Below are 72,089 nucleotides of genomic sequence, written 5' to 3' on the forward strand. Positions count from 1 at the left end.
GCCGTTTCCTTTTTTTCTATTTGCATCTGCATTGATTCCTTACGCCAAATCAGAGCCTGAAGTTTTCAGGCTTAAATATTTTTTTGGCAGCTTTTATTTCGCTTCCTACAATTAGATTTCTTCTTACTTTCCTCAACAGATCTCACCACCCTCTTCCTCATCATCTCACCAAAAAAAAAAAAAAACCTCAGTTTTTTCTTTTGTTTTCCTGTGGGTGTTTGAATGAGTATTATTGTTATCTATGATGACATATATCAATTATTTGATCAGAGTGGTGTTTTAAATTTAAATTTAAACCAACTTAAGAAGAACATAATATCAAAGATGATTCACATGAGGAACAGTGGAACACCAAGCCAACCGAGCCGGTCAACGGTGATAACGAATGGGAGTTTTTTAAATGTTATGTTTAGTTGTTTGTGCACTATTCTTTGGTTATAGTACATAAAGGTCTTTTGATGTAAGACTATGGGGTATGGGGCGGGGGTTGGGGCGTGGGTTGGGTACAAACGCCCAAGTCACCACCCCGGGTGGGCGTGGGTTTCGGCGTGGCCCGTTTGGCGTGTGATCCAGTTCGGGCGTTGGGCGGGGCTACCCACATGACATGGCGGAACATCATTGGCCAAGAGCACTAGCCATGGCGGAACCTCATTATGATGTGGCTTGGCCACGCCACCCCAGCCACGCCCCACCATACCCCTTTAAAATTGGCTTTTGGTCTTGGGTGCCCCATACTCCACGTGTTGCACCATGCCCCCAACCCACGCCCCACCATACCTCATGGTCTAAATAAAGGAAAAGTGACATAAATAGGGCAATTTGGGTGGTCTAATTCAAAGAAGCAAAGGGGTGTGTATTCATGTATCTAACAGTCTAAACAGGTAAAATTAGTCTGGATCATTCAACTTTTTGAGTTACATTTGAATCTGAATCTTGAGTTCTTGACTATTTTAGAACGTTTGAAACTAATTAGATGATATTAAATGTAATAAAATAGCTTATGTTAATATATTTGAAGAATAATATTTTTTTTTTGTAATACATAGTATATATTCAACCTCACCCTATATATATATATATATATATATATATATATATCATTTAAGTGCGCTTTTTTTTTCTCAGGCCCTCACTTTTTTTGCACCTTGCGCCTAGGCCCCAGGCGAGGCATATGCGCCTTGAGTGCGCCTAACGTCTTTGCTAACTATGCCGACAGGACTACACCATGAGGATCAGAAACTGATGTACAAAGATAAAGAGAGGATCTCCAAAACATATCTGGATGTTCTCGGTGTGAAGGATCGGTCGAAAATGGTATTGGTGGAAGACCCGATTAGCCAAAAAAAAAGAGGTATATCGAGATGCGAAAGAATGCGCAGATGGAGAAAGCCGCTAAATCAACATCCGAGATTAGCTTGGAAGTCGATAGCACTACTAGAAAAGTGGTCATTTTGCTACGGAAATTTCCTACGCAAAAAAATGCGTCGCAAATTCTGACACATTTACTACGCATTTCCTACGGAAAAAAGACCTTGATTTTTTTGGGCAATTTGTGACACAATAGTGACAAATATACTAATTCTAAGTATTGTGTCGGAAATGCGTAGCAAGTTGCTACGCATTTCCGACGGAACCATTATTTATTTGTTGGAATTAGATTTATATGTTAAATTCATTTAAATATTAATTGTTGCGTCAGAAATGCGTAGCAACTTGCTACGCATTTATGACGAATTATTTATTATTATACTTAGATTATATTTTAATGTTTAATCAGCATTATTATTAATTATTACGTAGGAAATGTGTAGCAACTTGTTGCGCATTTGTGATGGAAAATTTATTGTGTAGGAAATGTGTAGCAACTTGCTACGCATTTGTGATGGAAAATTTATTACTATATTGTGTAGGAAATGTGTAGCAACTAGCTACGCATTTGTGATGGAAAATTTATTGTGTAGGAAATGTGTAGCAACTTGCTGCGCATTTGTGATGGAAAATTTATTACCATATTGTGTAGGAAATGTGTAGCAACTAGCTACGCATTTGTGATGGAAAATTTATTGTGTAGGAAATGTGTAGCAACTTGCTACGCATTTGTGATGGAAAATTTATTACCATACCCCTGCATCTTATCTTCTCCATCTCCTCAAAACTGCTTCCGATTTCGAACGGTTCACGAACACAAATAAATTTGGCGAACGCGATGAAGGATAAATGTGGATGGCCCAGAGAGTAGCACTAGAACTTGAATCCCTTATTGTGGAACGGAGGTAGATCATATTCGTCGATGTAAATAATGAGAAAAGAAAGAGAAATGGTGCATAAACAAGGTGAAAGAGAGTTTCCTAGTTTAATTGTTAGGGTAATGATATAAATAAAAGTTTAATTGTATAAAAAGTATAGATAAAATATATGAAAGTATAAAAATCTTTAATTAAAACACGAACATAAACGAACGCAAATGAACGAATGTTCATGAACACCTTTCCGAACGTTCACGAACACAATTGAACGAACGAGAACTTTGTTCATGTTCGTCCATTTAACTAATCGAATGGAATTTCTTGTTCATGTTTGTTCGTTTACTAGACGAACCAAACATAAACAAACTTCCCGCCGAGCGGTTCACGAGCCGTTCGCTGAACGTTCGGTTCGTTTACTTGACACTCATTTAGCATTATAATATAAATGCTCGTACCTCTTCAAGCCCTTATAACGCACAAGAGGACAAGATTGGGGTATTATGAAGCTTCTTACACATGACACTATTTAAATGTATAATAAATATAATATAAGATTAAAAAAATTATAAACTTGAAATGAAAACATATTGAATGTATAATAAATATAAGATATAAAAAAAATTATTTCGTTTGTTTATATAGTATATATGATACAATTTTTGAAATATATTGTTTAAAAAAATGTTTTATAAAAATATATTGATAATTTATGTGCAACAATAATAAAATCATAGATTCCAATTTTCAATTAAAAAGAATGTGATGGAGGCATGTGATAAATAAATCACTTTCAAATATAAAGATGTGAGCCAATCAAAATGCTTGGTCAGCCATCACATGGATCACAATCCTAGGGTGATCCATTGCTCACATCCTTTTAGATCAACGGATGAAAATACACTTTCAAAAACACAAAATCTTTATACCTTAGACACATACAAAGAGAGACAAAACTTCAAAAAAAAAATCATTTTTGAAAATCTTTCTTCATGCTCTTCATGCTCATCGGAAACTTCCTTCATGCTCACCGGAACAGCCTTTGTACTCACAACTTCGAATTAGGAAGGATATGCACGGTTCGCCGATGTTGTACGGCAAATCCTTCACGCCCGCACTAGATCCAGACACCACATCTTTCAGGAATTTGAACATCTGTTCGCTAATGAAACGGCGATCGATCGATCTGAAGCTATAGATCAAGTGATGCGGTCCGTACAAAGCAGGAAGGAGTGGAGACGAAATGGAATGAAGATTGTTTATCACTGTTAACAAATAACTCAATTCAAATAAACTAATCAGAAATTTGGCCCTTGTTGTTTCATTCATTCACAAATGAATATATGTAAGATGTTACTTTAGAGTTGTTGCGAGAGTTTGTCCAGGAACCCAAAGCAGATGAATACGGTTCCCTCATGTGGAGTTTGTTGACTTTTTGATTCTATTTTTTTTTTTTTTTTTTTGTAAATTTCTATAAATTTATGTTAGTAGATTTTATACTTTTTTATTTTGTAAATATTTATAAATTTGTGATTAATGTTATTGAATTTGTATAGTTTTAGTTTTATTTGTTTTTGTATCTCATCTCCCGGATGTTTATAAATAGAATAAAACTAAAAAAAACATTTTTTTAAACAAATCATTTTTAGTGACGGGTTTGTGACACAAAATCCATCGCAAGAAACCTTTTCTTTTTTCATTTTATTATTACAAATTCGTCAGAAATGCGTAGTAAACAGGTAGTAGGAAATTTGTCATAAACTAAGAAAAAATATAAAAATTAAATTTCGTGACAATTGTGTAGCAAAAATTAAAATTTAACTTCCATTAAATGGGTAGGAAAATGCGTAGAAAATGTGTAGCAATTTGTGACAGCCCTTTTCTGTCAGAAATGGGTAGGAAAATGCGTAGAAAATGCGTAAGAAACCAGTTTCCTACGAGTGGTTTTCCTACATATGCATTTCGTCACAAATTCGTAGAAAATCGCGAGTTGTGACGCATTTCCTATGGAAAATGGTGTCAGAAATTTTAATTTTTCTAGTAGTGTAGACTTGCTGGCCAGGTACATCGTTACAAGAATCATAATTCTTATTCTTAGACGAGTTTATTATCATTGTGTGTCTCTGGTTTGAATACCTACAACATTCAGTCTGAGGATACTTATGACAAGGTTGCACAAAAGAGTTATGTGAATTTGACGACTGCGGATTGGGTTCAGAGGTTTAATATTTATGATCCGAGTCGTATACCTGATAGTGGTACTCTTAATGTGACGGTGAATTGTTCGTGTGGGGATAGTTTGATTTCCAAGGATTATGGTTTGTTTGTGACGTATCCGCTCCAGCCGGGGGAGACTTTGGATTCAGTTTCTTCGGCTGCGAAACTTAGTTCCGATTTGATTCGGAGGTATAATTCCGTTCCAATTTAACTACAGGAAGTGGATTGTTGTATATTCCTGGGCGAGGTTAGTTTTTGGCCTTCACTATTCTCACGTCCCAAAATCTTATTTTCACATTACTTTTCACTCTATTTCCTTCTATATATATATCTATCTATGTATGTATAGAGAGAGATAGAGGGGATGTGTGTGTAAATATTAACTACCTAGTTTTTGGAACTGTTTTAAAAGATTCTTTTTGTTTTTACATGTTAACCTTCTTTTGATGATGTGTCCCGTTCTCATATCTCATTTTATCTTTTGTAGTTTATCCCTAGTTCTATTGCTAACATACACTCCTGTTTTTGGGTTAATAATATGTAGTCTAGAGATGATGTTATTGTGTTAATTGATGGAAATCATCATGATGAAGGACATGGTTTTAAAAAGCGCGTCTTAGGTTCGTCTAGGTGTGAGGCGATAGGGGCGGTGACCAAAGTGGCCCAAGGTGTGGAAGTGGCCGCGCTTCTTGCACATTTAGGTCAAAATTAGGGCGACAACCAAAGGGCCTTAGGGTCTAGAGGCGGCGTTTAGTTGATAGTGAGATGCTATGTGCATATGGTGTGTAGGGAACTAGGATTTAGTTATATGAGCAAAATGCATGATGTTCATGACGTCTAGTTATTAAGATTTTTGGTGGAGCGAGAAAAGGATAGTGTTTTACATTTTGAGTTGTTAAATCTGATCGAGTTATTGATGAACCAACTACTTAAATTGGATAGAATTACCGCGGATGGAGATGTAAAATTACACAGAAAAATGCAGGTATGTTTGTCACTTAAAGTTTTAGCATACTTAGTGACATGATTATCTTAACGTTGTTCTATCGATTTTTTCAGGTGAAAAGGGTTCAGAAGTACACGTGGAAACGCTTGATGTGTCAAAGATTAAGAATCAACCGCAGGGACCAATGAGAATGGGGATGCGAAACAAGTCCAGGAGCCACAGGCTTCACAGCGCCAAGAGCATATAATTTCAAACCGACATATGAATGCCGCCTCACCAAATCAAGATGACCGCTACCAGCCACCGCTCAAAGATGCAAATAGAAAAAAAGGAAAGTGTTTGTATTCAGTCCTTTTTTTTCCTATCCGATTTTACATGTTGAACTTAACTGTTTACTTCACTTTCATTAACTGGAAAACACAGGAAATCACTGATCATTTTGTTTTACTTTAATATAGTTTATGTTTTTGCATCCCCTCTTATGTTCTTTAAGTCATAGTTTGATTTTAAAAGTCAAACCTTGGCTTCTTGTACCTAGCTTCTCGCCATTAACGGTTAGAAAAAATATAATACGATAAAATAGTTAGCGGTTATGATTTGAAATGGAAGAAAGAGAAAGATATAATAAAAAAAGAATATAGAGATGGAGAATCAGATGTGTTTTTTTTTTGCTGCTGTTATGAAATCTATATTGCTGCTGACCTGTTGTTAATTAGAATTGGATTAAAATTAAAATACGCTAATGGGAATCTCTTTGTTGAATCAGATGCTTAGTTCAGATTTTAATGACTATTACGCTGTAATGTTATATAGAATATGTTTGCTGCTGTTAATGACTCTATTACGCTGTAATGTTATATAATCTGTTACGCCTCGTTTCGCCTTGAAACTCGTTTCCGTTTTATTTTTAATTTGGTTAATTAAATAAAGTAGTATCTATATTATTGGTTTGGTGTTGCAAAGTATGTGAAATTAGGTTGTATTTGTAGGTGAAATATGAGGGATATCTTTTGGAGAAGTATGGGGAGGAAAGTAGCCAACACCGAGAACTTGACAAAGAATTGTGGTACGAAGCTTCCGGGGGAAAAAAGAGAGGCAAAGTCTATGGGTTAAGCAATGTTAAGAATGATTTTAACGTTCAGCATCACGGCAAACAAGGCCAAGAGGTATGTTTATTTTTTTAAGTTGTTTGGTTCAAGGCTAATGTTGATTTGAAATTGATCTAATATTTTGTGCAAACATGTTTAAACACAAATATTGACCTCATGTTTTCATGCAATCACTTCTCAGTCAATAAAAGTCAATACTATGTTAACTTTAGTATGGATATTATTAAAGATAGGCAATTTGACCTTAGAAGTCAAACTGACCTTTTTTTTCACTTTGTGATTATGTTGGTCATTAATATTGCATTGGTTTTCTTAGATCGAAAGGTTGAATGTGATTATCCAAGATATAGTGAAAGAAAAAGAAGAAGAAAAAGAAATGTTGAACGATATTATTGCGGGATTGGTGGTGGAAAAAGAGAAAGATAAGGCGGAGAAAGAGATTATGAATGAAAGAATGGCAAACATTGAAGTGATGCTAAAAGCTAGGTTTCAAAACGCATAATCATTGACTTAGGTTCCAAAACGTATAAACACTTTGTTTTGAATATGTATTTTGTTATGATATCTTTGGTATTTGATATTTTAAGTGGAATGTTTTATATAATTGTGAAATTTGATAATACATAAATTTTAAAATTGATATTATATGCTGGTTCAAAATAGAAAATAGCTATAATTAATAAAAGTTGCGACCGCAAAAACGGTCGCAATTTTTCAAAAGGCAAGTAGTTGCAAAGCGGTCGCAATTTTTAAAAGGCATACGGTCGGAAAACGATCGCAGTTTGTAAAAGATATGCGGTCGGAATACGGTCGCATCAAGACCGTCGCAACCAAAGTCCCACAAAACAAAGAGCAGTCGCAATATTTGTGACCATTATTAAAGTCGCAAAACCCTGGTCGCAAAAGATAGCAGCAGTCGCAAGTTAGTCGGAGTAGAGCAATTGCGACGGGTGTTTTTCGATCGCAGGTCCGGTCGGAAAACGGTCGCAACAGGGCAATTGCGACTGGTTTGCGACCAAAATTGCAGTCGAAAAAACCTAGTTTTCTAGTAGTGTCTATTGAACATTAATTACCTGAAAGGCAATAAGAGCTTATCGCCAGAGAAAGTACGATACGGCAGCTGGCATCATTTAATGAACGGAGCATCCTACCGTTGGGGACCAGACACGTGTCTGAGTCTCCCAAAGGTCAAAAAAAAAGTCGTTGGATGATACTAAGAGTGCTTTCCAAGGAGATAAGCTAACTTCGCTATATAAGAAGAGTCCAACATTGTTTAAGGTAAGCATTGAATACTCATTCTCATTGAATACACACACTAATCATAAACTCCAAACATTCCTTTGGACCACATTTAAGGCTCAAAGCCTAGAATTCACACCAACGAGGATATTCCGGCGATCTTGTACTTGTCGGAATAAGCTCTTCATTCTCCGGCACGGTCGCTTATTCTCACGCTGGAGCTTTGTGACGGATTCCCTCTCTGGGGTCCTCCGTGGAGAGGCTAACGGTGTTCCTTTTTGTCAGAAGACGACGTCAAACCATTGCAACGTCGACGAGCCACATTGACTTTCCACCGGAATTCAGGGACTCGACATTAGTGAAAACTCTTATACTCAACACCAATATTCATGACAATGGTACATTGTCAAAGTTTTCATTAAAAATTGTAAGATAATATAGAGTTCATAGTAAAAAGTTAAACTATAATGTACGTAATTTGAATGTTAGGTATTTTGATATAATCATCACAAGAAAAACTAAAATTCAAACATGATCATAAATGAGCTAAGGTCTGATATCTTTATGAAGTCTTTAAAGTTTTGGTGGTTTTGACATTAGACCATGTGTAGCGGTTTTGATGAATAATGCCCCACCCTTGGACGTTGTCTGCCACATGACATCCTTGTCAGCAAAGGGGCATTTTGAAGAAATGGGCGTAGTAGGATAATGCCCTACCATTGGGCGTTGTTCGACACGCGGCACTTCCATAATTACCCAATTTTTTTAATTTTTAAAACAAATAATATTCTAGTAATTCAATAAAAATTACATAAATAATAAAACAAATACACATAATATTTTTAAAACTAATAATATTTTATTAATTCTCTCTTCGCTTTCGCCATTTCCATTATCTTCGTTTTCTTCGTCATCTGATTCTTACACTCCCTCGTTCGCAATTTGCCGAACCGATCACGCGTGTTCGACCAAATCAAGCGCTAACTCACTATGTGCGGCTTGAGTCCGCAATTCATGTGCATTCTTCACTCTTTCTTCCATTGTCGCTTGTGGGGACTCCTAAAGGTCTTCCGGTACATAGTTCTGGCATATTGCTTTCCTTTGGTCCTCCAAAATCATATTATGCATATTTATCAAGCGTACATGGCATCTCTCATTTTTTCTTTGCTCCATGCACAACAAGGATTTCTCATATAATGCCACCGTTGTTGAAGAACCCCAAAGCATCTCTCAATATCCTTCCGTGAAGACTCTTGAACCTTTTTAAAATGAGCTCTTTTTCATTGTACGGGTCCCTGAACGTCTTCACGACAATTGAATACTTAGGATAAATTCCATCGCACAAATAGTATCCATGCGGGTAGTAGTTCCCTTTTGCATAAAAAGATTCTTTGGCAGCTCGACCAGAAATGTAGTCCTCTACCAATGGAGACTGCTTGAAAATGTTTAAATCATTGCACGACCCTGCGACACCAAAGTAAGCCGGCCATATCCAAAGGTCCTGTAAGGCAACCGCTTGAAGAATAATAGGGTGTCCGTCCTTGTCACCTCGTGTGTGTTTACCTCGCCATGCGGTCGGACAATTATACCGCTGCCAATGACGACAATCCAAGCTTCCGATCATGCCCGGTAAACCATGGAGATCAAAATAGACCTTGTAAATTTTTTGAAGGTCGGACCAAGTGGGCTTTCTCAGAACGGGGACAATAAAACTATATAATAACTTTTAAAAAATATAACGTTAACATAAGTAAAAAAAATATGAATGCATGTAATTAATAATTAAAAAATTGTAATATACCTTTACAAAAATGCTCCAAGGTATTTCGCGTTGTTTTCTCGGCTATGTTTAAATATTCGTCATTGATGTCCGTCGTAATTCCGTATCCAAGGACCCGTAGAGCTGAAGTACACTTTTGAATACTGGTGAATCTAAGTGTCCCTTTCGCATCAACTTTTTGTTTAAAATAATCATACGTGTTTCCCAAGTCTTACTCATCCGGAAACGAAGCCTAAAAACTTCGGGGTTTGGGTAAGTAGGCGCTTCATCAAAGTAATTTTTAATCAACCGGTCATTTGCCGCTTGTGAGTCTCGTTGAATATATTCTCTTGGTACAATTTCACGTTGAGGCTCGCTACAATGTTTCATATAATGAGCCGCTATTTCACACGCACTCGTAACCGCCTCTTGCTCAACCTCCTCATCGGTCGAGTCACCCTCATCCGCTAAAATTTTTTTGTAGTAATAATTTGCAATGGACGACGAGGAGGTAGGGGAATCCATTTTTATAAAATGGGTGAAGTTTGTATAAAATTTTGATGTTTGAAGTTGTGGGTGAAATGGATGAGGGTGTGATATTAATTATATAAAGGTTAAACTAAAAAAAAGAATATAGCCGTTGGCAACGGTCATTAGCTAATTGAAACATGGATCCGGCGTGGAAATAAAAATGCTCCAACTGATTTTGGGTGCAAAAACGCCCAGGGGGCGGCAACAGGGGCGTGGTGGGGCGTTTTGTTACAAAAAAAACACCCAATAACTCACGAGTAAGTATGGTCTTGTTAGAAACTAATACCCCTCAAATTTAAGGTTCTCTAGAAATCCTGATCAATCACACATTCAAATTAACAAATTTTTGTTGGAATGGCTAATGATTTACGGTAGGCAAGAGGTGTACATATATGATGAACATTGTTAGTTTGTTTATAAATATAGATGCAAAGAACTTGTTCGATCATAAATTGACCATTACTTTTTTCGTCGAGAACTTGGGAAAGCCTTTAACTTGTTCATGATCTATTGCAACTGTTTATACTACAAAATTGTTGTTATAACTTGTTTATTCCTTGAAAGATAGCATATGATTTTGCTTTTATCGTGTGTCCCCCCTATCATAGTGTCGGGCTATTATCAAAATACACGATATACACAAAGGCATATGCTGCATAAACGGAAGTTCTTATGGAAAATCTAAGGTCTTCCTCTGTGAAATTTCGAGTATGTTGTATATTTTTACCCTGATCATTTTTCTACCTAATGTTAGCCAATTTGTCCCATGTTTTAGGAAAATTTACCCTAATAATCATATCATATTGACATGATTTTTTCCCGATATATAGACATGTAATTTAGCCTTTATCAAAGTAGTCAGTCTCATTTCAACAGATATCAAAAGTTGTTGCATCAGCTTTGTCAGCTGAAACGTCGTGCATTTAGTCTCCACTTTTGGCGAGATGGTTGAGATGAGATGAGATGACTAGATTTAGTCTATGAATCGGTTGAGACAGCTAAATGCCCACACTTTTCTACGAGGTGGTGGACATGGCAAAGCGTGCACTTTTAGCGAAAGTGCCAGCTAAGACAATGCATTTGGATGCTTAGCACCTGCTTTTGGGTCCCGGCTAGACTTAAAACCCACATTTTTATAGTGTATATTATGAAAATGTTGAAAGTCAACAAATACAGCATACTATACAGCAAATTTGACTTTTCCACTAATGAAGGTTATCCTTTTGCCAACCCAAGTGGGAACATTTGAAAAAACACAACGCTGAAAGCACAATACGTTACTCAATGTACAACCTCTATATAACCCCATATGCTCCATGTTCTTCAATGCACTATCAAGAATGTCATCATCAGGCTGTAAAGGTAATCTAATAGCTCTCGTCTAACTTCTTTAAGTTATTTTATATGATTTCATGAATAAAGTTTGTGCTTGGATGATTAATACAGGAAAGGATTCATGGCCCGAGCTTGTTGGGGCAAAAGGAGAAGCGGCAGCGGCTACAATTGAGAAAGAGAATCCACTGGTAAATGCTATCGTGATATTGGAAGGAACTGCGACCACTAGGGACTTCAGGTGCGACCGTGTGTGGGTGTGGGTGAATGATAAGGGAGTGGTGATTCGAACGCCTATCATTACTTGACTGAGCTAAAAGCTGGTTAATTTTAAGCATGATCGTCATACCAAAACTTTATAAATAAATATATATGGCGTGTACTCCTTATTATATTTTATGACTACTGTTGTTCAAGCTTTGTGGTGTTGTATCGTGGCTAAGAAATGTATGATGGCTGAATGCTTTAATAAATAAAAAGTGTGGTGTATGAGTTTCAATGTATCATATCTATCACTTATTTAATTATTTGTTTGTTTTATACTTCGTTTATAGATTTCCATTATTTGTTGAAGTAGATGAGTGTAATTAAGTTGGGCTAAACCCCGTTGATATATCCAACAACTCAAATAAATATAAATTGTAGATGCGTAAAATATTAAACCTTGTGTTTTTTATATGTAAGTATAATATATATGATGAGTTTATACTCGCAGGGCCAAGGAGCATACATTCAAAAAGTAGAAGATGCTTTTTTTTTCAATGCAAATTAACTACTCCTGTTTATATGTACATTCTAGAATTTAAACCAAGAAAAATACTTTATCATGACACCATGTCTTTTTCAGGATAAAGAAATAGTTACTACATATTTTTCTTGAATATATGAGATGCTCATTAAGTAAGGGCGTGCAAGGGTCGGTTCAAATCGGTTTTTACCTAAAATCATAATCATAACCGTAATATTAGTTAATGGACAACCAGGGTAGGGATATGGTAAAAAGTGTCTAAAATGTAAGAAGGGTAAGAAGTGTTTTAAACCATTGGATATTTGATCTAATGGTTGAGATCAATAGGGTATAAAATGTAAATTGTGTTTTAATTAGAAGGACCTTATGTAAAAATTGAAGGGCAATAGTGACTTTTCCAACATTTCAAATATGGTAACCGTTTCAAAACCACCCATTAAAACTCCTAAAGATCAGCGAATTATATGTGACCGCCATCAATCTCCAAAAAAAATCAGCGAATTTCTTCATACTTTAAAACATTCCCAGATTTTTAAAACGTAATCGCAGATTCAAGTCATGGTGTTTTATCTGGAGACATTGTTGATGGCGTGGTGTTTTATCTGGAGACATTGTTCATGGCGTAGTGTTTTATAAATACAAAACATTCCCAGATTTTAAAACACCAAGACTAGGATTCAAGTCATGGTGTTTTATCTGGAGACCTTGTTCATAGTGTGTGTTTTAAACATCTATGATTCAAGTCATGGTGTTTTATCAGGAGACATTATTCATGGCGTGGTGTTTTATCTGGAGACATTGTTCATAGCGTGGTGTTTTATCTGGAGACATTGTTCATGGTGTGGTGTTTTATCTGGAGACATTATTCATGCCGTGGTGTTTTATCTGGAGACATTGTTCATGGTGTGGTGTTTTGTCTCCAGATGTTTAAAACACTATGCCATGAACAATGTCACCAGATAAAACACCACGCCATGATTCAAGTCATGGTGTTTTATCTGGAATCCCCAGCAACCTTCTATGAATATAACACCATACAACTTAATAGAACACCAGAATAAAACACTATGATACACATTAACCTGCATCGCTGGACTCCATTGAAATTGATATAAAACACCAGAATCGAAAAAAGGCGCAGACGTTAAACAACTGGAATGGGGATATCGATTTGATAATCCTTTATGTATTTATAATTAATGATGATTGAAAGATACGTATAACACAATCGTATTGTATCTTGCAGGAAATTACAAAATTCGTTCAAATCCCTAAACAATCTCATGGACGGTTATTTTTGGATCAGCTATGTTGAATTTGAATTAAATGACAAAAATGTACAATTACAAAACTACCCTTTTGAATTAATTAAGAGGATGGACACTTGTCATTCCAGGAATATTTCTTACACTTCTTACAAATTAAGCACTTTGTACAGGATCCTAAACCTGGACAACCATAACCATAATTTTTTGGTTATTTGGTTTCAAAGGTTATAACGAGTCGGTTATAGGTGGTTAACCATTAATTTAGACATAGGTCAATTTTTTTTGAATTTGAAATAAATTGCTATTACATATTTTTATATGTTAGTATATTACATAGCATTAAACATACATATAATCTATAACATTATTACCACCGAATATTCAAACAAAGTGATGTGATATATTCCATAAATTCATATAAACATTCAACCAAAATAATATGAAATAACCCATAACTACTAAAAACATTTAACCAAAAACATCAAATATTAAAAAAAAAAATAGGGAAAAGTCCTAAATCAGACAATATTTTACTACATGTCGGTTCGGTTCGGTTACGGTAGGTATGGAAACATTGATAACCATAACCGACCCATTACTTTCGGTTTTTAGAAAAACCATTAACCGATTCACCGGTTTTTGATTTGGCTCGGTTTTGTCGGTTAATTTGGTTATGGGTCGATTAATTCGATTTTTTTGCACACCCCTATCACTAAGTTTCAAAACCTATAAAAATACTATGTTTAGATATATTACTTTTAGTTTTATAACTTGTTTTTTTAACATTTATCAAATAAACCTTACATTTTTAAGCACTCTTAGATCACCATCACCTTGCTGCGTACTCTACGCACACAAACCACCGCCGCTAGTTTTACTATTCAATTTGAGATGAATCAGTCTCCAAGATAGAAGTCCTTTCTAGTAGGCAAACATTTCTAAGAAACAAAGTAAAGAACAAGAGATTTTTATACCAATTTTATGTCCTTCATTACTAAAATGCAAAACCTTTAAATAGGCATACAAACATGCAACAAAATAAGAAGAAATACGTGGATGCACTAAACATAATGGAAAGTGAACCTAATGACTAATGTAATTGCTACCATGAACATGACTTTAAACAAACTAACAATTATATAGAACATGATGATGAACGTGGGTGATGCTAACCGCCTAACAATTACAATTCTCTTATCTACACTCTTCTCATTTCCGTCACTAATTACCAAAAAATCTGGACGATTTCTGATGATGATTATTTTTTTAATTTTTTTTTGAATAAATGGTTGATTTTGATACGTGTAAGACCCGTTTAATTTAACATTAAAATATTGTTTAACACATATCAACTTCGCTTTAAATAAAAGTCGACAAAGGTTTATTTTGAACAAAATGCATAAAGTTTAAGTTTTCAAAATGTAAATGATAAAAACACCGAAGCATAGGTCTTGAGTTGTGTTCGGTTCTTCATATGTGGATTATCTGGTCTCCTTGAGTTACATTACCTAGTATACGATATTCACTCAAATGATTAGTAATTAAAACATTTGAGTGAAATTGTTAAATCCGGAAGTCAAAACTTTATTTTTCAAGCATTATGGAGTATCAGAAGCATACACACATGTTGGAAGTTCAAAACGTGAAAAGCGGGAAAGTTGGTATCATTTGGCGCCACTAGGCGCTGATTTCAATGCATCACAGCAAACATTTTCAATTTGGCACACTGGGCTCTGAATTTGGCGCACTAGGCGCTGAACCTAGACCTGACTCACGAATTTCATGTTTTTCTACCAAATAAGTGTCCGGATCAGTCCAGATTATGTTTTTATGTTTTAAAACTCTTTCCTTATCATATGTAAATCTGTAACCCATTACTCGGATCCATAATTTATACATTTTACGCTCCCGTTACCCGGTTTGCGGTTATATTTATTTGACCCGTTATGATGTTCAAGTACTAAAGCTTAAATCATCTGCATCCTTTTCATGGGATTATTCCCCTACAACTACAACCCATTAACTAGGCTTACTAATCCTGTGTTTCACCCTCCCGTTACCCGGTTTGCGTTTACACTTATTTGACCCATTCAACCTCCTGGTGGTTGAACTTAACTAATTCAAGTTCATTCCAAGGATTCATATCCTTTCAATTACCACCCTTTACCGGAGTTTATTATTCCGTAGTTCGCATTCCCGTTACCCGGTTTACGCTCACCATTACATCTTAACCCATTATCCGAGTTCAGTATTGTCATTATTTACGCTCCTGTTACCTGGTTTGCATTTTACTTTATTTTGACCCATTTGGGTTGTTCGTGTTAATACCATCACTTATGAACAACCGACCCTTATGCATCTTATTCACAACCATTACTTTAAACCAACTATAATAACTTAATAGAAGAAAATAACGGAGCGCGTACCCATTTACCTTAAAGCTTTCCTTTCATATGCACGTCCGGCCCGGTTTTACCTTCCGAAGCTCCACTCGAGTTGCCTAAATAATGCAACCCAATTATCATTAGAACCTGATTGTTCACATCCATGACATGTAAACTTACCAACATTCAATTTTAGGTTCTTATCAATGTGTCTCATTCATTATCATTAACCGACATTTCATTCAAGCATTTTCTCATACACCTTGTGGGCAGGAATTTAAAGCTTTTCTTTTTGTTAAGTTTATGGACTCCATAAACCCAATTTCATATCATTATGAGCTTAGTATCATTAAAATTAAATCTCTTATGCAACCATGTCTATCAGGAGCATCACATCAAGCTAGTAGTCATAACAATTTGGCTTCTTTCATGTTAAAAATCAAAAACCCACTTACTCATTCAAACACATGAATCCTAACACTTCAATTGTGCTAATTTTTTCCCCAAGTTTAGCAAACAAGGTGATTTTAAACACACACTTGTCATGAATTCTACCATATAATCTATAACCCGTTCAAGAATTGAGATTCATGGTTTTTCTTTATCATTTATACTTCACCAAAATAGAAAATTTTACATACTTTATGATCCCTTAGACTAGGTGATAACTAATATTGATTCATGCATGAATTTAGAGCCAAATCTGCCTTCAATTTGATGATTTTAGGTTAGAGAAGGATTTCACCTTCTTTCTCTTTCTCTAGTCGTTCCTAGAACACACACTTGTGAGTGTTTTATTTTAATTTTTCTTTTTAAAAACTCTAGATCTCATGTTAACCATTTTAGTCCCTCGTCTTTAGTTTTATTATAAAGCCCACCAATCATTGTTTTATTAACCAATAACATATTACTAATTAGGTAAATTGTTCCTAGTTATTATACTTTGAGTTTTATTCAAGGATATATATATATATGTGTGTGTGTGTGTGTGTGTGTGTGTAAACATACATATAGTCATATAATTAATATTTTTGGGGTGTTACAATATTATACTTAGGGTTTTGATACAAGTGTTCTTTGCTTTTACATCTTAAATGCGTGTACTTCGCGTATAACTTTGTGTTTTATGTTTCCTTTGGTTTTGGTATGTGTTTGTGTATTTGAAAATATTATTTTCTTTTGATTTAATAATAATTCTTGTTTTTATATAGGAGAAATTACAAAACCAGCCATTGACCAAAACCACTTTCAAAACTAGCTACCTCCCGCATCCTTGGAGCGACGCATCATGCACGAGATGCGTCTTTGGAGAGATTTCAGGCTTATATATCTCACTCAGACGTGGCCAGATTCCCAAATGCATATATTCCAAATCACAACACAGCCTCCTCCTATATATCTCACTCACTTCCTGTCTCTTCTTTCACAGTTCAAAGTTGTTCTAACTTTGAACAAATATCTCATCTATTTATACATCATTCAATGGACTTTCATCATCACCACCATCAAGATATTTCTTCTTCACAGTAATAATCACATACTCTCCCTCTTTTCTGTTCAGAAACTACCTCTTCATCATCCTTCAAAACCTCAAGTCTCTCTCTCTCTCTCTCTCTCTCTTTAATGGAGGTGGCCAGTTTCCCAGACGCATGGGCCTCAAGTGCAGACACACACACGTGTCCAATTCCAATTCCAAGGCACATCCCGCGCATGATGCGTCACTCCAAGGACGCGGGAGGTAGCTAGTTTTGAAAGTGGGTTTGGTCTAATTTTCCCATTCATATATCTAGCTTGGTGTGTGTGTTCTCATAAGAGTTGGTGCGCATGCGGTTGGGATGACTTCGGTGGTAAACGAGGATCATATTTCAGAGGGACGTTCAACCAAATATTCTTTATAAATTAACTAGGTTATAACCTGCGAGTACTCGCGGATTGGATATTTAAATTTTCTTAAACACAATTTTATATATATTTTAAATAATGACTAATGCGTGACTAATAAGGTATATTAATTAAATGTTAACGTCTTCAAAATTAAAAATAATTTTCAAATAGAGATTAGTTGGTCAATTAAATTTAAAGACAAATGCAACTCTACTTTTATTCAAAATTTTATGAGTTGTTGGAAGCATCTCGTCTCTTGACATAAGGTGCTTCAGATATCAGTTATCATACTAAAAGCATCTAATTATAATCAGTCTCATACTAAGAGCATGCAAAACGCAGGTTAAAGCCCAAAATCCAAACCCGTCACATCACTCGCCACATCATTCCAAACCTCAACCATTACAAACTTACTTTTTCTTCCAACACTAAACCATTCAAAAACTCCACGCCACACCTCACTTTTACAGTAAAAATAAATAAAGAAAAGCATGTGTGTATGTAATACCACTTATACAAAAAACATTCCAACAAAAACTATGCCATAAAAGGCTTACGGTAATCTATATTCAACTCACAAAACTCACACTTTGACTTGTCCTAAACGCCCATTCTTCTAAGAGAATCCAAGTTTTCAAATCAACATACTAACGCATTCCTTGAGTTGTTGACTGCCCAATAATTGCTCCATTTACCATACCTTTAGCCTACAACCATGTGACGCTCCAAGCACCAAACATGACAGCACCTACCATAATCATTTCGTCCCGCAAGAAAACCCAAAATTCCAATCACTCATCATGAAAAATGTCATTTAAAAGGAAACCCAATCATGCATCCATCCACTTAAGCCCATTAGTAAAATTCCGAACCCGATTAGCTAAAAAAAGATGGTAAGAATCTTTAATTTTCAAGCCTATGAATTTAAGACGAACCCAATCCTTTTGTCTAAGATTATCTCATGCCTTTCTTTTATGTAACCCGAAAAAATTCCCATGCATGTTGCAACAGGAATACGAACGTTATTGGTACGTTTCATTACGATATGGATACAGTACCAGCGTTATTATTATTTACCATTAAATCAACTAACTTACATTACATTTAACTTATACCATGTTACCTTCATCAAGAAACAAAGATTATGTAAAACTAAATTGGAGCGCTAATAATATTCTAACTTAGAAAACAATAAACAAACAACTTATTAAAATAAAAAAAACAAATTTCCTAGGAGGCTGGATCTTTAAATCCTCTGTTAATATACATCCAATTGGAATTAACTGTTCTTACTGCATCTGTAGAACTTTCAACTCTAGAAATCCCCCTTTCAACTGCCAGTTGCAATCGGTTAACAATATAAGGCAATGCCATGTTAGCGCCAAGTGAACAGGAAGGTCTTAAGCGCGATTCAATTGCCTGGTTAAAATATACCCCCTTTAGAATAATCATAAAATATTTTTATAGGAAAAATGCTACTAACATTTTGTTAAAATTTGTCTTAAATATTTTGCCATGAGTCCTTCAAGGCTAAAATCCATTCGTGGATTAACAATAGCGACTTTCATAGACTAAAACTGCAAAAGTTAAACATTAATCTCACACTGAGTTCAAATAAAGCAATTAGAAATATTATATTTTATCATCATATCTCGACTTGTCGTTGTAACCATATGGTTTTTTCTCATTTTTATTAGTTTATTAATTCTCTTGTTGGGTATTTTTACCAAATTCTTCACCAAACATTATCTAATTACTCTTATTTATACCTGGGGCTTCTTTGATTTTGCTAAGGCACCTAAAAGCAACTCTAGAGTTCATGACCAGTTGTTACTACCCAATCTGACCCATTATGTATAAAACTCGATTCTAATTTAATCATTCTTGGTTGAATTATCAAAGGTCTAAACACATTATAAGTTATAAACATTTATTTGGAAACAATATTAGTCAACCCAACTAATAACATCACCAGCTTTCCTTTATTACGTTGAAACTTCTTTATGTAGTATAAGTAGTTATTTCAGTCATCTTTTTTTCAAATGATGAGATTCCGCTTAAACTAATACGAACACTAATTAATGTAAAACAATAAAAATGAATCTTAATATGAAGCTTCCTCCTACCTTTTTTGAGTTATTGGGGATGAAATTGAGACTCAGAGAACAACATATTATTGTGCCACCCCACCCTTCTTCTTATCCAGCCAAAGCCCCCCTCATCACCGGCGTGCTCCAATCCGAAAAAACTCAACGTCACCCATCCTTCACGCCCAAAGAAGCAGAGGTGTTACCCTTTGAGTCTTCTTCTCCGACCAGGCAACAACCTTTCTTCACAATCGATCACCACTGGAGCGAAACCTACATTTTCGACACCCATGTCTTGTTGTTTCTCTAAAGCGTGTCCTTTTCATTGAGAAAAGTTGTGGCAGATCAAATCACCATCACAAACACCACATTATTTGAAATTACATGCAAGGCCGTCTAGAGCGTACATATTATTTGAAATTTAAACTAACCTGTGTATGAAAAATGTTGTATTATGCAAAGAATTGAGAAGACATTAATGACCTCACGACCGCCCGAAAAGACGTAATTCTCACCCCCAAGATAATGTGGAACTTGTGTTGTATAAACAAAGTGAACTGAGATAAAGTTACTCTTCTTAAAAACTCGTAGGATAAAGTTATATTTTTTTTGTTTCAGTTCCAATCCAATGTGGAATTTAGATAGGAAAACAGTCCATTGAATTTGAACAGATGAATGCTTCAACCGAATTCCACTCTAATCCAAATAAATTTGGGTTCACAAAACAACAAAGTGAACAAACCAATCAATGATCTACAAAACCCACAAACAGCTGGTAAAAACAGCTAAAGTAAATCGAAATACCTTCTGGACCAAGAGCAGAGCGTTTATTGGGGTCTTTTAAAATGCTCAAACCATGCTTCAAGATCGTATTGTTCCCGACGCAGATAGAAGAAACGAACGCCACTAACTTTAAAACCTTAGTAGCTGCCGGATTCATGACTACCATCACTAAACTCCACCGTCTTCCACCAAAGCGCCATTCATGGTTCTGGTAATCGACGCCCAAGCCAATCAACATCACCGCTGCTAGGGTTCTGCATGATGAAAACGATTAACGCGAATGAGACGACAGAGAGGAACCAATTCAAGAGCCTATTGAGGAGCTAAAGGAGTACATACCTAATGAAATCGACGATGACAGCTCAGAACCAATTTCCAGCGATGATGACGATCGCCAGATTCAATAAACCTTGAGATAGAACTGTATTAAAGGTTAAAGAACTTAAAAAAAATAGTTTTAAGATATAGTGAATGTTTGAAACCGAACCTATTCCAATATCGCTGAGATCAACCATAGCAACCACCGTAGTTGTGTTAGCGTCGGATCCCTAACTGCAACAAAAAGGTTTTCTAATCGCTGGTCTTGAGAGACACAGATAAGTTCTTTATCATCTTCCTCCATAAACCTAATGCCAAAGAACATAAATCAAACACGTTGCCTTACCTTGACTAACCTAATTATTGGTAAATAAATCTCAAATTGAATTGAAGAAGGTATCCGATTTAGAAAATAAGATTCTTCGATAAAAAATGATGAGGGTTATAGTTCATTATAGAAACAGAGTAAACCTGGAGATGTTTTTTGGGAAACAATCACCTATCCACCTTTGTGTATAACACCTTCTACCTTCCAGTAGCAATAAAATAAGTTTTCTCTGAAGGCAACTGTAAAGAATAATATATATATATATATATATATATATACTAGTCACTTACCCGCGCAATGCGGCGGGAGTGGCGATTTACAATAGGATACTCGTTTACCGTTAGTTTATCCGTCGTCTCGTGATATATCGTATAGTACTTAAGTTAGTTTTCTTATTCGTGATCTTCTACAAGAATAGTACAAAACAAGGAAGTAGATGTAATTAAAAACAAGAAGAGTTCAAAACAGTCAAGTAGCTAGACAAAACAATAAAAACAAAATGCGGGGAGTCTCTTGTATCTCTTCCTGTTTTACCAATACATCCGTTCGCTTATGACTTTCTTGTATCTTCTCCTCTCCAGTACCAGATTTCCGACACATAACAAAATGTTACACGCTTACAGGTGCTTTAAAATAGTAATTAAAAAGTAATTTCAGGAAGCAAATAAGGCACATAATCTACTAACTTACCTTCGTTTTGATACGGATGCGATTAATTAATCACGCAACACTTCCTGGTAGACAACATTTGATGTGTAAACTCCGCGTTGTTTGAATTCTTTAGCGAGATGTACCAACACCTTCGTACTTTGTCTTGAAATCCCTCTTGATAACGCGACATAAAGATGTCCATGTGAAAATACAGAATCCGGTAGATAAATACCAACGTTCGGAATTGTTTGACCTTGAGCTTTATTAATCGTCATGGAAAAGCTAAGTCGAATTGGAAATTGTTTTCTTTTCAGCTTAAATGGGAACATGTCATCTTCAGAAAGGGTTAGAGGGATTCTTGGCAAAAAAACTCTTTTTCCGGCATGTTGACCGACTGCAATTTCCGCATCAATAACATTTCGCATGAAACCCTTACATATCAACCGCGTGCCATTACACAGGCCATGTGATGGATCGATATTATGTAACAATATTATTGGGCATCCAATTTTTAAATGAAGCTTATGAGGCGGCAAACCACTAACATTTAGCGAATTTAAGAACTCGACCGGATAGAAGTTGCGCTGATCGTCTTCAGCTTCATCAAAACTGTAATAAACTTTTTCCTCCCCTTGAAAAATTTCAATCATTTGATTATTAATCTCGTCAACACTATCATTTTTAGTGGACAATATTGCTCTAGAGATTATATAATCTGAAGAATATACATTATCTTCAATTGATGGAAAGATGGCATGGATCAATTCTTTTATAGCGTTTTCTCTGTTGTTGCACTGAATTGTCATGTCATCGGGTATGCGGATATAGTTTCCTTCGATTGGTTCTTCAGTTCCATCGCCGACTCTTAAAAGAAATTTAGAAAACCATGGATCTTTCAGCGCTCTCATATTTATGGTCAACCGCATCTTCTTAGTCAAAGACCAAAGAGGTGACATTCGTACGCTGGAGTCTACAATCTGTGCTCGAGTGCCACGTTTGATAACCGGCAACACCTGTCTGAAGTCACCTCCCATAACCATTATCTTTCCACCAAATGGGAGACTAACACCTATAATGTCTTGGAATGTACGATCGACTGCCTCTATCGCTTGTCGTTTAGCCATCGACGCTTCATCCCATATGATTATTTTGGCAGAGCGAATCAGTTTAGCGGCCCCACTCTGTTTTTTAATATTGCACATTGAATTATTTTCAAGATTAAGAGGAATCTTGAATCTCGAGTGAGCCGTTCTACCTCCTGGCATATTATTAGCCGCTGCACCTGATGAAGCTGTTGCGAGAGCAATAAGACCACGTGACCGAATTTCAGCAAGCAAGGCAATGTACAAAAATGTTTTTCCAGTTCCACCTGGACCATCAATAAAGAACACGCCTGGAAGATCATTATCAACATGCATCATGATCTCATCAAACACATTTTTTTGGTCCGGATTAAGTGAATGTTTGGCACTCAAGTGTTCAGGTTCCAAAACAATCCCATACTCTTCTTGTAACTCACGATAACCTGCATCTTGTAAGTTAACATCGTCAGTTATCTTAGGAAGGTCGAATTCATTGAAATTTTTACCCATGGATTGTACCAAGACACTTATTTCGGTAAGAACCATATTTTGAACTCGTTCTATACTTTGACAGTGTAACCGATGATCTTCAGATAGTGAATCAAAGTGGTCATTCCATAACTTTCGAATATCTCCAGGTTGGCAAAAAATCATTATGGTCGCAAATAACCTTCTAAGAGCATTGGGAAACTGAAACGTAGAGGCTTCTTCGAGACATTGTGATAGATATTCATCGTCTTCTATTAAGCCTAACTCAAGAGCTGCTTTCCGAAATGTCACACACCGTTGACCATTAACTGTGCAAAGATGTTCGAAAGAAGTAGGCCCTCTGACATTTGACAAAAGTAGGCGTAAGTAGTACCTTTCTCCTTCGGCTGGATTAGCGGAAACGATACGACCTCTTTGTTTTTTACCGAAACGACGACTCCAACGGCGTGTGCTTCCATTCAAAGTATAGTGTTTTGGAAAATCTTTATACAAATGTACCCTTGCTGTTTCATCGTTTCTATTCTGATCAAAAAATGCTGTTAGCATGGTTCTCTTATCCCTTTCCCTATCAACAATATTAGGCATCAAGTCATCATCTCTAAATCTAACCATCTGATTATTTGGGAGATGAAGTTGTAAGGCTAGAACAGCAGGAAAGATTTGAGAAAGAGAGAAGGAAAAAATTCGCCACATAGCCTCTGGGGGCGATATGTAGCGTGCATCTTGAAATCTTTTTATCTCATTAATAACAACCCCTGGCTCACTTTGATCGACTTGAATAACCTGTTTGTCATGTCCTTTATAAACATACTTGAAAAGATATTTCACAGATTTTATACTTGAGCAAACTTCAACATTCATGTGGCAGTTAAACATCATCAAAAGCCTTGGGTTATATGGGACCACCCATCTATTATCAAGTGTTTGTCCTCGTAGGTCCACTTCTATCCCGGTGTCTCTCCTTCGATACAACGGATACGAATCTTCTCCTTGTGTCGTCTGTTCGTTAAATTGTCTAGGATAGTGAAAACGACAAATTTTAGGATCACCCTGCATACAAGGACTGCTTGATCGTAAATTGCCGCAAGGACCGTGAATCATGTTCTTGACAACCATCTCATGCAATCTGGGATGTGTTAGTTTGTTAGGAATTTCAGCACACACAACCTTATCATAATGGTCCGCGTTATTGATCTTGTGTTGCGGGTACATGATTAGGAGAAAATGTGTGTGCGGCAAACCAATGGCATCAAGGTTATTTATATAGAATCCATGAGAATCAGGGGTTGACAAACGCTTGAAAGCAGTAGTTGTTGGATTCCAAAGAAGCAGCTCGTATGTATGATTCAAGCAAACACACAACAATCCGTTCAAATGTGAAAGTATTGAGACATCATTATTTTGGTGATGGAATGGAAATGTAACTGTTGAGCTTGGACCATAGTCATTGTTATTAGAGATGATTGGACGAACAGAACACGTTAGGTCGTCAATTAGTAGAACTCTCTGGTTAGATGAAACTACTGAGCGAGAACAATGTATCTTTACGAAATCTTGTGTTGACAATAACGCATACCATTGCTTACATACACTCTTAGAACGACCTACATCCTTTGCTGGCAGCCTCGTTAATATCTCAAACACGATTGTATGAGTAGGAAGGTCAGCCATGGTTATACCTTCGTTTAATACAGATAATGATTATTTAGTTGTCCAATCTAAGAAGATTATACCTTGGTGATAGATTATAAATACTTCTACAATTACATCAATATGAGGGAAACAAAAAGCAAAACACGAAACACCAAGAGAGACTTTAATATTCAACAACTAAACAAATAACAACACCAAATGTTTCTAACTTAAACACAAATTGGATAACGATCCATAATTTACATATCCCGTGCCTCGACCATATCCGGTTCGTACGTAATCGTACTCAACTCCGTAGACTTCAAAATATTAACTGAAATAACAAATAAAATATAACTTTTATTAAACTACATGAACCATTAGATCTAACTAATTATTAGAATGTTCATGTGTAAAGCATAACATACTATCTGGTAGATGAACCAACTTGAGACGTGATACATATATGATGGACCTTTGTTGCACGGCTCGAATGGAACGTATAACATCGGAAGGCTTCAGGGCAGACAAAAACAATTGTATTGTGTGACCACTGTATATTACGATTTTGGGTTAAAGTTCTTCTAATAATAATATTTTCTTACATATAACGTAAATATTATGTTTGTAATATGTTAATAATAAATAATAACGTACGTCTTATCTTGAAGAGAAAGTTCAAAACAACATCGATCACGTTTGCCTTCTATTATTCTCCCAACCACATCTAAAACCAAATCAGTTAAATCGTATAGACCATATATAAAGTTTTATATATTTAATAAAAATTATAGATAGAGAATTAATATGTACCAACAATATCCATTTGAGGTCTCCTGTCATGCTTCAATTCTATAATGGAAGGGACCAATGGATATAAAGAAGCACCCCTTGGAATCGTAAGCATAAGCGAAGAAAGCTTTGTATATTCGTTGATGACAATTTTCTTCTCGGACCAAACTAACACGTAATTCTGGTACTTTGGGCACTCAAGATAGTTGAGATTCTCAATTTGGAAATGATTCAACGAAAAAAAACCACCCATCAATGACGCGTCATTATATTTGTGTATCAAATTTTGTGGGACGAACGCAACAATTTTTTGTCTCTAAAATGAAAAGAAATTTAGTGGTGGAAAAACGCTTATATAACACAAAGTAAATTAAAATAATGTTCTTACGTGTTGATCAAGAAATATAACCACTAATCTCTTTCCATCGACGTCATGCCAAATAAACTCCACCTTAACAAAGATTATATTATACCATGCTCTATCATTTGTCAATGATGAAAATTCTTCAACGGAAAAATGATCAGACATATCCTATTAAGTGTTCAATATTAGTTAACTAAAAAAATAAAAAATCCAGAAATAAAATTTAAACTAAAACATGATTAAAATTAAACAGCAACAAATTTAAATTTAAACTAATACATAATTAAAAGTTACATAATTAAGATTCAAACTAATTCGAGAAAAAAAAAACTACAGTCATCATAAAAGTTGTTCTAAGGTTCCCAAACCATTTTTTCATCCAATGGTGGTTCGTAAACCGCCCTAGGGTCAGTTTCGTACCCTTCAGCCCAGGTCGGTAGTTCTTGTGTTTGACTGTAGTTTTCCACATAAGGGGGGTTTGAAGGTGGAGGATGCATAGGAAGTATAGGAGTGTTTGGCACCGGACGATGGCACCCCTCAATTTGTAGTCCACCAAATTGTAGTTGAGCGAAGGTATATTCATACGCCCAATTCAACTCTTCATCCGTCCAACCAAATGGATCATCATATTCAGGGTTTGCCAATGGAGGTGGGGTTGAAACCGAAGGTGGGGTTAAAACCGGAGGTGGGGTTGACACCGGAGGTGGGTTTGAAGTTAGAGGGTTTGAATCAGGAAGGTTTAAATGGTTTGTTGATCCTAGTGATTCAACGGGAATTGGATAACCACCGCCCATACCTCTCAATTGATATGTGTTTGGAGTGATTTGTAAACTGAAAAATACAAAAACAGAAATAGATAATACTTGAATTTAGAGTATCCAATTTATTTGACTACTTACTTTTTAGACTTACATGGTTAGAAACTAATGTTGTTAACGGAAGATTATGTTGTACCACTGGTCATGGTTAATTTGTATTACGAAATATCCCTATTTTTTTCTCTTTATTGAAATATTCTATGCAAGTTTCATCTCATGTATATAATCAAAACGGCGTTTTATTTTTACCACGTGTTTTAAACGTTAAAAGAAAACATATAAAATAAGAAATCCACATACATGAACACATACACATAATTACTATAACAATCAGCTTTGTGAATACAGTATTGTTTTAAATACAGTATTGTTTTGAATACAGTATTGTTTTGAACACAGTATTGTTTTGAATACAGTATTGTTTTGAATACAGTATTGTTTTGAATACAGCTTTGTGAATACAGTATTGTTTTGTGAATACGGCGTTTTATTTTGTTTTGAATACAGTATTGTTTTAAAAAAAATTCCTGTAATGATGAAGGAAAAGATCAAAATATAACAGAACAAAGTAAATGAATGAAAATATCATAATTATCACAAAACCATGACACATATCAGTCCCAAAAATGAAGGAAAAGATCAAAATATAACAGAACAAAGTAAAATCAAAACTACAAAAACAATTTACTATAATTTACACATACACATAATTACTATAACAATCAGCTTTGTGAATACAGTATTGTTTTAAATACAGTATTGTTTTGAGTACAGTATTGTTTTGAATACAGTATTGTTTTGAATACAGTATTGTTTTGAATACAGTATTGTTTTGAATACAGTATTGTTTTGAATACAGCTTTGTGAATACAGTATTGTTTTGTGAATACGGCGTTTTATTTTGTTTTGAATACAGTACTGTTTTAAAAAAAATTCCTGTAATGATGAAGGAAAAGATCAAAATATAACAGAACAAAGTAAATGAACCTAAATATCATAATTATCACAAAACCATGACACATATCAGTCCCAAAAATGAAGGAAAAGATCAAAATATAACAGAACAAAGTAAAATCAAAACTACAAAAACAATTTATCCTTTCACTATCCCGAAAAATGAAAAAATATATCAAAACATCCCACAGAACAAAGTAAAATAAAAAGTACATAACAATTTATCTTTTCACTATTCCATATCTAAAATTGACCTAACTATCATAATTTTCATTGAACTACAACACTTATCATCCCCAAAAATGACCTAAATATCATAATTATCACAAAACCATGACACATATCAGTCCCAAAAATGAAGGAAAAGATCAAAATATAACAGAACAAAGTAAAATCAAAACTACAAAAACAATTTATCCTTTCACTATCCCGAAAAATGAAAAAATATATCAAAACATCCCACAGAACAAAGTAAAATAAAAAGTACATAACAATTTATCTTTTCACTATTCCATATCTAAAATTGACCTAACTATCATAATTTTCATTGAACTACAACACTTATCATCCCCAAAAATGACCTAAATATCATAATTATCACAAAACCATGACACATATCAGTCCCAAAAATGAAGGAAAAGATCAAAATATAACAGAACAAAGTAAAATCAAAACTACAAAAACAATTTATCCTTTCACTATCCCGAAAAATGAAAAAATATATCAAAACATCCCACAGAACAAACTAAAATAAAAAGTACATAACAATCTATCTTTTCACTATTCCATATCTAAAATTGACCTAACTATCATAATTTTCATTGAACTACAACACTTATCATCCCCAAAAATGACCTAAATATCATAATTATCACAAAACCATGACACATATCAGTCCCAAAAATGAAGGAAAAGATCAAAATATAACAGAACAAAGTAAAATCAAAACTACAAAAACAATTTATCCTTTCACTATGTCATATTTGAAAGAACTTACAACAATGCAAGAGGGAGATGTGAAAAGCCGACAAAAATTTTAAAACCTTGATGTGAGAGCCGAGAAACAACGCAAGATCCGAATGCAAAGAGTTGATATATTCTGAAATCGAAGTAAATAGAAGTTGTTAAGTTGATGTTTTGAAAGTAGGATTATTCAACTGAGATAAACTTACAATTTCAGTTGAGTGTAGTTGAGAGTTTGTAAAGTGTGAGTAGAGTGTAGATATCTCTGGATTATTTATAGAGACTGAAGGAAGCAGTGCTGTCTTTCAAACAGTGTATGGAAGAGTGTTGATATATTATAGAGACTGCAGCAAGCAAGCTGTCTTTCACACAAAAGTAAAGTGTTGTTTTTTCCTGTAGATTGTACTTCCCTGCTTTTGGCATCCCTTTTTGTCAGATGTGTGAGCATTGAGAGAGAAAGCATATGGTGATCCGTGTGAAGTCAAATGGACGGTCCCGATCTTGATCCCTTTTTGTCTGTAGCATAAGTCAAATGGGTTAAGATCAGTTAAAAAACAAAAAGCATAAAAATAACAAAACACATCAAAAAACAGAGAATATAGTCAAGTTTATATTCTCTCAGTAGCATAGCATGTTAAAAATTAATATTCAAGGCTTAGAAATTACCAAAAAAGAGCGAAAAACCGACTGAATTCGAATCTCAGCCCATTCTTGACACTAATGCTCCGTTAGTTCTCGCAAAGTCAACCATCATAAAAAGAAATCAAGTATTAGTAAAGATTTGATATTAGTTATAACCAGTACACTATTAACTTAAAATAAATTTAATATAAATCACATTTTGTCAAGTTGCAAATATAAAAAGCTTTATTATAAACAAAAAAGAAAAGAAAATTGATGAATGATGATAAACTTTACTTTACCTCTGCTTGAGTGAGCATGAGACCACTAAGTGAGGGAACATTCTGCATATGAAGCCCCCATCGATTCGAATGAAGCAGCGTTCAGCGTCGCCAAAGCCAATTCCGAGACTCTCCAAGCAGATACACTTTCTCCGGCAGCCAGAAGATCGGAGTGAGCTTGTTCTGTAATAATAGTGATCGTGACAGTCGTTAACCAAAGGTATAACTAATTAAATTCAGATCCTAAAAAAAGGTTTCCTTGCGAGTTGCGAGTGACATACCTGAGTCGATTCATCACAAAACACATGCGAAAATCCTTCGTAAACCTCAGATTTCGTCCTTCGAACATCCGTCAACCGCTTCACCTGAAAAGTAAGAATCGCAAAAGAACATGGTAAGATATATAACACTCATTGCAACTTATCAGAACATCAAACGGATCCCTTGTTCAAATCTGTGGATCCCTTGCCAGATAAAGCTTGTGATACATCTCATGAAACCCTAGATCTGCTCATCGAGCATCCCACAGAACAAACTAAAATCAAAAATACATAACAATCTATCTTTTCACAATTCCATATCTAAATGACCTAAATATCATAATTATCACACAACCATGACACATATCAGTCCCAAAAATGAAGGAAAAGATCAAAATATAACAGAACAAAGTAAAATCAAAACTACAAAAACAATTTATCCTTTCACTATGTCATATCTGAAATTAATCTAACTATCATCACCAAAAATACAAATTCAAATATCACAAAACTTTCAACCTAATTTGAAATAACCGCATCTACTAACAAATCTACATCAAGATTAAAGATAAGAATCACAAAAGAACATGGTAAGATATATAACACTCATTGCAACTTATCAGAACATCAAACGGATCCCTTGTTCAAATCTGTGGATCCCTTGCCAGATAAAGCTTGTGATACATCTCATGAAACCCTAGATCTGCTCATCGAGCATCCCACAGAACAAACTAAAATCAAAAATACATAACAATCTATCTTTTCACAATTCCATATCTAAATGACCTAAATATCATAATTATCACACAACCATGACACTTATCAGTCCCAAAAATGAAGGAAAAGATCAAAATATAACAGAACAAAGTAAAATCAAAACTACAAAAACAATTTATCCTTTCACTATGTCATATCTGAAATTAATCTAACTATCATCACCAAAAATCCAAATTCAAATATCACAAAACTTTCAACCTAATTTGAAATAACCGCATCTACTAACAAATCTACATCAAGATTAAAGATAAGAATCACAAAAGAACATGGTAAGATATATAACACTCATTGCAACTTATCAGAACATCAAACGGATCCCTTGTTCAAATCTGTGGATCCCTTGCCAGATAAAGCTTGTGATACATCTCATGAAACCCTAGATCTGCTCATCGAGCATCCCACAGAACAAACTAAAATCAAAAATACATAACAATCTATCTTTTCACTATTCCATATCTAAATGACCTAAATATCATAATTATCACACAACCATGACACTTATCAGTCCCAAAAATGAAGGAAAAGATCAAAATATAACAGAACAAAGTAAAATCAAAACTACAAAAACAATTTATCCTTTCACTATGTCATATCTGAAATTAATCTAACTATCATCACCAAAAATACAAATTCAAATATCACAAAACTATCAACCTAATTTGAAATAACCGCATCTACTAACAAATCTACATCAAGATTAAAGATAAATCAACATTTAGAACCTAACCTGAGTCGATTCATCACAAAACACATGCGAAACTCCTTCGTAAACCTCAGATTTCGTCCTTCGAACATCCGTCAACCGCTTCACCTGAAAAGTAAGAATCACAAAAGAACATGGTAAGATATCTACTAACAAATCTACATCAAGATTAAAGATAAATCAACATTTAGAACCTAACCTGAGTCGATTCATCACAAAACACATGAGAAAATCCTTCGTAAACCTCAGATTTCGTCCTTCGAACATCCGTCAACCGCTTCACCTGAAAAGTAAGAATCACAAAAGAACATGGTAAGATATCTACTAACAAATCTACATCAAGATTAAAGATAAAGCAACTTATCAGAACATCAAACGGATCCCTTGTTCAAATCTGTGGATCCCTTGCCAGATAAAACGGATCCCTTGTTCAAATCTGTGGATCCCTTGCCAGAACATCTCATGAAACCCTTGATCTGCTCATCAAACGGATCTGGTGATAGATTCAAACGGATCTGGTGATAGATCTCACGAAACCCTAGATCGCCGAGAAGAGAGAGAAGAGAGAGAGAAGATCTGATGTTGTTTTGTGAGATGTGTGAGCATTGAGAGAGAAAGCATATGGTGATCCGTGTGAAGTCAAATGGACGGTCCCGATCTTGATCCGTGTGAGAAAGTTAAACAATTGGACGGCAGATGTATAACCTTGTAAAGGGTAAATGGTTTTGTGTTTTCTTGTGCCTTAACAGCTGTACATTGTGCATTAAGTGTTTTTTCAACACCTTGTTCAATTACCATCTTGTCCTTCACATATCCTTATTAAAGTAGTATATATATATATATATATATATATATATATATATATATATATATATATATATATATATATATATATAATAAGTGGCAAAAGGATACCCAATCGTTAAAACACATAGCAAGGAAAAAAGCCACATTCAATTTCCATCAAACATGCAAGTATACGCGATCGAACAATCAACAATGCTGAAACAAATATCAAAATAAGCATCATAAAAAATTAATTACCATACAACAGTTCCATGTCCACTCGGTTAGATCTCCCCAATAACTCGAAACCGCAGCCTGATCACAGTTCCGATATCGGCCTATTTCATCAACCAGGCCTTCAGCACCGACTCCCGCGGCAGAGCTCATCATCATTTGAGCGATTGAAATTATTAACATATAAATTAGACACAAAACAATAAAATTAAAGGTTACAATAGAGAATCAGTAAGACAATGTTTAGAATGAACCTGGATTCTAGAAAAGGGCAATTTAGGGTTTTGCGAAGGGAAGAGGATATTGCCTACAGCCTGGCCAAAACCATGTTTCTGAATTCTGAATCAAAACCTGCGATTATTTGAACATTTTTTTGTAGGATCTGAAGCACCAAAACATGATTCCAAGAGTCGACGTTCCTGGCTTCTGTTTCTCGTCTCTCTCTACATCATGAAGCACTCTCATTTTCCCTTTAATCTGTCCCACAAATAACAACTTAATTAAAAAAACCCTGCATATATATCTTCGCTGATATTAATAACATGTGATGCCTTACTTATTCCACCTCGAGAAATATGAAATATTCAGTCAAAGACATGAGGATGTCCATAATGCATTCGCACTCTGCAATATAAACCAATAAATTGAAATATTAGAATCTCACTTCGTTAACTGAAATTTTTAAGAGACAAAAATACAAAGATGGTCCCTGTGGTTAACTAAATTTTGAATTTGGTCCCTCGCTTTTCAAAAGTACACGAACGGTCACTGTGGTTCGCACTTTGTACTCATTTAGTCCCCAGCTTACAAATCTAAAGGTTTTAGCATGTCTAAGTTAGGGACTAAATGCATTACAAAGGGCAAACCACTACTAGAAAACTACATATTTTTCTACAAAAGTTTCCCACAAATTTCCCACAACTCAAATTTTGTTACAATTTTTCTACAGTTTTCTCGCAAAAAAGAAAACCAAAAAAAATCCAAAACTTTTCTTCAATTTTCCGACAAAATTGTCACACAACTACCAATTGTAGCATTTTCGTCACAACATTAATTGGCTTTTCGACAAAATTTCGACAAAAAACATTAAAATCTTGTATTATTTGTACCCACAACAAAATAAATAATTTAAAAAATAAAATTTCTAATTTTGTCTGAAAGTTGTAGCAAATTGACACCACTTCCTACGGATTTTCGACAAAAAAAAGTTAATTTATTTGTTATTTATCAATTTTAGAAATACAAATAATTTTTAAAATAAAATATTAAATTTGTCGGAAATTGGTAGCAAATTTACACTAGTTGCTACGGATTTCCCACAAAAAATAAGTTAATTTATTTTTTATTGTTCAGTTTTAGAAAAATAGATAATTTTAAAATAATACGTTACATTTGTCTAAAATTTGTAGCAAACTGACACCACTTGCTACAGATTTTCGACAAAAAAAGTTAATTTATTTGTTACTTATCAATTTTAGAAAAATAAATAATTTTTAAAAATAAAATGTTACATTTGTCGGAAATTTGTAGCCAATTAGCACTAGTTACTACAGATTTCCTACAAAAAATAAGTTAATTTATTTTTTATTATTCAATTTTAGAAAAATAGATAATTTTAAAATAATACGTTAAATTTGTCTAAAATTTGTAGCAAACTGACACCACTTGCTACAGATTTTCGACAAAAAAAATATTTATTTGTTACTTAACAATTTTAGAAATATAAATAATTTTTAAAAATAAAAATGTTAAATTTGTCAGAAATTTGTAGCAAATTAGCACTAGTTACTACAGATTTCCTACAAAATAGTTATTTTATTTGTCAATGTTAATTTTGTCAGGAATTTGTAGCAAACTAACACACCAGTTGCTACAGATTTCCTACAAAAAAATATACATTTATTTTTTATTTATCAAATTTTTAAAAAATATATAATTTTGAAAGTAAAATTTTACATTTGTCGATAATTTGTAGGAAATTGACAATAGTTTCTACAAAATTCCTACAGACAGAAAGTTATTTTATTTGCTATTTATCAAATTTAGAAAAACTTATATTTTTAAAAAATAAAATGTTAAATTTGTCAGAAATTTGTAGCAAACTAACACCAGTTGCTACACATTTCCTACAAACAAAATATACTTTTATTTGTTGGTTATCAATTATAAAAAAACATATAATTTTGAAAATAAAATTTTACATTTGTCGATAATTTATAGGAAATTGACAACAGTTCCTACAAATTTCCTACAAACAGAAAGTTATTTAATTTGCTATTTATCAAATTTAGAAAAACATGTATTTTTAAAAAAATAAATCTTAAATTTGTCAGAAATGTATGTGTAGCAAATTATCACCGGTTGCTACAGATTTCCTTAAAAACAATATTATATTTGTTAATTGTCAATTATAAAAAATCATATAATTTTAAAAAATAAAATGTTAAATTTATCAATAATTTGTAGCAATTGACCCCTGTTGAGGAAGAATTACGGGCGCGATACCATACCATACAATACCATACCATTCCATACCATAGTACACTATACTATATGATACGATACGATACGATCCTACACTGTACGATACGATACTATACTATACCATCCTACACTATACTATACCATCCTACACTATACTATACTATACGATACTATACTATACCATCCTATACCATACCATACCATACCATACCATACCATACCATACCATACCATACCATACCATACCATACCATACCATACCATACCATACCATACCATACCATACCATACCATACCATACCATACCATACCATACCATACCATACCATACGATACTATACTATACTATATGATACCATGCCATGATATACTATATATACCATACTATACTGTATGATGCCATACGATCCTATGCCACACAACACGACACTGTATTACTATATACCATACAGTACGATGCCATATGATCCTATGCCACACAACACGACACTGTATTACTATATACCATACTGTACGATGCCATACGATCCTATACCATACAACATGACACTGTATTACTATATACCATACTGTACGATGCCATACGATCATATACCATACAACACGACACTATACTACACCACACAATACTATACGATACTATACTATACGATACTATATTATGTGATACTATACAATACAATACGATATGATACCATACCATACCATACCACTACAATACAATACACAGTACTATACTATACTATACTATACTACACTACACTACACTACACTACACTACACTACACTACACTACACTACACTACACTACACTACACTACACTACACTACACTACACTACACTACACTACACTACACTACACTACACTACACTACACTACACTACACTACACTACACTACACTACACTACACTACACTACACTACACTACACTACACTACACTACACTACCCTACCCTACCCTACCCTACCCTACACTACACTACACTACCCTACCCTACCCTACACTACACTACACTACACTACACTACACTACACTACACTACACTACACTACACTACACTACACTACACTACACTACACTACACTACACTACACTACACTACACTACACTACACTACACTACACTACACTACACTACACTACACTACACTACACTACACTACACTACACTACACTACACTACACTACACGATACAATACGACACTATACGACACCCTATTACATTGTACTATACGATACGATACCCTACTATATTATACTATACTATACGATACGGTAAGATACGATACGGTACGGTAAGATACGATACGGTACGGTACGATACGGTAAGATACGATACGATACGGTACGGTACGATACTACACTGTACTGCACTGCACACGACACTATATTACTATACAATACTATACTATACTATACGATACTATACAATACGATACCAAGCTACGATACTATACTATAGGATACGATACGATACCATTCCATACCATACTATATTAGACTTTATTATACTAGGCTATATCATACTATAACTAAGATACAACACGATGCGATATTATATGATACCATATAATAAGATATTAACAAACAACACTATAACTCTTCCAAGGGGTTCGCGTATAACCCGACTTTCCTAAAAAAATAATAATAAAAATAAAATGAAAATGGTTACGTAATAACGAGTAGCAATAATATATTTTTAGTGCAATGTGTCGTGTTTGAGTTTAAAATTCATATATTTATTCTACTTGTTTAACTTTAATATAAATCTAACTTAAAAAATATTAATAGTTGTGCAGTGATGACACGAGCTTTATCTCAATGCAAGACAGTTAACAATGGAGCTCCTTGCTGAGTTGACGTTGATGTGGAATATATTTTATTTTAATTTTTTAGAGGAACTAAGATAAGAATGTGTTTTTTTTTTTTTTGAAAAAACAAAATAAGAAACCTATACACATAACAAAAAAATCACATACTTCATATATATTGGTAAACTAATTGTATAGATAACGAAACGAACCGATATCGACCGAACGACGATATCCGTATTGATATTAGTTACAATCGATGTAAAAATGTCTAGATACCCTATTGGTCATACCGTAATAAACCGAACCAATATTGACCGGATGCTTGCTATTTAAAAGTTAAAAATCATGTCGTCCCACTGCGAAGAGCGGATGTAACCCACTAATTATTATTAAATATTTTGTGACAAAATTGTAGGTGATTGAAAAGAGACTTTTAACTTCCAAAAATCTCAAAAGTTAATTGAACTTCCTTCCCTCCTGAATTTCATTAGTTCCCCCATCAAATTTTCAAATATTTTGTACTTCCCTCCACAATTTTCATTAGGTTTAGTTTCTCCCCCAAATCCCTAACTTTCTCTCCATACCATCACTTTTTTTTGGGTCTTTCCCTCTGTGCGCGCGGCTGCCCACCAACGCCGACCGCCACCTACCAAGATTACCCACCCCAACGATGAACCACCATCACCGGCTCTCTCCACCATGGTATATCTCTCTCTCCATCACCACTGAATTTTCCCCCAAAGCCCTCTCTCTTTCGCTGATTACTTGCCTGATCTCACCGTAAGTTTATATGCATATGTGATTTATGTCTTATTTGAATTGATTTAATGATTTGTTTGTCTTATATATGAGAAAAAAAATGTTGTTGTTGCTTTGAATTTTGGCTCAGTTAAGGGTTTCGTATTCTGTGTATTGTGGGACTTTGGATCTATTGTATAATAATGTTAATTAATGTGATGAATTTGATTAAGCTATTGTATAATAATGTTAATTAATGTATGCAACTATAAAAGGGCCCAGTTAGCCTTAAAACTGATTACTTCTTTTGTGCACAAGATTAAGCTAATTGTAGACTTTAAAGTAACATATATGATGAATTAAAAGAGTTCGAAAATATTATAGTTTTGGTTTTCTAGTAAGTATGCTCTAGAATGTGTGATGATTATTCTTTTAGATGTTGTGTCTAAGCATGTCACTAGTTAAACTTGCACAGATTGATGACAACCGATAGATCGATTATTATAAAAAATTAAGAATACAACTATGTCTTTGGTACCATATATGTAATTGGGTTATATGCGAATAAATAGGAATGAGATATATTTTAGATAATTGGGCCGACCTCACCTAATACTTTTAACAACGACACACACGTCGTGTAAGTCGTAAGTCCTTTTAACAACAAAAGCCTTTTCCTAAATCAACCTGACCCGACCCGAAACCCGCTCCAACCCGAACATGTTCTGACCCGAACCCATTCCGACCCGAACCCGTTTTAACCCAAACCAAAACAACCCTTTTTTAGGATACTAATAATTTACTTTTATAAATTCTAACTTTTTAACTGTGTTAAAACAATTGAACTATGTTAAAACAGACACCTGGAATTCGGGTCGGGTCGGGTCATGGGTCAAAACATGGTCGGGTCATGGGTCAAATGTATTAGTTCGGGTCATGGTTTTAAAAACGGTTGATGCGCGCCTCAGGGGGTCAAAAATGCCCCCTATTAAAACATAATCAATTTGGGACTTGTATTTACTTCGGTATGACCAAAAAAAAGTTAAGAGCTAGTAACTAGACTTTTAAGGTCAAATGGACTTGTATACAATTTCACACTTATTTTAATGTTTTATATTTCTTTCAAACGGATCATGGTTTGACTTTGAAGGTCAAATATATTAGCATCAAGAATTTGTAGTACTTCATTTAGATTTGGATATGCTGTTTAAAATGCAGACTTTTGTAATAAGTTTTTATCCAGCGATTTTAGATCTTATTTATATATGTTGGAGTGAATTTGCTTTCGTCTTTTCATTTAGGTTGCTTATATTATATTTGATTGATAGATGTTAAAGAAGAAATGGTTCATATTCAGTTTTGATTACCAACAATCCGAACTGTAGTGACAGTCATGAATATAATCTATATGTTGCGAATCTGATGCACACTCTATTTGATATCCAGACTTCTTTCTATATAATACACAATTGATAGATACGTATAAGTCGTATATGTTGTTTAAAATGCTTTTGAGTTATCCATTTAGGTGATTAAAACTGAATGTGTTATATAAGTATGTAATCTCTACTTGTTATTGTGTATGTAGGATCATGAGGAGCTGTTTGAAACCATCTCCTAAGCACTTATATCGTTAGTTGACCGTGATTGCTTAAGTGGTTGGGGAGGACATGTCTACATTGTGTAAGTTTCCTTTTGACTTAAATTACTTTATGCAAACCCACCCATACTATCTTATAAATGATCTAAAATGACCCATATAAAAGTTTCAGGTATATTTTATCATATTTGAGTTGAAATGGCACAATCTTGCATGCATCTTCATAGCATTAGCTAGGTATCACATGTAGATGCATTAGCAGTTGGAACGAAACTTTTGTTTTCTTATTTGATGTAAAAATGCACCATGTACCAAAAATATTAACTTTTTGTCTTTTTTTTATATAAAAACTTCTAGCATTTTGTTCTTTATTGTGTTTGTTATCATTTTTAGTTGGTTTTCAAACACATCTGGATAAAGAATGGGAGGCTTGACAAGATTTGGAAAACCAAATGTGAAGAAAGAATGTGAAGAAAGAAAGCTACGTGGGCGGGCTGAAAGAGATTAAGGGGAGCAACGAATGCAAAAACAATTGAAAGGTGTTATGAGAAAATTAGATTGTCCGTGTAGTTAAAGGTAGTTTTTTTTGTGTACTATTTAGATCAATATGTTAAAAATTGTTGGTTTTGTAATATGTGATAACTTGAGTTTATGTTATTGTATCTTTGGTTAATTCGTAAACAAGATTGTATTAGATATTTTCTGCATTTTTAGCTGAAAAAACTGATTTTTATTTATTTCTTTTAGATTTTTTTTTGTTATTTGTCGGAAATTCGTAGGAAACCGAAAATTAATGTATTGTCAAAAAGTTGTTGGAAAATTTAAAGAAAAATATTTGTGGGAAATTTGTAAGAAAAATTAGAACTTATTTGTTTGAAATTTGTAGGAAAATTTAAAATCTATTTGTTAGAAATTTGTAAGAAAAATAAGAAATTATTTGTCGAAAATTTGTAGGAAAAATTAGAATTTATTTGTCGGTATTTTGTCAGAAATTAAAAAACATATAATGACATTAATATTATCGTTATTAATAAAAAATATTATTATTATTATAATAAAAATATATTTTTTTTATTTGTAGGAAATTTGTAGCAAACTGTTAAGAGAAAGTTTTATAATTTTGTCAGAATTTTGTCACAAAATAAAAATAATTATTTGTAATTATGGAAAATATTTCTTATTAATGTTATTAATTTTAAAGTAAAATATCATAAAATAAAATACAAAAATAGGCATAATTGTGGAAGAATTGTAGGAAAAACATAAAAAAACGGTTTGTAGGTATTTTGTGGCAACATTTGTGACGATAGATTTTTGTCAAAAATTTGTGGGAAATTTTGTCATAGTTTTGTAGCTAACGTGATTTTCGACAATTTTATTTTGCACGAAATTTTTTGTAGCAAATCTGTGGATAAGACCAATTTCCTACAAATTTGCTACAAATTTGGCTGTCACAAAGGATACAGTTTTCTAGTAGTGAACCATAGGGACTATCCGTGTACTTTTAGCAAGAAATACGTAATAAAAACATGCATTTGACAGCATACCCTAGCTCAGATGTCAGGAGATTGTGAGTTACTACATCATATAACTCATACACAGCTTTCGCAGCTCCTTTTGCAAGCTGAGGAGTTTCATCCATGATCTGATACAACAATTTGAAGTAAACAACGTCATGTGATATACACCTTACCAGCTATAAAGATAATGAAAAATGGGATTTAGTTGATATAAGATCCATGCAGGAACTGTACATGTAGGATTGTTCCGTTTAAATATTAAATTAGCAAAAATTACCAGAAGACCAGTCAATGCAGTAAATCTTGACAGCACCAAAATGAAGCTTCTTAAGATTTAAAGTCATGACAAGTGAATTCTCCTCTATACTATTGTTGATCTCACGAAAAATCCTCTCAACCCTGTAAGGAAGTAAATTGGTTAAATCAAAATGGCCTGAAAAAGAATAAGGAATAATATATTTCCAAACACAGATGGAAAAAATAAAACTGTACAAAAACGAACCAGAGTTTTCCTTCACCGTCAATTAAAGACAGTAGAATTTTCTCAATACTATAATAGCATTCCTGGACAGCATATGCCATATATTCATCTCTGATAATTCTACTCCAAAGATCATGTTGAGTATCCTTGCAGTCTATAGCTAAGTCAATGGCATAATATATCTGACCAAATAGTCCATGGTCAACACATAATCAAATTGTGACAAACAAATGATTTATCGGCTGTTACCACTTTAGTGATAACAATATACATTTTAAAGTCTGTGTTTCCTATGCAAATTGCAACATAGATAATAACTCCATAATAAGATGTATAGTAGAACAAATATACATTCAATCGAGGAATTGAGAATTACCTTGCAATGGTGTGAACAACTTATAAATCCAAAATTGATTGCATCATCGAAAACAAATAACCCTAGACAAAAAAAGGGAAATAATAAAAACTACAAATACACATTCTTCTTCAATCGAATGAGCAAAACATCTAAAACCCTAGTGAAATAATTCAATCCAATAATCAAAATCAAATTACGTATGCATCATCCAGTTAAGCAACATTATTCATGGCGTCAAAAGCCGCTTAAAAATAAGATGAAAAGAGAAAGAAGAACTTTAGATTACCAGGCATCATTCTTGCTGTCGGAGTTAATCAACATCACCAATCGCTAGATACTGAAAACGTAAACAGAACGAAAAAGCCCTGATTGATCTGCACCAGTGGAAGTTCATAAGAAGAAGAAGAAATCAATGTAAAATGGGAGAAGAAAACTTACAGTTTCCAAATCCCTAAATGAACGATCACATCACCCGAACTGAAGAAACCCTAAGTCAACTATTGTCGCCGACATCATTTCTCTTCAGGCCACCGCCAACGTTACAAAGGAATAATTGATAGAGAAGAGAAACCCTAAATTAACCCATGCCGTTGCCATTGTTCCTATTTAGGCCACCGCCACCGCCATCACCATCTTCCTCATTGTCGATGAAACTGTCAAAATTTTAGAGAAAGTTATGGTCACGAAACCAATAAAAAGTATAAAATCAAATATACACTACAAAATCGACATACCTGGAAGTGAATAAGCTTGATTTTTGAATCCTTTGTTAAGCCATTCAAGCCTAAGTGATTAAGAGAGAATGAGATGCAAGTAGAAGAAGAAGAAGTAGATGATAGTTTAGGGTTTTAGGAAAGCGTATGGTAGAAGCTTCAAGGCAAAGGAAGACGTAGCTAAGATGTGAATCTAGGGTTTCAAGTATGATGCGGCGAAAGAGAAGAATGTGGATGTAGAGAAATTTAGGTTTTTTAGATGCTTTATATACACGGGTTTGTTCTTCAAAATTAACTCCATATCCAAATCGGTACTAATGAGTACTAAACCCTAATTTCATGTTCTTCAAAACCCTTACATTTGCTCGTAGCCGGGCAATTAAGACACATATATATGTAACATAAACGAACAGAAGAATCTAATCATATGAAAATGAAGCCCTAATTCAAGAAATAAAAAAACGAACCTAATGCTTACCTTTGCAGAACATTATGAATGAAAGAAAATGATGATTATACTTGAAATTTTTGATTCAAGGAGTTGAAAATAGGGTTTTGATCCTTAGAGATGGTAGCAGAAGGAGTTGAAAATGTTCAAAACATTACTTTCAGATGAAATTGCGATATCAAATCTACATAATCGATTGTAAAAAAGCTAACTTGAGACACCATTGTTGCTTGCGTATGCGCAGATAAGGTTTAGAGGGAGAAAAAGGAATGGATCAAAGGGTTTCAACATACCTGTATCAATTGGATAACATATGGTTGTGGATATCACAATTTATGCCCATTTTGGTGCTTCTTAAAAGAATATAATGGAGAATTGAACAAAGATTTGTCAATCCTGACGTATGTTGAGAGGAGATGAAGAAGAATTAGGGTTTCTCATCAAATAAAGATGGGCAGAAAACTGAACCATATCAATAACAGAGACAAAAGAATACATAGGATTCGATTCCATCTTTGTGGTTTACCTGAATCTGCAAAGAAGAATAAAGCAGCGGATGATTCGTATTTAGGGTTTGTGAAAAAGGAAGTTATGAGAGAGAACAAAGCGTTAAAAGGAATATATAATGATCCATTTGAAAACATGGGTGACCCGAATGTATCTGGATCCCGCGTCCAACTTTTGAGAATTTTCCTTTGTGTATTGAGAATTAAGATGGATTCCCTCCCAAAATCACCCTCTAGTTCACTATAACATGCCACATAAGCAAAATGGCTCTACCATTCAAAGACAAATAGCCCAAAGCATCTCATTTATTAATATATATAGATATAGATGATACTCGCAAGTAAAAAATGTTAAGAAAATCTGATGTAAATGAAAGAATATTTGCAATATTAATACTCCCTTAAAGGTTATCATTGCTCCAAAGTAGTGATACTAAGGGTTACATGAATGAGTTAACACTCTAGTTACGTATTTGGCCAAATACGACTTAAATATGTTCAACCTAAATATCGTAACCTATATGACTATGGCTGGAATAATATAATTGTAATATATCATCTCAAATAGCTACTAAACTTTTTATTTAGTTAAAAGAAAATTAACATATTTAGAAAGATAAATGTAATATATTTTAGACATTATCATTTAGGTTAAATATGATGAAGAAACAATATTTGCTATTACAAATGTGTTTGGACATAATCTTTCATACATACATGTACACATATATTTGTACAAAAATAGCGGGATATTCTCCACGCACTACAACGAGCATTAGGTCGGTATCGTTTCCGCTCTCTTCATGATACTGGTATGGTATTGGAACTTGCAGGGCCGTCTCCGAAAATCATAAAAAAAAAAATTGGCCCTATTCGAGATAAAAAAATTTGGAACCTATTCGCAAATCTTCAAATAATATAAACTCATCAATCATTCAATCAAATATATAATTACTAAAAACCCATAATACTACGATAATTGTTATGAAATAGATAAAACAAATTTGGACCCTATTCACAAATCTACTCACTGCAACTGGATCACTAAAAGTCTAAATCACTGGGAAATTGCGAAATTCCCTGATCTGATCGAATGATGATCGACGTTTTGTTTCCAGTTTCCCGCGTCCCAATTCCCTGTGCGATATACTATATTGTCTGTGACAGTACGACATTTTGTTTCCATTCCCTGATATAGCAGACCCTTATTTTTGTTTAGACTAGTCACTTGGGCTTGTTAATTGGGCCATTTTTTTAAAAACATTTAAACATGCCCTTATTTAAAAAACTTTGGGTCATTTAGCAGACCCTTATTTACCTAAACATCCAGAATATATATATATATATAGGGTCGGGATTTGGAGAAAACGGTGAAAAGTGTGAGAACGGTGAGAACGATTATGGATCGTCCGATCAAAACAATCCATGGACTAGATTGCGCGGTGGCGTTTTCGTAAATAACATCAATATTATTAGGTGGGACGCGCTTCATTAAGTGTAAAAGGGTCTTTTTACCCTCATATTCAAAACGCCATCATATGATAAAACGCCATACAAAAATAAAACGCCATTAAAAACAAAACGCCACAAATTAAAAATAAAACGCGTTGAATATTACAGGAAGATGAAACAACACAATATAATTGAATTTCAGTTATTAACATTTATTAGAAGAAATTCCCTCCCAAATTACGCGCCAAAACATCATCATATAAACAAACGTTAACCATAGCTTCCATAATCACTTCAATCTATCCATTTTCTGCAAAGAAAATCGTTAACCAAAAACGCCAACTTAAGCAAAACGCCAAAAATGGCAACAATCGTTTCGTGGAGTTGCACTCTGGGGATCAGGCGATATGTCATCCATTTTGACAACTGAAGGAGGGTGTATGTTAAGACGATCAGGGCTATTCTGAAGATGGAAGAAGAGATACCGAGGCAAATCTTATCTATTGGCATCGCTCTTGACAACGAATGCCATGAAACACATATTCTTATGAAAGCATTAACCAGCAAATTTAGCAAATTTGGACCAATCAAAGGAAATGTGAAGCCAGACCCTGTCATGACATCATGGCGTTTTGATGATGAAACAGACATGGTGACGATTACATACGACAGTGGAGAGCAGCAAGACTACTGGCTAGAGAACATCATGACAAAGCAGCGAGTGGGTTTCATGGAAGAATTGCATAACGCCACCTGTACCAACCAAGAAATAGACTCAAAATTGTAGTTAATACAAGACATGTTCAGGTGGAGGCTTCAAAATCTTCAGGAACAAGAAGCTAATGAAGATGAATGTGATGACATGGATGAAGATCAAGATGAAGACTCCGAGGAGGAAGAAGATGACACAAGTGATGGATACTATTCAGATAAAGTACCTTCTGACGAAGGATTTTAATTTTTTTCCTTATTTTTTTCTTCTATGTAATCTTCTTTTTTTAAGATAATTAAATGATATATTACTATCATTATTAGCAAAACGCAAAAATAATACTAAACATGGTTTACCCCTAACAAAACGCCATAAATAACAAAAAAATATTTTCCACCTTATTATTTTATTTACTTCGTTATTATATTTTGTCATGATAGTTTGCATAAGGCCACTTAAAAAAAACGCCAAACTTAGAAGATGAGACGTCTATAACCTATAAAACTGATAAAAGCTGATCAACACAGTAAATACAAAATACAGTAACTGAAGAGACAGTTACTTTATAACTATCATTTATTACAATAAGAAGTCCCGTCTAAACTACGCGCCAAAAAACTCCTATAAGAGAGGGGTCTATACACAATGAAATTAATCACACACAGAAAAACACAAAAACGCCATATCCTTTAGAAACCACTCCCTTTAAAACGCCACAGATGTCAAAGTTTTCACTGAAATGCATCCTTTTTCTGTGGTGGTTAACTCAATAAAATTTTGCTGAATGAGATGGACAAATATTTAAGGAAAAGAGACTGATAACAGTGATATGCCATCATGTGAGCTTTATTCTTGATGATTATAGGCATGGAAGAAAGGGTTCAACTAAAGTGTAAAATGCTATTTTGGACTCCGTTATTACAACTAGCATCAAGTAAGAGTTGATCTTCAATGACATGCCGCCAAACAATAATATCAGACCAAAAAATAGGATGCCACTAAGCAGCTTCTTCTAAAAAAGACGACGTTTATGTAGGAAAGTTGGCAACTACCAAAACTATTCAAAAAAGGTTCAAAACGCCAAAACAAATTCAAAAAGATAGAGGCTGATGACAGTGAAGATTCGGAAGAGAAATTAGATTACAATTTTTTTATTATTTTAGTTTTCATTTTATATTGTTTTGATATCAAGTTATATGTTGATTTGTTAACTAGTTCTCTATAAAAAAAAGAAAAAAATAACATTATTATATAAAACGCCAAAAACTACAAACAACAAAAAGCTAGAAGTATGGAAACTGGGAGAAAAGCTGCTGGCAAAAACCTTGTAAAGGTTATTAAACGCCAAAAGATTCACTAAACGCCAAAAAAATTGGTCTTATTGTAATCTTATGCAAATATTAGAGACTCGTAGTAAATTATTATACAAAACGTCATAACGCCAAAAAAATTAACCAGAAAACTCTATAACGCCAAAAAATTATATATGTGACACAAAAACAATTAATTCAACGCCAGAAAGTTTAAAAAATACGATTAACGCCAAAAAAACTTAGACGCCATAAAATATAATACCGCGTTGGGGAAATAAAAGAAGAAATGAAAAGACAAAAAAGCTCCTTCGCCTTTCTCTATGACGCGTGACACGTGTTAGGCCAGGAAGCGTTCTCACCGTTCTCAAACTTTTGAGCGTTTTCTCCTGAACCCGTTTCTATATATATATATATATAGGGGATGGTTCAAATAAAAACTACTTTTATTGTGAAAACTCGAAAACTAACTAAAAAAAGCGTAAAAAACACACAAAAATTTTGTTTTTCAATTTTTTTTATAAAAATCGCAGATTTTTTTATATAAAAAAAACTTTTTTTCCAAGAATTTTTTTTTTGTAGTACACATGTGCACTACAATTTTTTTTTGAAATTTTTTTTATATAAAAAATGGCGAAAATTGGTATGCCAAAAAAAAAAAAAATTGGTATGTATTTTTGGCTTTTTTAACTGGTTTTCGAGTTTTCACAATAACTAGTGGTTTTCATTTGAACCTTCCCATATATATATATATATATATATATAGTGTAGGGATATGGTAAAAAGTGTTTAAAATGTGAGAAGGGTAAGAAGTGTTTTAAACCATTGGATATTTGATCTAATGGTTGAGATCAATAGGGTATAAAAATGTAAATTGTGTTTTAATTAGAAGGGCCTTATGTAAAATTGAAGGGCAATAGTGTCTTTTCAAATGTTTCAAATATGGTAACCGTATCCTACACAACCAAAACCCCCATTATTCTCCTAAAAATCAACGACTTTCCCCAATCAAAAATGGTGACCGTATCCTACACTATATGAAGAAGATATAACACTATGAACCCTTGATAAAACACTATATGAAGATATAACACTATGAACCAGAAAAATCAAGATGTCTGTACAGAATATAACACTACTGATTGGGGATAAAACACTATGAACCAGAAAATCAAGATGTCTGTACAGAATATAACACTATTGATTAGAGATAAAACACTATAAACCAGAAAATTAAGATGTCTGTACAGAATATAACACTATTGATTGGGGATAAAACACTATACATCTGTAAATGCTATAAAACACCAAAATCGAAGAAGGGCGCAGAAAGTAAACAACTGTATTGTATCTGAGGAAGGTATCTGGCGATTTCATGTATTTATAATTGATGAAGAATTATGCGTAGATGATAATCTTATTGGATCTGGCAAAAAAATTCAAAATTCGAATCAATCCCTATAAAAACTCATCGTCAGTTTTTTTTTGGGCAGTACTCTTGGAAATCAATTAAATGATAAGAATGTCAAATTACTAATATACCCTTTTGAATTAGTTAGGATAAAGGACACTTGTCATTCCCAAATTATTTCTCACACTTCTCACAAAAGTTCCACTTTGTACAGGATCCTCTACCTATATATATATATATAGGACAAGGATCCATTAGGAACCACCCTTTATTGCGAGAACCGCGAGAACCAATGTGAACACAACCAAAAATACTTAAAAAAAGCTAAAAAACACACAATTTTTTTTTAAAATAATTTTTTATAAAAAAATCGCTACTTTTAGTAGCAATTTTTTTTCTTTTTAATTTTTTTTTTAATTTTTTTTTAAAATTTTTATTTGCCTACTAAAAGTAGCGATTTTAACTTAAAAAATATTAATTTTTTTTTTGTGATTTTTTTGATTTTTTTAGATTTTTTTAGGTTTTTTGTGGGTTTAGTTTTTAGCATTTTAGCTTGGGGGGGGGGGGGGGTGTTTAGGTTTTTGGGGGGTGGGGGAGGGGGGGTTAGGTTTTGGGGAGGGGGGGTTAGGTTTTGGGGAGGGGGGGGGGTTAGGTTTTTTTTAGCTATTTTAGGTTGTGTTCACATTGGTTCTCGCGGTTCTCGCATGAACCTTACCTTATATATATATATATATATATATATATATATATATATATATATATATATATATATATATATATACATATATATATATATATATATATATATATATAGGGGGACCGCTAAAATAAAAACCACCTCCAGTTGTAAGAACCACAAGAACCATTTTCTGGCATTTAGATCTTCAAAATGGATGGATGAGATTAAAAGTAGTTAAAATTAATATTAAATACTTTTTGTCTTATTATGTTTTTAATATTTTATTATTAAATGGTATTTAAGTAAAATTACTTTTTTTGTCTTTTTATATATATTATATTTAATTGCCTTTTTGTCCTATTCATTAATTACTTTCTATTAAAAAACAGAATTTTTTGTTAAACAATATTTTAAAATCAGATTTTTATTATATTTTTTTTAAGATTTTCAAAATGGATGGATGAGATTAAAACATTTTTAAGAGCCGTGTTTTTTACGAACGTTTTTTACGGAATGTTTTACGACCTGTATTTACACTCCGTTTTTTCGCGTCGTTTTTTCGACCGGTTTTTCACGCGCCGTTTTTTACGTTCTACGTTAAAAAAAAATTTCTGAGATTTTCAAAATGGATGGATGAGATTAAAAACATTTTTAAGAGCCGTTTTTTTTACGAGCGTTTTTTTAAGTAACGTTTTACGACCTGTTTTTAAGCTCCGTTTTTTCGCGTCGTTTTTTCAACCGGTTTTTTACGCGCCCCTTTTTACGTTTTACGTTAAAAATTTACATAAAAGAGTACGTTTTACATTTCTGCGTTAAAAAGTTTACGCTTTACGATTTAATTTTTACATTTTTGGTTAAAAGTTTGAAAAGTTTACGTTTTACGTTTTCCGGTAAAAAGTTTACGTTTTACGTTTTCCGTTAAAAAGTTTACGTTTTACGTTTTACGTAAAAAAATTTACGTATTACGTTTTACATTTTACGGAAAACTTTTTACGTTTTGCGTAAAACTTTCTAAACTTTTTACGTTTTACGTTTTACGTTTTACGTTAAACCTTTTAAGTTTTACGTTTCACGTAAAACATTTTACGTTTTACGTTTTACGTTTCACGTAAAACTTTTTACATTTTACATTTTACGTTAAAAAGTCTACAGTTTACGTTAAAAAGTTTACGGTTTAACTTTTTTTTTTTTACAAAAACTTTTTTACGCAAAAACGACCGCACCAAGAAATCGCAATCTCGGGAGGTGTCTCAGATATATTGTTATCATCATCGACTAGGGGGGGGGGAAATAAAAAAAACCAACGACATCAAAACAAAGCGTATCACAAAAAAGGGGGTTTGGCTCAGATTATCCGATAATCAAAAGGCTGCAAAAGTGGGGTTGCAGGTTCAAAAAACCTACCCTCCGCCGTCCTTGTCGCGCCATCGTCATCAAAATCTACGGTTTTTTTTTTTTGCATCATCGCCGCCCAATCAACCATATCAAAACAGATCAAACCCACATATCAAAAATTTCCACAAAACAGATCAAACCCACATATCAGATCAAGCCCACATATCAAAAATCAAAGTTCATTAAAAAAATCAACACCCACCATTTCTAGAGAGAGAAACCCACAAGAAATCAACACCCACTAAATAAGATCAAGAACAGAAACACCCACTATTTCTAGAGAGAGAAACCCACAAGAAATCAACACCCAAACAAAATCAAGAACAGAGACCAACACCCACCATTTCATCGTCATCAGCAGTAACCGCCGTCACCACCGCCGTGGCGGCGTTGCCGTCAACAGATCAAACCTCCACATATCAGATAAAACCCCCAAAACATACCGGAGGTCTGCCGGAGCTGAATCGTTTACCCACACCCATACAATCAGAATCAAAAGAAACACAAATCATAATTTGTTTTCAAAAAGAGCTTACACAATCGAGCTCCGGCGACTTGGTTCTGTCAGCGACTCCCCACAATCGCCCCACCACGACGACCCTCCTCCTCCTTTTCTCTCGTTTGTCCGGCAACAAGCACACCCACACCCCCCTTCGTCGGCTATAGGAACGACCACCACCATCGGGTGGTGGTGAGTGACGGCCTGCAGCGACCAGACAGAGAGAAGGGACGGAGAGAGAGAAACTCGATGAGAGAGAGAGGTGGCAGAGGAGTTGTGCGGCGGTTATGGTGGTGATTCAGCGACCAGGCAGCAGTGCCGTGAGCGACGGTCGTCGACGAACCGACGCCGGCGATGGCGGCGGTTATGGTGGTGATTCAGCTTCGGCTTTTTCAAGTTTTGTTGTGTGAGTGGGTTTTAATAAAGCTGGTGATGGATGGATGAAGGGCTTGAAAAACTTCATCAGATGGATGAGTTTCAAAATAAGAATGAGGAGAGAGAGACAAAAGATGGGTTTTAATAAAGCTGGGGGTATTTAATGTGGAGAGATGTAAGATTTGACAATTGGGGTAAATGACTGAATTACCCTTTTTGTTGGGAGGATATGATTGGTGGAGAGTGGTTCTCACAACTGGGAGTGGTTTTTATTTTAGCGGCTCCCTATATATATATATATATATATATATATATATATACATAAACTTTAATAATTTTTCAGGCCTTATATTGATTTGGGCTCTGATCGCAGATACCTCCTGCACCCCGTGATAGACGGCCCTGGGAACTTGTATATATAGCTAGATTACAATATAAAAAAATATTCTGTTTTGAACACAACTCTATTTTCAACAAAATCAATACTCCAACATTGAGAAACAAATTACACCCAATTGCGTACCCATGTTTTTAAAAAAGTTAATGAATGCAGATTATTAAGTAAATCATATGAAAATTATATTCGTTAAATTCGTGTATTATTCATAGCATACGTGTGAAGTTAAATGTAAAAAAAAAGTTATGTTTTTTTTACTATATTATATCCAAGTTTTAAAGATTTAAAGAAAGTTACATTGAGCTGGTATACAATATTTAAAATTGTTGTGGCCGGAAAAAGATGAAAACTTTACTATTTCTTTTTGAAGCACAATTATTCCTAACTGTATTATACTATACTATACTATACTATACTATACTATACTATACTATACTATACTATACTATACTATACTATACTATACTATACTATACTATACTATACTATACTATACTATACTATACTATACTATAGTATACTATACGATACTATACCATACTATACCATACTATACCATACTATACCATAATATAATATAATATAATATAATATAATATAATATAATATAATATAATATAATATAATATAATATAATATAATATAATATAATATAATATAATATAATATAATATAATATAATATAATATAATATAATATAATATAATATAATATAATATAATATAATATAATATAATATAATATAATATAATATAATATAATATAATATAATATAATATAATATAATATAATATAATATAATATAATATAATATAATATAATATAATATAATATAATATAATATAATATAATATAATATAATATAATATAATATAATATACTATACTATAATATACTATACTATACTATACTATACTATACTATACTATACTATACTATACTATACTATACTATACTATACTATAATATAATATAATATAATATAACATAACATAACATAACATAACATAACATAACATAACATAACATAACATAACATAACATAACATAACATAACATAACATAACATAACATAACATAACATAACATAACATAACATAACATAACATAACATAACATAACATAACATAACATAACATAACATAACATAACATAACATAACATAACATAACATAACATAACATAACATAACATAACATAACATAACATAACATAACATAACATAACATAACATAACATAACATAACATAACATAACATAACATAATATAATATAATATAATGCAATACAGTATTTATATTTATATGTGCATATGTTATTAATACAAGACATAATACAAGACACCGTGCGTCTGTTTCATGAAAAAGTAATGATCAAAGACCATATACTATTCTAGAACTAGCAATAAGTTGATCTTCTCATAAACTACAAATTTGGTTGTTGGATCCACCATGAAACTATTTTAAAGAAACTGCGTTTCACATATGATCACCACAACCAAATTTGATTCTTCATTCTGGATAAATTATTGTCTATGATCTGTATATTACATATATAATTGTAATAATAATTTCTACATGTAAAAAAACTCTAAATCTTTCTATAAACCTAATCTCAAGATAAAGAAGAAAACATAATACAATAACTCCACTGAAAGATACACAAAATCTTCATTCAATCTAACCAGAAATCTCATTAACATGACGAAATACTCATTCAAATAAAGACTGATGAACAAAAGTACGCTGATAACTATTACAGGAAAGAGTTCGTGGCCCGAGTTTGTTGGGGCAAGGGGAGAAGCAGTAGCGGCTAGGATTGAGGAAGAGAATTCTTGGATTGATGCTATTGTGTGTTGGTTCAGGCCCCACTCAATTCTCACTCATAAATTGATTGTAAATATGCAGAGAAACAAAACTCTTATAAACAAAACTCTTATATTACTTAAAATAAATACAACGAGAATGAAAGATACTTCAACAAATAAACAATGCTATTGTATTCATAGCTGTTATTTTGTGAATTTGAGAGAGAAATATTGTAAATTGAAAGAACGATTTCATTAATTGGGAAAGTGATAACCAACTACAATATATATACATCTCACTAAACTAAAAACAAACTCTGTAACTGACCTAGCTTCCTAACTAATAGAAGTTAAATTAACGGAATACTAACTAACAGTAACGGTAGTCCTAACACCCCCTGTCAAGTTGGTGAAGCTGAAAGGGCCAACTTGCATAGCAAAGATTGATGTTGTGGACGAGGAAGACTCTTTGTAAACAAGTCAGCAACTTGAGCATGAGAAGGAGTATGAATCAAATGAATAAGACCATCTTGTAATTTCTCATGAACAAAATGACAATCAATTTCTATGTGCTTCGTACATTCATGGAAAACTGGATTTTTGGCAATGTGAATTGCAGCCTGACTATCACATTTAACTGGAACAGGCTCAACAGAAGGAACATGCAATTCATGAAGTAAACGTGTGAGCCAAGCGAGCTCGGCAGTAACACGTCGAAGAGAGCGATACTCGGCTTCAGTTGAGCTAAGAGAAACAGTAACTTGTTTCTTTGATTTCCAAGATATAGGGCTGCCACCAAGAGAAACAAAATATCTACTTACAGAACGTCTAGCATTAGGACACGATGCCCAATCTGAATCACAAAAAGCTTCAAGCTTGAAATCAGAAGTCCTGTTATAAAAGAGCCCTTGAGAGGATGTACCGTGTACATATCGTAGAACGTGTATGGCAGCCTCCCAATGTGGAACGCGAGGAGTTTGCATAAACTTACTAAGAAATTGGATAGCAAAAGCTAAGTCGGGACAGGTGTGTGTCAAATAATTCAACTTTCCTACCAGCTTTCGATATTGCATGGGATCAGAAAGCAAATCCCCTTGATTAACTGAAAGTTGTAAATGTGCTGGGAGAAGGCTGGAAACAGAAGATGAATCATGAAAAGGAAACTCCTTAAGAAGATCATGAGCAAACTCCTTAATACCGGAGGATTCTTGTAAAACTTCGACTCCCAAGAAATAGTTAAGAAAGCCTAAATCTTTTATCTGAAATGTAGAGTGTAAGAAGCTCTTCAATGTGGTAATTTCATAAATGTTATTACCGGTTAACAAAATCTCACCAACATACACAGCAACATAAACCACAGAAGAACCCATATGTTTAGAAAAGAGGGAATGATCATTTGAAGATCGGACATAACCCCTGGACTTCAAAGCATCAGATAACTTTCCATACCATTGACGAGAAGCCTGCTTTAAACCATAAAGAGAGTTTTGTAGCTTCAAAACATGAGATGAACTTTCCTACCAGCTTTCGATATTGCATGGGATCAGAAAGCAAATCCCCTTGATTAACTGAAAGTTGTAAATGTACTGGGAGAGGGCTGGAAACAGAAGATGCATCATGAAAAGGAAACTCCTTAAGAAGATCATGAGCAAACTTTCTTTGGGTTAGAATAATACCGGAGGATTCTTGTAAAACTTCGACTCCCAAGAAATAGTTAAGAAAGCCTAAATCTTTTATCTGAAATGTAATGTAGAGTGTAAGAAGCTCTTCAATGTGGTAATTTCATAAATGTTATTACCGGTTAACAAAATATCACCAACATACACAGCAACATAAACCACAGAAGAACCCATATGTTTAGAAAAAAGGGAATGATCATTTGAAGACCGGACATAACCCCTGGACTTCAAAGCATCAGATAACTTTCGATACCATTGACGAGAAGCCTGCTTTAAACCATAAAGAGATTTTTGTAGCTTCAAAACATGAGATGAATCAGATAAAGTCATGCCTGGGGGAGGAAGCATATAAATGTCCTCATCAAGATCCACATGAAGAAAAGCATTATTTACGTCTAATTGAGAAAGATTCCAGTTCATCTTAGCAGCAGTAGCAATTAAGCTACGAATAGTGGTCATCTTGACAACTGGTGAAAAAGTTTCATTGTAATCAATTCCTGCTTGTTGAGTGTCACCACGAACAACAAGGCGAGCTTTACATCTTTCCATTGTGCCATCAGCTTTGTATTTGACTTTATATACCCACTTGCATTTAATAGCCTTTTTACCTTCAGGAAGAGGCATAACATCCCATGTTTGATTTGCTTCAAGAGCATCAAATTCCTTTTGCAGAGCCTCTTGCCATATAGGATGAAAAGCCGCCTCTTTATAGGAATTAGGTTCACGAATATGATCAAGATTTTGCAGAAGTTGTTGATTTGCAAAGGACAAATGAGACACTCTGACATTATTAGCAACTGAACAAACAGTAGTGATGGTATGATGATGAGTGAGTAAAATTGCATTGATACTGACGGGTGGTCCATTGGACAACCCTTTATGATGTTAAAAGACAAGTTTATCCCTCATTTAAGTGTGTAATTATCTTGAATTAGAGAACTTCTGTTGCTTATGTCTCAGGTGCGGTTTGGTGGCTTAAAGTGGAGAAAATGCAGCTTTGGAGAGTTTGAAGATGAACGGGTCGTGTGCGGAACGAAAGAAGAAACAAGGCACACATTTCAGGGGTCCACCATAAATTACGGTGGCCACCGTAATTTACGGTGGCCACCGTAATTTACGGTGGCCCAGAAACATCACCAAATTCCACCGTAACTCAGAAGAACCATACCGTAACACTTTGAACATCACCGTAAATTACGGTGATACCGCACCGTAATTTACGGTGGAGGCTGCGACAGAACCGTAACTGCCCTCATTAAGTCAGTTTTATGGTGCCTTTTCAGCTATTCTCATCATTGGACGGTTTTGGAGCTTGCTAGGGGCGATTTTGGCTATCTTGCTTGGTTGTAAACAATTTCTAAACAACTTGTTAGTGTTTTTAATTCCTATGAACATTGATATGGATGTGATGATGATTGCCCAAGTCATGAGTGGCTAAACTTATGGTGATCATCCTAGGTTGAAGGTTTGTCTAAGACATTTGTGTTTTGATTCTTATTTCTAGAATAATAGACTTGCTATGATGGTTTGTTTATTATGGTGTGTTGTTTGCTTGTTCCTAAATTGTTAATTTGTATGTTAATCTTAGTCTAAACCATACGTTCTTGGTGCCGTTGGCAATCGAGATATCATGGGCGGGATTAGGATTGAGTATTGATTAATTGGTCATCGGGTAACAACCTTGCGTTCTAGGAATCCGAGTACTTAGTTCCCTTTCATCACGACAAGTAATAACACATGAACCATGTCTATGTGGTTCTTTCTAGTTGAATATTAGCATGAATGTCAAAGCAAACCGGAAACTTAGGATGGTCATTTGTCTCTAAATTGTTTACAAAACCAATTCTCAATTCGCAATTTAATTAGTAATCTTAGTTTTAAAAATCAAACAAACAATCCAACTCTTTGAATTTACTTTTTATTGTAATTAGTTTAATCTTAGTTAACTAGATACACTTCTAAATAACACATATTCCACAAACTCCCTGTGTTCGATACCCACTTACCGCTAACTATTAGTAGTAATTGGATTAAATTTGCGTGTACCTACGACAAGCACGTCAAATTTTGGCGCCGTTGCCGGGGAGTAGTGCGCAACGTGTGTTAGTTTAATAGTTTTGTTTTGTTATTTTCGGGTTTACGCTAGTTGTGTTTAGTGTGCAGGTACTTCAGGTGTATGCATACTAGGGGCTCTCACAGGTCATCACCGCTATCGTTTGATCCAGAAATTAAAAGAACGCTAAGGCAAAACAGAGTTTTAGTACGGGAAAACAAGATTATTGGTTCACCCACTTCACCCATCACACCGAGAAACATCATGGCTGATTCACAAATTCCACCTACAACGGGTCAAACGACCTCATCCTTTATACCTACTTCCACCCAACCATCACCAAACACCACTTTACCTAATACCACTGTCGAATTCACACCAACCAATGTCACTCAACCGATCACTACCCAAGTCGAACTCGCCATTACCTTTAACCCTTCTACCACAATCCCACCATTATCCCACTTCTTTCCCCCAACTACGGGTCAATCATCATCTAACTTCACAATTGCACCAAATTCAACTATTATGCATGCTATGCCCTCTTTTAGACCACAACACCAATCGGGTTTTCAGTACTCGACTTTCCCATTTGGACAATCTTCGGGAATTCAAGGAGATGGGTATGATGAAGGATATGAGGAGTTTGAAGGTTTTGATGAAGACGGGTATGCTTATGGGGGTGATGGAAATCAAGGAGAATTCGGATACATGCAAGGTCAAATGCAAGTAATGCCAAGTGTTGGTGGAGTACAACAACAACAAAAACTCATACCACAACACATTCGGCCAAGACCACAAGGGCCACAAATGCAACGCCCTACACCATTGCAACAAGTTCGCCCACAAAATATGCAACCACACATCCAAAGACCAATTCAAAGCCCACCGGTGCCACAATAACAGTTTCAACAACCAATTGCACCACAAGGGTATGTACCAAGGCCAATGGGTCCTATTCCTCCAAGGGGTAGATTCGGTGTACCAAGGAGGCATCTTAGAGAAAATGTGAGGGGCATTGAAGCGCATTTTAGGCCGGTAATCACTCATAATCCTTCACCGGTAGTCATTCCTCACAATGATCTAGGGAGGACATTTGAAGTGAGGACTAACTCATTGCAAAGCTTGCCAAAATATAAGGGTTTAGCAACGGAGGAGCCTTACTTTCATTTGGAGGCTTATGACTCGATTTGCAACACTCTTGGGAGTCAAGGATTTTCGGCCGATGATATTAAATTGGTACTATTCCAATTTTCTTTGGAAGACAAGGCGAAAAAGCGGTTCTACACATTACCTTCAGCATCTATATATACATGGGGGGAAATGCAACAAACCTTTTTGGATGAATTTTACACCGCTCAAAAGACGAATGATGCTAGAAAAGGGTTGAGGAGCTTTCAACAACAACATGGTGAAATGTTTCATGAGGCTTTTGAGCGTTTCAATATGATGATAAAAAATTGCCCTCACCATGGAATTGAATTGTGGGAATTAATGAATGTTTTTCACGAGGGGTTGAGTGCCGAAGATGCTCGTGATTTAATGTCTATCACCGGTGGGACTTTTGGTACAAATTACGAGAATGATGATTAGGAGTTTTTGGAGAGCATGGTAACTACATCAAAAAGAAAAGCTCAAGCATCAAGGAGAGCACGACCGGCCATTGCCCGACCTCAAGTGCACGCAATAGATGACAGTAATGTTCAAACCACTAACCAAATTTATGATGTTTGTGCATTGTGTAATGAAATAGGTCATGCGGCTGAAAATTGCCAAGGAATGGTGGAAGGGCAATATGAAGAAGTTCATGCCGTTCAAGGTCAAGGAGGGGGTGGTAGAAATTACAACAACATGAATTCTAATACTTACCACCCCGGGTTGAGGAACCACCCAAATTTTCGGTATGGGAACCCTTCGAATCAAGCTAACCCGAACTTTCAAGGTAGCCAAGGTAACTTTGGTTCGCGTCAACCTTCTAACAATCAAAGTGGGTATAGAGGTGGAAACAACCAAGGCTATCAAAGGCAATACCAAACGGGTCAAGAACAAGGGGGTCGTCGGGTGGAAATGAAATGATGGATATGTTGAAGAGTATGCAAGCGGAAATGCAAAAGAGAAATCAACTTGATGAAGTCCGAATGCAAAAAGATGAAGTTCGTGACAAGACCATCCAATCACTAACAACCCAAATGGGTCAATTGGCAACTGATGTGGCGGAATTGAAGAAAGGTAAAGGTCAACTTCCTAGCGACACCAAGGTAAATCCTTCACATGGTTCGTCACGAGGTAATGTTAATATTAATCATGTTAGTGTTTTGAGAAGTGGCAAAGAATTTAAAGCCGATTTGTCACTCGAATTGGTTGAGTGGGTGGTTGAGGACATCACGGGTAATGAAAGTGATGATGAAGTTTCACCGGTAAAACCAAATGAATCAAATGTTAATAAACCGGGTTTGGGTGAAAATGAAAAGAGTGAAAAAGTTGAGGGTGAACCGAGTCAAGTCCCGTTTCCATCGACTTTACTTGACTCGGGAAAGAAAAATTTTATTGCATCAAGAGGTCCCCAAAAAGAAGAGTTGTGGGATATGTTTAAACAAGTTAAAATTAACCTCCCACTTCTTGATGCAATAAAACAAGTACCCGCCTATGCAAAATTTTTAAAAGAGTTATGTACACAAAAAAGGCAAAACAAGAAGAAAGTGCCTAAGCGGGTGGACTTAACCGGGCAAGTGAGTGCGGTTTTGAATGGGGAGCTTCCTCCTAAGCTCCAAGACCCGGGCACGCCATTAATTAACATTCAAGTGGGTAATTTTCAAATGGCAAAGGCGTTGCTAGATCTTGGAGCCGGGGTTAGCATTTTACCGGGGGGTTTATATGACAAATATGATTTTGTTCCGTTAGCAAGGGTAGAGACAACGGTTGTTTTGGCCGATTTGTCTCATAAGTTACCCCGAGGGATGGTCCAAAATGTAATTGTTAAAATTGATGAGTTTTATTACCCGGTTGACTTTCTAGTTTTGGATTATTCATCCGCGGACCCAAAACAACAACAAAATGTAATTTTGGGTCGGCCATTTTTGAGCACCGCACACGCTGTCATCGATTGTAGATTTGGTACAGTTGATATGACTTTTGGTAATCGAAAAATGCGTTTGAATGTTTTCACTAGCAATTCTAATGCTAATGGTGTTGATGAGTGTTTCATGGCAGATATTGTCAAAGGATGTAATCCGCGTGAGTATGAGGAGGATGGTATGGATATTTTTTTGTGTGATTTTTCTAAACAGGTTCATGCTTATGCGTTACGGGTTGAAGAAGAAAAGCAGGATGCCATGGCCTTGAGGGAAGGTCGGCCACCATGGTCTCACCAATTTGAAAATTTGCCGGCGGAAATAGACTCGGGAACAAAACCATCATTAGACGAGCCGCCAAGATTGGAGCTCAAGGACTTGCCGAGCCACCACTTGAAGTATGCGTTTTTAGGGGATAATGACACTTTACCGGTCATTATTGCCTCTAATTTGGAGTTGGCACAAGAGCAAGCCTTGTTGGAAGTTTTGAAAGAAAACAAGGGAGCTATCAGATGGACGATTGCCGACCTCAAAGGAATTAGTCCATCCATTGTCATGCACAAAATCATTACCACCGAAGATGCAAAGCCATCACGAGAAGCTCAAAGGCGATTGAATCCGAACCTACGGGAGGTAGTTAAAAGGAGGTAATTAAATGGTTGGATGCGGGAATTATCTATCCGATTTCGGATAGTGCTTGGGTGAGTCCCACCCAAGTTGTGCCTAAGAAGGCCGGCATTCAAGTAGTCAAGGACGAAAATGGTGAACAAATTGCCACCCGACCGGTTACCAGGTGGCGTGTATGTATTGACTACCGAAAATTGAATGCCGCCACTTCTAAGGACCATTTCCCGTTACCTTTTATTAACCAAATCATTGAAAAATTGTCGGGTCAAAAATATTACTGCTTTTTGGACGGGTATTCAGGTTACAATCAAATCGCAATACACCCGGATGACCAACACAAGACCACCTTCACTTGTCCATATGGCACCTTCGCCTTTCGGCGAATGCCATTTGGCTTGTGTAATGCTCCGGCCACTTTCCAACGATGTATGATGAGTATCTTCTCGGACATCGTTGGGGAGTCGCTTGAAGTGTTTATGGATGACTTTTCAATCTTTGGCACTAGTTTTGAATCTTGTCTCAACGAATTACAAAAAGTTTTAAAAAGGTGCGTTGAGAAAAATCTAGTGCTAAGTTGGGAGAAAAGTCATTTCATGGTGCAAGAGGGCATTGTGTTGGGTCACGTAATTTCTGAAAGGGGGATGGAGGTGGATAAGGCAAAAATGCGGGTAATAGCATCTTTGCCACCTCCGAAAAATGTTAAGGGTGTAAGGTCATTTTTGGGGCACGCCGGTTTTTATAGACGTTTCATAAAAGGATTTAGTGTTATCACTAAGCCTTTGTGCAACTTGTTATTAAAAGATGTCCCATTTGAGTTTACTAACGAGTCTATGCAAGCTTTTACTGTTTTGAAGGAACACCTGGTTAAAGCTCCTATCTTGCAACCACCGGTGTTGGACCGTTGTTTGACCCCGAAAAGTCAGCCGAGACAGTTCATCTTCACGTATAAAGGCGGAATCAGTATATGTGAAGTTACAACAGCTATTCCTTTCTAATTTCTTCTCTTTTTTTGCTTTCTGATTACAATTTGACAGAGTTCCGTTCCACAAGCAATCATTCAGGTCCGCTCAAATGAACATCATCTACAGGTATATATAGAGCAATGTGGTTCGCTCATATGGACTGCCATATGAGCAGACCTACATCATTGACAAATAAGCGAACCTCACCTGAAGACTAATAAGCGAACCTTAACACTATCCTATGAGCGGACCTATATACAATATGTACATAAAAGCGAACCTATCAACATAAAACCTAATTTTGACATTCTAGACCCTATGTTGACCTATCTTGACCTAAGACTTGATGTAGACGAAGTCAACAGACATTCCGTGCACTAACAGACTCTCCCTTGGATGTTGACATAGTCTTCAGCAATCTTTAGCTCCTGAGTCTTCGGTCTTGGTCTTTTCTCCAACTCTCCGTCTTCTCATCATTCAATCTTTCTTCACAGGCTTCAAAATCATTACCTGACTCTGACTTCTTTCTTCCCTTCGACTGTTGATCCAGACTCCCCCTTTCATTGACTCCCCCTCTCAATATGTTAGAATCTGAGATATCTGGTTCAAACTTTGACAGTTAGCTTCCGTTGGGAATGATGAAGTTCAAACCTGTTTAACCTGTACATTCTCTACCTCAACATAAGTTTTACTAATTTATGACAATTGAATTTAGTAAACTTACTGGTAGACAACATTTTCAACAAACACATTAGTTACATCAAGTTCAAATGAATGACCTTGATTAACTAAACCCACAATCTTTCAATCAAATTTATATATGACATTCAAAGAATTTTCAACACAATTTCCCAATCCTGTTCATCATGTTTAGCACTCGAATTTTGAATATCAGCTCTTCAACATCAGTTGTCGAAAATCTTTTTGACTTTTCAAAAATATGAAACACAAATGCAATAACAACAATTAAAATGCAGAAATGAACTTTATACAAACATTATTTTGTGAGTTTGTGTAAGAGGATCATATCAGTTCATGAGACAAATCACTAGCACCGTTAAGCTTTAATCATATTAAGTTCTAAACGATTCACGTCGATTGTCGATATAGTTGTCCTCTTAAATTTTCACACAATTTTCAATCTATCCAGGATACGATTTAAGTGTTTTATGAACTTAGCTCAATTCATGTGTCCCACCTCTTGAATATACTCCCGTATCCAGAATCTCAATATTCAATCTTACAGGTGAGTATACTACAATGATATCTGTACATAATTTAGGGGTTAAATGCGAGAACTGAGGGATCTCAGGTCAGAACTTCCGTTCAGCAGAGAGATATCAGTTTCGACTTTGCAGTATGTCCCCTTTAGAGGATCTTTTAGCTACAATAGCAATGATTATCAATTTTATTGTCTAATCAGCTGAGGGCTAATGCTGTGTTTCAAGCATTTAAGGCAAAGTATTATCCAAGGACTAGGTCAGAACTTCCGTTCAGCAGAAGTCCCGGAATAATACCCCAGACATCATTGAGTATAAAAACCTAGTATATCAGAATCCGAGACCTTTCAAACAAGATTTCAGGGGTTACCTATATATCCAAGTAGTGTTCCCCACGAATTTCACAAGTTTGAAATTTTAGGTTTATATCCCGAATAAATTTACTAAATGTGTAAAAACCTATCGACACATCATCAGTGAGACCGTTTATCACATTTGACATTACATTTCTTTAGCGTGCTGTGATAGTCCACGGATGTACTATCATTTCCTCTTTTCTCAACAAAACTCATTTTTGATTTTTCAATGTTTTTGGTATTTTCAAATTTTCTAATTTTTTTAAATTTTTCTCCCCCTAAAATCAAAATATGTTTCAATTTTGATTTTCAAGGAAAATTTGAAAACTGTACAAATAAAATGACAAACTGATATCGAATCACTTCAATTCGCCATTCATTTGGCATAAACAATCAGAACTCCCCCTGACAACAAACTATTTTCCCATTTAGATTTCAAAACACTTAAGTTTGTTTTAATCAAAATGGTTTTTCCGGAAAAATAGTTTTGTGTGTCATTTCACAAATTCGGGGTTCTTTCATCACATTGTTTTCCTTTATTTACTTGACGAAAAGAGAAATCAAGTACAACTTAATGTCCTTGATTAGTCTTTTGTAATTCGAAATATCACAGTTACCAACATGTGAATTTCTCAAGAAAGATGCCGATACCTGTTCCACACTTACCAACCTGGGAACTCCGGCAAGTCAGCGTTTTTCATTTGAAAAGATCCACCCAAGCCTGACCAGCCTTGGGTGTTTTTGACAATTTTACCTCAACAAAAGGCTCTTCTGGTTTTGACACACCAGAATCATTGCCTAAGTGTGGCTTGTCTGACTTTGGCCTGTCAGATTCATCGCCGACACCCTTCTTTTTCTCCTTTTTCTCTTTTGTTCTCAGATTTGTATGTATCTGATGAATTCGGTTTGCCAGTACTCTTATTCGATCTGTCCGGAGAACCCGAGGACAAAATCCTTTCCAGATACTCTCTGGCCTTCTTCTTCTTCTTTCGCAGTCTGGCTTTTTGCCCCTGAGAAAGTTTTACTTTTGTTTCCTGAACATTAGGTTCTTGAACCTTCTGTTCTTTGGGCTTGATGTTGACTGGTTTCTTTGCCATTTTCTGAGATTCAACCCTCGATCTTCCCAACGATCTCCTCGGGCAATCTCTAGCAATGTGTCCTCTGATATGACAGTTAAAGCATCTTCTCGTCTCATAATTCCATCTTTGGCAGTTAACAACGATGTGTCCTTGATAACCACAGTTGTAACACACCCTGTTATCATACCATGTACCACCTTCACCCCAAACGCTCAGATCATAGCATTGTCTGGCTTTGTGGTAATCATCACTCCTTCGAAAAACTGGATTTGACTTTGAAGCACTGTGGTCAAACCTGCACCACTTATTACCAACATTTTTTGAGTTTTCATTTTTTACTTTTTGTAATTTTTCATTGCGATTGGATGATCGGTCTGATGAACTTTTATTATCTTTTTGAACACTTTTCAAATTTTTATCTTTTTGTTTCTGTTCCACTTTCTTCTTCAAACGTTTTTGCTTAGAGCATTCTCCCTTTTCAGTCTATTGTAGAACAGTTTTCTGAAATTTTTCTTTTAATTTCAAAAACAATTTTTGTTTTTCTAATTTTTCATTTACATCATCAGATTTCTCATCGCAATCTTCAACTTTGACATCGTCAAAGTTTGTGACATTGTCACTTATTGGAACAGAATTGATCGGTTTTGGACAGGGAAAATTCAAACTATCTGATGCAGTCACAAAACCTTTCAATTTCTTTTCAAGTTCATCAATCTTGATTCTTGAATTCTCAGCTTCTTTTTCAAGCCAAGAGATTCTTTCAAGATGGAACTTGATAGAATTTTCATTTTCAATTTTAAGATTTTCAAGAACAGATTTTTCATTTTCCAAAACGGTTAACTGTTCTTGAAATCTTGTTTCATTTTCTTTTAGATTTTTGTTTTCCAGTTTTATCCAAAAATCTTCATCTTCTGAAGATTTTCTTTTGATTTCAAAAACCTTTTCATTTTCTTTCAAAGTTTTGTTTTCTGATGTTAAACTGTTTAAATCATTCAACAGTTTATCATTCTCAGATTTTAGCTTTTCATAGTTCATGCATAACTCCAAAATCCGTTCATTATCAGCCTTCTTCTTGATCTTCAGAGTATCGTTTTCCAATGTCAAACTCTCCACATCCTTCAAGAGTTTCACACTAGCTGCTTCTGATTTTTCGCATTCCGAGCATTTTCCTTTCATCTTTTCACCTTCAGCTTCTTTCTTTGTTTCCATTTTGTATGTACCTGCACAAAAAATTTTAACAAAATCAAGAGGATTCGAACTTTCATCAATATAACAACCCCTCTTAATATCGTATCTTATATTATTCTTTGATGCAAGACACACATCGATTCGTTTTCTCATTTCAATGATTACATTCAAATCTATCTTTCATGATTCTTCTTTTATTTCATCCAATAACTTCCTTTTATCTGCATTTTCATGAAACTGATGATTTGTTATTGTATTGATGAAACTTCTTAAATCAACACGTGATAGACTAGAATCCCGTTTCAGTCCATTCACAAATTTATCCCACTCCAAAGGTAAAGCATCAACAAATTTTAAAATTCTTTCATCATTTGAATACCAAACCTTATGTTTTTCTAATTTGATGATTAACTCATAAAACCTTTCTTTCAACATCTCCATCGATTCATTCTTCATACACAAGAAATTTTCGTATCTTTTTATATAAACATCCTTACCATATTTCATCTTATACCAAGCTTCTTTAGTCCAGTTATTCAAATTTTCAAGATTTTTGTTTTCTTGTTCATCAAACATTTTTGCCAAGTTTTGTACAATCAAACAAGATCACTTAAAATAACAATCACAATGAATACTTGAGCGAAATCAAAACTATCAGCAATTGTGACAAATAAACGGACCAAGTTATGTCCAAATAGGCGGACCTGGTATGTATCAGTTCGAGCGAACCTACACTTGTTCAAATGAGCGAACTGAATTATGTTCAGATGAGCGAACCAGGATATGATCAAAAGAGCGAACCGGAGTTTGTCCGAATAAGCGGACCGGATGAGCGATTCTATCTCTTGAACAAATGAGCGAACCAGAAATGTACGTTCGAGCGAATCTATCAATGAAATTGTCTGAATAAGCGAACCAAACAGATGATTTCAAGCGAACCTGTTTAGAATTTTGAGCGAATCTATTCGATTGTTGTCCAGAAAAGCGAATCTCTCGATAGTTCGTAAAAGCGGATCTCACAATTTACCCAATTTTAACCATTTTTAAGCCGAGTTTTAACCTAAAACTTTCTAGGGTTTGTTAATTGTATGTTCCACACGTAATACTAAAAAATCAGACAATTTCAACCGTAGGAACCACTTCAAATCGAAAAAGTATGAAAGAAAGAGAGTAGAAATCAGAGAAATCGGTAGAATCAAGCTGTAGTAGTATGAACTCCTCGTCCTGAGCTCTGATACCATTTGTTGGACCGTTGTTTGACCCCAAAAAGTCAGCCGAGACAGTTCATCTTCACGTATAAAGGCGGAATCAGTATATGTGAAGTTACAACAGCTATTCCTTTCTAATTTCTTCTCTTTCATTGCTTTCTGATTACAATTTGACAGAGTTCCGTTCCACAAGCAATCATTCAGGTCGCTCAAATGAACATCATCTACAGGTATATATAGAGCAATGTGGTTCGCTCATATGGACTGCCATATGAGCGGACCTACATCATTGACAAATAAGCGAACCTCACCTGAAGACTAATAAGCGAACCTTAACACTACCCTATGAGCGGACCTATATACAATATGTACATAAAAGCGAACCTATCAACATAAAACCTAATTTTGACATTCTAGACCCTATGTTGACCTATCTTGACCTAAGACTTGATGTAGACGAAGTCAACAGACATTCCGTGCACTAACAACCGGATTGGTCAAGGCCATTCGAGATCATGTGTGACGCAAGCGACACTACTATTGGTGCAGTTTTGGGTCAACGGGTTGACAAGAAACTGGTGGTGATTTACTATGCAAGCAAAACGTTATCTGAAGCGCAACTGAATTACACCACAACCGAGAAGGAATTATTAGCGGTGGTGTATGCTTTAGATAAGTTTCGCTCGTATATTTGGGGGAGCAAGGTGGTGGTATATTCGGACCATAGCGCGGTCTGTTACTTGATGGAGAAAAAGGATGCGAAGCCTCGTTTAATTCGGCGGGTGTTGTTGTTGCAAGAATTTGATTTAGAAATCCGAGACAAAAAGGGAAGTGAGAATGTAGTGGCGGATCATTTGTCTAGGATTCCGGTTGAAGGGATTGATGATGTTAGTGAAATAAATGAAAGCTTTCTCGACGAGCAACTCCTAGCCGTTTCCACCTTTGTTGCACCGTGGTATGCTCATTATGTAAATTACCTAGCCACGGGTGCCATCCCAAGTCATTGGACTAAGAAGCGGAGACAACAATTCATGGTCCAAGTGAAGCAATATATTTGGGATGAACCGGACCTTTTCAAGATTGGGCCGGATCAAGTCATTAGGAGGTGTGTGCCCGAAACGGAGGTATTGGAAATTTTGACCCATGCTCATTCATCCGCATGTGGGGGTCACTTTAGCGGGCACAAAACGGGTTATCGGGTTCTTTCATGTGGGTTTTATTTGCCCACCATTTTCAAGGATGCATGTGAGTTCGCGAGAAATTTCATCAATTGCCAAAAGATGGGAAGCATATCGAAGAGGGATGAGATGCCATTACATCCAATCTTGGTTGTAGAAATATTTGATGTTTGGGGCATTGACTTTATGGGTCCCTTTCCGAATTCGAATGGTTTTCTATACATTTTGGTGGCGGTACATTATGTCTCTAAGTGGATTGAAGCCATTGCAACACACACAAATGACCATTCGGTTGTTTGCAAATTTGTTCAATCCAACATCTTTGCCCGGTTCGGCATTCCGAGAGTTATCATAAGTGACGGAGGTTCGCATTTCAAGAACTTCAATTTCGGGAAATTGTTGAAGAGATATAGCGTGAATCACCGGATTGCCACACCTTACCATCCGCAAACGAGTGGACAAGTCGAAGTGTCCAACCGTCAAATCAAGGAAATTCTCTTGAAGACGGTAAGAACGGATAGGAAGGATTGGTCGGGTAAATTGGATGATGCGTTGTGGGCATACCGAACGGCCTTCAAAACTCCGATTGGCACAACACCTTACCGGATGGTGTATGGAAAGGGTTGTCACTTGCCAATGGAGTTAGCGCATCGGGCTTATTGGGCGATTACTACGGTTAATGCGGATTACAACGAAGCGGGGAAGATGAGGAAGCTACAATTGTGTGAAATTGAGGAGCTTAGAGATGAGGCTTATGAATGTGCATCAGCTTATAAAGACAAGCTCAAGAAAGTACTCGATGCGAAGTTGAGGAAGAAAACCTTTGAAGTGGGTCAAAAGGTCTGGTTATATAATTCAAGACTCAAGATGTTCGCGGGTAAGCTTAAAAGCAAATGGATGGGCCCATATGTCGTTCGGCGGGTTGGAAGGTTTGGTGATGTAGACATCCAAGATGAGCAAACGTTAAAACAACAAACGGTGAACGGTCACCGGTTGAAACCGTACTTGGAGGGGAACGACATAAACAATTTGGAGCTTGACAAAGTGGGCTACATCTTGCGCCCGGTCGATGAGGAACAACCGTGAGAGGCCCAGGTTTGGTAGTGTAAATAGTAGCATTTTATTTTGTTTTGTTTTGTATAATTTGTGCAATTACCGTATTTCTTTGAAATCCATGTTTGAAACAAGTGTGGGGATATTCGGGTCACGAATTGCTCTAACATTGTGTTGAGGACACCACGGAACTTTCGAGGGGGTAGGGTGATTTTTATATGTTTTTGAAAAATTCAAAAACACAAAAAAAAATCAAAAAAAAAATGAAAAAATATAAAAAAAGTACACTTGAAACGAAATTTTGCAGCAAACCAGATGTGTCCAGATGCCATCGTAATTACGGTGGCACCGTAAGTTACAAGTTACGGTGGCCTTAAATTTGTTTGGCTTTTACGGTGTTTCGCTACTGATTTACGGTGGGATTGTCTTGCCAGCATCCACCGTAATTTACGGTGGACCTGGCGAGACAAAGGGTCATTCCTGGTTCGGCGTTTCATATAAAATTTTTTTTAATTAACATAATCATCCATCACGTGAAGACACCCCAGCCACTCCTTTTCTCCTCACCTTTCTCATCCATCTCTTTCTTCCATCACTTTCCAAACCCCACAAGATCTCCATAGCTTCTTCAACCTTTAATCACCCATAACTTCGTCAATTTTCAACCAAATCAAGTGAAATCGGAGTCTATTTTGGCTAATTTTTCACGCACTTTCTGATTTTGAGAAGAAATTGGTGAAAAAACGAAGGTTTTGGGCTCGGATTCCAAACCCTAGTCCGAAAATTTTAGGGGTTTTTTGAAGCTTTTGTTGCACAAGTGTGTTAGCATCTCCAAACCAAGGTATGAAAGCTTATTTGTTACATTTTGATGCTACATTGTGAAAAGTAAGGTTATTTAGGTTATTTGCCCATACCCACTTGCTTGTTCTTAGACATGGTCATGAAATTGGTTATTTGAACATGGTTATGGTTGTAGATGTGGGATTTGTGATTAAAGTAGTGAACTTTTGGGATGCTCTACAATGTAGAGACACCATGCCCGATTTTTTTTGAAGAATTCTTGATAAATTTTTGGTTCACTAACATCTACAACCATGGTAACAAGCAAGTGTGGGGATATTGTGAGAGAAGACTAATGTTTGCGTTTGGTTGTGTTGTTTGCTCTAATATGTGTAGAAAATGGCACGGACAAAAGAAAAGACCGGAGCTAGTTCATCTTCGTCATCGAAGGGAAAGGGCAAACAGCCGGAACAACAACCAAGGAAGAGACAATACATGGGTCGAGTAAGCGAAAGTGAAAGTGAAGATGAGGAAATGGAGTTGGACCCGGCTGAAAAGCCGAAATGGGACTCGGGTCCTTTGGATGAACAGCCAGAGCATTGGCAACCAGCTTTATATCATGACCGTATGAATAAGTTGAAGAATAAGGCAGCGGCCTTTATATGTGAGAGGGAAGTTCGGGAAGTTGAATTTCAACAGTTCGGTGTGTTTGACAAATTCCGCGCTTTAGGTTGGGAATCGGCACTTAAATGTTTTGACAAAGATAAAAGCAATTTGTTTATCACCGAAATTCAAGAATGGATGGCAACTCTTAAGGTTAACACATATGAAAAGCCATCACAAATGAAGTTAGTCGGTGAAGTGCACGGGATTCCAGTGGAGATGTCTTTTGACACGTTGAAGAAGCTCGGGAAATATGATAGTCTTCCAGCTCGAGATTATATGATTCCCACCCTTGATAACCTTTTGGTGAAGCCGGAGAAGCACCCCCGTTGGAACGACATGTACTTATCATGGAGTTTTGTATCGGAAGAATTAAAAAATCGAAGCAAAATTGTTGTTGGCAATTTGTCTTTTGAATGTCATACCACGAAGGGGGAACAAAGAGCAAGTAAGATTCCTGGAAGTACCAGTTCTCTATTCACTTCTTACTGGGGGTCCGCGCTTCCCAATCCGTTATTTGATCATGAACCACCTATGGATCTCCCGGAACAAGTTTGGAAGAGACATTATTCCATATTGTCGAATCATCACGGGGTTAATGAAGCAACAAAAGGCACTTATGTCAGAAGATAGAGGAGCAACAAAAAGACATTAGCCTTTTACTCTAGACAAGATGGGGATTGGTTGGAATTATACGCAGTCGGAGCGGTACCATAAGCTTAAGTCGGAGGGGCAGAGATGGAGAGCGTTAAAGGCGTGTGCTAGAGATTTGTTACCGGGTGAAGAAGATGAACCCGAGAGTGATGCAGAAATCCAAAGTGGTGACGATGATTATGCGGATGCGCCGCATGATGGTGAACATGTGAACGTGAATTTGGGGCAAGGGGGCCCGGGTGGAGATTATGGTGGCGCTTTCTACGACTATACGGAGCGTTCTTATGTGCCCGGGTGGGCTTATGAAGGTACCATGCAAGAGGTGATAGCAAATCAACGTCCTCCGGCTTCCGTTTTTGAAACTTGGTCGGGTCCGGAGCGGACGTTATATGATCAAAATACAATGATGAGTGCAAGCATAGAGCGGTCCTTGAAACAAAGCTTTGATTGTAATGAGGCGTGGAATCGCACCTTTGCGTATTACCAAGAAGTGGAAATGAATAATCGGTACCACGATGATCAAGAGAGAAGATTGCATGCAGACTGGCACGCCGGGCGTGCCAGTGGTTGTGGATCCACAACATGTGGATTATGCCTCTCTACCACCTTATGATGGTAGTGTGTCGTATCCGACTCCACAACTTCACCACTCACAATGGATCGACCCGAGGCAACAAGAAGGAGCTCAACAACAACAAGGAGGGAGTAGTAGCGGCTCATTTGCGTTTGGAGAATGGAACGACATGATGTCTTCCATTTTTGGGCCTTCGGGACCGCGCTATTATTAGTCAGGTTGTGTTCCTCCTTTGTATATTTTGTGCATATTTGTTAGTTTGTTTTGTTCATGGTCGGGTGGTTAGGTGGTGTTAGTTGTTATGTTGTGTTTGGGTTGGTGCTAGTCGGTGGTGTGTTGGTGTTAAAAAAAAAGAAGAAAAATATAAAAAAAATTATAAAATGAAAAATCCAAAAAGAAATTTGTGGTTTGAGTGTTGAGCTTTTGGTTGATGTTGAAGGGTTTAGTGATCAAAGCCT

At 35.2% G+C, this 72,089-nt stretch overlaps 2 protein-coding genes, 5 long non-coding RNA genes and 1 other non-coding gene across 8 annotated transcripts; 3 read left to right on the top strand and 5 right to left on the bottom strand.

The window, feature by feature from the left end:
• The first annotated feature begins 6,148 nt into the window (after positions 1–6,148).
• On the top strand, positions 6,149–7,060 carry LOC118485728. Its single transcript, XM_035982151.1, has 3 exons — positions 6,149–6,205; positions 6,396–6,572; positions 6,832–7,060. The coding sequence occupies exons 1-3, from the start codon at positions 6,149–6,151 to the stop codon at positions 7,015–7,017; spliced, it is 420 nt and encodes a 139-aa protein (XP_035838044.1). The 3' UTR covers positions 7,018–7,060.
• A 4,204-nt stretch (positions 7,061–11,264) lies between these two features.
• LOC110865704 lies at positions 11,265–11,903 on the top strand. Its single transcript, XR_002550890.2, has 2 exons — positions 11,265–11,406; positions 11,491–11,903. It is a non-coding gene; the product is annotated as an uncharacterized LOC110865704 (long non-coding RNA).
• A 9,989-nt stretch (positions 11,904–21,892) lies between these two features.
• On the bottom strand, positions 21,893–25,069 carry LOC110884962. The gene has a single exon (XM_022132667.1). It carries the CDS (start codon positions 25,067–25,069, stop codon positions 21,893–21,895), a length of 3,177 nt encoding a protein of 1,058 aa, XP_021988359.1.
• A 391-nt stretch (positions 25,070–25,460) lies between these two features.
• Positions 25,461–25,925, bottom strand: LOC110884882. Its single transcript, XR_004868758.1, has 3 exons — positions 25,844–25,925; positions 25,688–25,757; positions 25,461–25,583 (listed from the first exon to the last, which is right to left on the bottom strand). It is a non-coding gene; the product is annotated as an uncharacterized LOC110884882 (long non-coding RNA).
• A 2,937-nt stretch (positions 25,926–28,862) lies between these two features.
• On the bottom strand, positions 28,863–30,188 carry LOC110865699. The gene is made up of 4 exons (XR_002550888.2): positions 30,105–30,188; positions 29,588–30,006; positions 29,131–29,437; positions 28,863–29,057 (listed from the first exon to the last, which is right to left on the bottom strand). It is a non-coding gene; the product is annotated as an uncharacterized LOC110865699 (long non-coding RNA).
• A 1,604-nt stretch (positions 30,189–31,792) lies between these two features.
• LOC110865682 lies at positions 31,793–43,292 on the bottom strand. Its single transcript, XR_002550883.2, has 10 exons — positions 42,317–43,292; positions 42,021–42,235; positions 41,869–41,956; positions 41,601–41,662; positions 41,246–41,406; positions 41,021–41,142; positions 40,771–40,868; positions 33,140–33,207; positions 32,608–33,060; positions 31,793–31,846 (listed from the first exon to the last, which is right to left on the bottom strand). It is a non-coding gene; the product is annotated as an uncharacterized LOC110865682 (long non-coding RNA).
• Positions 37,394–39,962, top strand: LOC110865692. Its single transcript, XR_002550886.2, has 3 exons — positions 37,394–37,665; positions 39,212–39,306; positions 39,617–39,962. It is a non-coding gene; the product is annotated as an uncharacterized LOC110865692 (long non-coding RNA).
• Positions 43,293–58,390: 15,098 nt separating the features above from the next.
• Positions 58,391–58,496, bottom strand: LOC118482819. Its single transcript, XR_004868902.1, has one exon. It is a non-coding gene; the product is annotated as a small nucleolar RNA R71 (small nucleolar RNA).
• Positions 58,497–72,089: the final 13,593 nt, after the last annotated feature.

The sequence above is a fragment of the Helianthus annuus genome, chromosome 1 (assembly GCF_002127325.2).
Source record: "Helianthus annuus cultivar XRQ/B chromosome 1, HanXRQr2.0-SUNRISE, whole genome shotgun sequence".
In the NCBI taxonomy this organism is placed as follows: Eukaryota; Viridiplantae; Streptophyta; class Magnoliopsida; order Asterales; family Asteraceae; genus Helianthus; species Helianthus annuus.

What these genes read in the sequence shown, in the direction of transcription:
- LOC118485728 (XM_035982151.1), top strand. Translation starts at nt 6,149, where the DNA reads ATGGGAATCTCTTTGTTGAATCAGATGCTTAGTTCAGATTTTAATGAC. An exon ending in ATTTTAATGACTATTACGCT is followed by an intron (nt 6,206 to 6,395) that starts GTAATGTTATAT and finishes TTGTATTTGTAG; the next exon opens with GTGAAATATGAGGGATATCT. An exon ending in ACGGCAAACAAGGCCAAGAG is followed by an intron (nt 6,573 to 6,831) that starts GTATGTTTATTT and finishes TGGTTTTCTTAG; the next exon opens with ATCGAAAGGTTGAATGTGAT.
- LOC110884962 (XM_022132667.1), bottom strand. Translation starts at nt 25,069, where the DNA reads ATGGCTGACCTTCCTACTCATACAATCGTGTTTGAGATATTAACGAGG.